We start from the raw sequence: 61,872 nt of genomic DNA, 5'->3' as shown, positions 1-61,872 counted from the left end.
TTTAAAAATGTTTTTTTAATTACGTTTTATTATTAAATGATACTATATTATATCATTTTATAGATTAAAAGACTTAATACTCATAATTATAAAAATATCTTTAAACAAGTCATGATGTCATAATTATATTTATCATCAAACATTAATTTGCTCTTCCATTATTTTATTTCCAACTTTAGTTACTAATTTAAAAAAAAAAACAATGCTTTCATTTTTCATATTTGTAACGACACATTTACGCGGGAAAATTATTCGTTAGACAGATTATGTCTTAATAATACCATTTATACTGTTTTACGCGTTTATTTGTAAGATGAATTGTTTCTGATTGGTATAGATTATATTAACCTTAATTGTAAAGATAAAAAATGTCCACTTCAATAGAATTTGATTTGAAAAATAAAATTTACAATGTTAAAAATATTCAGGATGTTTATTTCATTTTCTTGTAAAGATTCCCAACTGAACTACAAATAATTTTACAGAAAGGTTTCTTTTATTATGTACATAAATAAAGGTTTGTACAAAGTAAACTCTCTAAACTGTAATTACTTTCATTTAGTTTTTAAAGATTTAGTATCATATAAAGTCTTTTGTATATTTTGACATTGTCAATTTCAATCATTTTTTTACATTGGTTGGGTTAGGGCACACTTTCTATAGCCTTATATAACCATGTACAAGAAAAAGACTATCTACCGCAGAAATAATTATTTAAACCCGATTTGGACTTGTAGAGATAAGCATGTTCAATAAAAGAAACAACTCTTAAACTATAAGTATTTTAAAAAAAATACAATAATAAGTGTCCTAAAAATTCAGAATTTTATTACATTTATAGCATGGCAACACTAATAAAATCCACAATGACCATTTAAACCAATGTTTCTTATGATTCAGTTCGAAATATGTAATTTTAAAATAATAGTAACTAAAGAGGTTTCTATGAGTAGTCGGAACATTTTAATTTTTTTTTATTTATAAAACCCTATCAATGTAAGGGTAACATTATCCTACAGTATATAATAGAAAAAAAAATTAAAGTTAAGTTCTTTACAAATTCTATTGAAGTAAACTTTATACTAAACTTCTTTTTATAGGAATTGAATACGAATTATGTAAATAAATATAACGTAATAAAAAATTATACTTTAACAGTCAAACAATAAAGTAAAAAAAAATTTGAAATCACTTAGAAATGACACGTGTATAAATTAATTCAGTTGTAAAAATGATCAGTGGCTTTAGTATGTGCATTCGACGGATGCAGTAAGGATGTTTTATACGTAATGTTGTTGAGAATAAAGTATTTTGAACACATTTGTTTTTTATTAAAAAATGTCCTGATATCGTTATAATAGACATTTTCTTGGTGGTAGGGCTTTGCGCAAGCCCGTCTGTGTAGGTACCACCCAGTTATTCTACCGCCAAATAACAGTACTCAGTATTGTTGTGTTCCGGTTTGAAGGGTGAGTGAGCCAGTGTAACTACAGGCACAAGGGACATACAATCTTAGTTCCCATGGTTGGTGGCACATTGACGATGTAAGGAATAGTTAATCTTTCTTACAGCGTCATTGTCTATGGGTGATGGTGACCACTTAGCATCAGGTGGCCCATATGCTCGTCCGCCAACCTATACGATAAAAAAAAGACAAAATCATAATTATATGTATTTGTAAATATTAAAATATCGGTTCAAAGAACAATGTGTAGATATATATATAAATAGTTTTTATGTATGTATTTAAAAACGATTAAGTATTTGAGTAATAATAGTACTTTAATCAGTAGCGGCGTAAGGCCTCGTACTTCACACTCGAAAATAAATTTGAAAACGTATGGCACGTCCAAAAAATTACATTGGGACAATGCTGTTGTAGTAAACAGATATGTTATTAACGCGCAAAAAGTGAAGACTAGAAAACCTTCTAATTGAGACGTTTGTCATTAGTTGTTTTACGTAGTAATACGTTATAATACATCATAATTACGTAGTAATGTGTTTTGCGTAATTAAAACATATAGTTATCCCTTTTACTTATTGTTTTTAGAAAGCTATCCTTTTTACTTGTAACGAAATATAAAATAAACGGTCCCCGGCGCGGCACACTTTTTCTGTTGTTTAGTATGGATATAATATATCTGTTTATTAGAATATCATTGCATTGGGATCAGAGTAATGTAAATGACGTGAAGGAAAGGCATCGCAAAAATGAATCTTGCCCACATGAAGTTTAATCTTGCGCCGCCACTGACTATAATGAATATTATACTGTGTAGATTGTTTTGACGATGTTGAAACGATGTCAATTTATTCTTCATTGCACCCAATCTTAAAACAACATTCATAAAAACAATATTTTTCATACACAAAAGTTGCATGAGGTGCTACAGGCGACCTCTTCCAGGCAAACTTTGGGTAGAGGATAATATACATAAATGGGAAGGGTACAGTAACTTTAAGTCATTTTACTTACATACATGTAGTATAAATACATAATATAATAGTACACAATACATAAATAATAATAAATATACATATACTACAATAAATACAAACATAAATAAATACATAAAATAAACATAATAAAATAGGAGATATTAACTAAACAATAAATAAATTAACAATGTGTATGAAAATCAACATTCATAATACTTGAGTCAAATTTTAAATGAAATCACTCTAAAATAACGACGTCATAATAACAGTTTTGTAAAGAATTATATTTTTATTTATTAATAGTAATACAGTAGCGCCATCTATTGCCTTTGCCAAAAACTATAATGTCAGCATCATATAAAAAAGTTTTCCACTTCTACTCAATAAGAGATGGCGTTAAAAATAGAGAAATATTCTCAAGTTTATCAATTTATTTTTATTTTAGCCGCAAATAAAGGTTATTTTTTTTTAAAAAGTCATTGTCAGTCATTTTGAAATTAATTACATATTTTAAACTATCTTCAATTTTGTTTTATCTTTTTAATACTAGATGGCGCTTAAACTTTTTAACTAACAACTATTTTTCGGAAAAACGCAAGTGATTTTTTTCTATAGTAAACGTGTTTATTTTAACAATAAATTATTGATAAGAACATAATAATGCGATAATCACTGTTTGTGATCGTGCTGGTGAGATACAATTCAGAAGCTATAGGAAGGCTGGTTTATTTAAATAAAGCAGAAATTCTTTATTTATGATGATAATTTCCAACTGTGTATACATATACTGTACTGATATACTATGATATTGCTATTTAAAGTAAAGTAAAGTAACAGCCTGTACATTTCCCACTGCTGAGATAAGGCCTCCTCTTCCATTAAGGAGAGGGTTTGGAACATATTCCACCACGCTGTTCCAATTCGGGTTGGTGGAATGAGAAGATTTTCTATGAAATTAGACACTTGCAGGTTTCCTCAAGATGTTTTCCTTCGCCGCCGAGCACGAGATGAATTATAAACACAAATTAAGCACAAATGTATAGTGGTGCTCGCCTGGGTTTGAACCCGAAATCATCGGTTAAGATGCACGCGTTCTAACCACTGGGCCATATCAGCTATTTACTAAGTACATACTGTCATGTACAAGAGTGTAGAAATCAGACACAAATGCACTTTATACCAAGACCTCGGATACTAGTCATATGAGCTAACCACTCGTCAAACATGACATTAATACATAACATATTACACTCGCTCACTCACCAGTGGGATAACTAATATGGAAGTGAAACAAATGCCTATCACTAAGTTAATATTTGTGTGATACCTGGTAACTACCTCAGAAGAACATGTTGAGGGACTCCACTTACCAGGTCGCCTTATCAGGGAACTGGTAAGTGGAGTCACTAGACTTTGAGTGGCACTAAGCAGTGCCAATGTGGAAGAAATATTATATTATGCCCTTGTGCCTAGTGCTTGCACTGTCTCAAAAACCCTTTTAATCCACGCTGAAATCTATACAACAATTCTAGCTTTCAATACCCTAACAAGAGTTTAATTAACACAATTATATGGACATACCTTCAGCTTATGCAACTCCAAGACAAGCTGTCAAACCTATCAAGTATGTCATCGGGTTTATATTGCGGAATAAAAGCCGGTAATAAGTCTGAAAAAAAGTACCAAACTTTTATGGAAGTCCCTACTTAACCAATGAAGATATAAAAAGCCCCTAAAGATTCCTACAAGGGCAATTATAGGAGTAAATTAGTCATTAGCGCGAATAGGCCCCGACACTCGGAAGCGCTTGGGGCTGCCACACTATAAATATGTTTTATTATTAAATCCTCCTACCTTTATTACTGTTGCAACATTCATTGCTACTTTTACTTAACTATGCTTAAAGTTTTTGCATTACAGCGCGCAATGGTTATCGTGTATAGTGTATGTTTCTTGTTGTGGATTTTTTTGGTAAGGGTGAGGTTTCATTTCGCCTAAGGGCTAAAGGGTATTAGTGAATGGTTAAGGGGCCTCGTGAAGACACATTTCCGTATATCCGTTTGTTTGTGAGAACGTTATTTAGGAAGTTTCGGCTAATTTATAAATTTAACTTATTATTTTGATATATATTTTTTTAATAAATTCATTTACTTATAAATATGTAAAGGTTTTATGTATGTTTTGGGATTTATTTATGTTATATGTCTTGTCTGCCTTCAAAGTTTCATAATTATGCTCTGAATCTCGAGGTCAATTTTGGACCAATCGATCCAGATTTCTTTAACAAGTCTCAGATTACTTGGTGGTAGGCCTTTATACGAGCCCGTCTGGGTACCACACACTCGTCAGATATTCTACCGCCAAACAACAGTACTCAATATTGTTGTATTCCGGTTTGAGCCAGTGTAACTACAGGCAATAAGCGGCATACCATCTTAGTTCCCAAGGTTGGTGGCCCATTGACGATGTTAGGAATTATTAATATTTCTTACAGCGCCATTGTCTATGGGCAATGGTGACAGTTATCAGGTGGCCCATAATATTCTCGTCCGTCTATCCATATAATAAGAAAAAACCGCCCTCATTATAAAAGCTGGCTTCGTTTTCATATTCAGAGATCACAGCAGTAAATAGCCGATGTATGTATCAACTCTTACTGTACTGGATAACATTTTTATCCTATTATGGAAGTGAGGGAAAGGGAGAAAAAGAGACACTTCTGTTCACGGACAATTTGACTGTAATATATACTACGCAACTGGATCATGTTACTGATCAAGTCACCGTTGAATAACGACTGTACCAACATTTTAACCCATTTCTGGTCATGGGGCAAGTAAAAACTGGCAAAGTATGAATGGATCTCGTTGATGACTCATTGAGGGTTCCGTGCTACAGGCATAGATGTTTAACTAGACTCCCACTTAACCAGTTTATATATTACCGAACTTTCTAGAAACTCCAAAAATATTTTACTGTCTAAAAATATTTTTTGGGTGCGAACTATAATAGATATATAATAGAATATGTTTTTCTATAGGGTTTCCCATAGGCTAATTTACACTTAAAAAAAGTATATTGGTCTATCGGAGCACTCCTGAAAATGCAGATCTTCAGCTCCGTAAGGAAAAGATGTTACTGCATCTTGATCAAAATCGATCAGGAAGATATAAGGGATATCTGTTAGTGAAGACTTCGCTTGTGAATTAAATAATATAAATAATATATAAAAATATATCTTTAAGGAATAAGTATTGAAGCAGTTAACGAAAAAGCCTTATCGTCTTCTATTCCTGTCGTGTTTCTATTATTATTTTTCAGTAGGTGAACCAACAGTAGATACAATATCACATAACACAACACACAAAGAACATAGTAATATCTGTTTGTAATGTTAAAATAACCGTTTTTTACTAAATGTATATGCATTTATACGCAGTACATACACCAATTAATATTTTTTTTTATTTTTTGCTGTCTCTTTATACCTTATACTTATCTCTGGACCGATTTTGACGAGACTCACTGGCAGAATGCTGATGTAATAACGAGTAACTAAGCATACAACAATAACTTTTTCCTCCTAAATTCAAACTTAATGGCCTGCAACGCACTAGTCCCCTGGTGTTGCAGATGTCCATGGGCGGTGGTAGTCACTTTCCATCAGTTGAGCCTCCTGCTCGTTTGCTACCTATCACATTAAAAAAAAAACGTGCACCAAGTCTTAGAGTAATACCAATAAATATACCATAAAATTAGAAATGTGCACAAATAAAATTCTTTATATTTTGATTGAACTGATGGTAACTATGTCTAAATCTTTAACTCAATTACTAAAGGTAGTTATAATGTCCTGTCATTGTCTGTTATGATAAAGATGACATTATGATATTATTCAGCTATAAAATTTAGTTTAGTTACTATAAAGTACAAAGTTAGATATCTAAACCAACATTGATAAAATTAATTAATAAGATTAATTACCTACTGTACCTGTATGCCTTATGTACTAGGTTTTCTGTAATATTATGGCGTCTATTTTGATTTTGGTGCGTATATCTACGTTGAGATAGTCGTTTCTCTGTACGCTGTGGTCTTTTAAATAACGCAACGGATTTTAATGCACTTTTCATCACTACACAGAGGAAGGTTTATTTATATAATGTATGTATATTGTACAAGAGAGAAGTTGAATACAATGGGTATGGCGGACAAATAGGCAACCAGATGGTAAGTTGTATTGATGGTCACCAATCTTGTCTCTCTGAGGAGGCCTTAGCCCAGCGCTGGGAAATTAACAGGCTGTTATTGACACAGTGTATGTAAAAATTCGTGATCATGAGCTGAATAGTTGGTATTTATTTAAAATATAGCCTATGTCCTTTTTTGGAGCTCAACTTTGTTTCATACCAAATTTTATCAAATTAGGTTCAGTAGAAAGAGCGACAGGCAGTCAGACATACAGAATTACCTTCACATTTATAATATTATTTCTTCTTTAATAAACCGTTGGGAGTCACATTATCTGTTAGGAAAATACTTATATATGTATATATATATTTATTCAAATAAATCGTATTAGTACAATGTCTTCATAAATATAGTTTTACTAGCAACCCAACCCGGCTTGGCGCGGGTACAATGCTGATACTAAGTTTACCACAGATTTTTTCTTGTTTCTTCACTTCAAAAGCTGAGATGGCCCAGTGGTTAGAACGCGTGCATCTTAACCGATGATTGTGGGTTCAAACCCAGGCAAGCATCACTATATATCTGTGCTTAATTGTGTTTATAATTCATCTCGTGCTCAGCGGTGAAGGAAAACATCGTGAGGAAACCTGCATGTGTCTAATTTCATCGAAATTCTGCCACATGTGCATTCTACCAACCCGCATTGGAACAGCGTGGTGGAATATGTTCCACACCCTCTCCTTAATGGAAGAGGAGGCCTTATCTCAGCAGTGGGAAATTTACAGGCTGTTACTTCACTTCATATATTATAAAGAAAAACCATCCCCTCGAATCACTCTATCTATTAAAAAAATCGCGTCAAAATCCGTTGCGTATGAGAGATCTAAACATACATAGGGACAGACAGCGTAAAGCGACATTGTTTCATACCATGTAATGATAAGTAATATTTCATAGAAGCGTATTACAGCTAATGTGTTTAGGTTTTGAGGTCGGCTCGTTAACAGTTCTGATGTGTTCCTTTTCCTGTTCTTGGAAAAGGTTTTTTTTTTTATAATAACCGATTAGGCATATGACTCCACTCCACCTGATGGTAATGGAAATGGAATCCAAACGCGAAGAAGACTAGTACGCTGAGCAAGAATGAGCTGCACTAGTCACCTTCGCCATGCCGGCCCGCAAGATGCCTCTTCACACCTCGTTTGAAGGCACCCAGGTTATAAGAGGAGGGGAACACGTGTGCTGGTAAAGAGTTCCATTTTTTGGCGGTGCGACAAACAAAAGAGTTGCCAAATTTCTTTGTGCGCGTTGGGATAGATGTCACAGTTAGGCGATGACATCGCGAGACAGCTTTGAGTAATTATCAGTTATGAGTAGCTTATCGATAAGTCTCTGGTCTGATAGAATTAAGTTTTTCTTTAGACTTGTCAGATTTTTGTGATTGTGAAATTGTGTGTGAAATTATGTTTGCACACAATTCTGAATTTAATGACACATGTGTTAGTGGAAAACAACTTATATTAAAAAAAAAACAAAACATCAAAATATACTTTATTCAAGTAGGTAGGGTTTTACTAGCAGTACAGTAGGGTACAAGCACTTTTGAATCGTCATTTAACAACCATTTGAAGTGAGCTATATTGGTGAGTGACCCAGTGTAACTACAGGCACAAGGGACATAACATCTTAGTTCCCAAGGTTGGTGGCGCATTGACGATGTAAGGAATAGTTAATATTTCTTACAGCGTCATTATCTATGGCTGATGGTGATCACTTACCATCAGGTGGCCCATATGCTCGTCCGCCAACCTATACCATAAAAAAAGTGAAGCTATCGCCGGTTCGGAATGTAGATTCTACCAAGAAGAACCGGCAAGAAACTCTTACTCTTGTTCAACATATAAAAATATTACATTCATAATTGTTAAGATATTTTTGTTATTTTAATTGAAATAAAACCTATTTAGTCTCTATAAAAAATTGAGATTTAATTCCAAATATATAAAAAAAATACGACGTAAGACGAAAACGAAATTTACTTACAAATGACTGGAATTGAACTTAATTAAAAAAAAAAAAGAATATTTATATTTAAAAATGGAATGCCGTTGAAAAATAATATATTAAATACGTTACGAATGAAATAAGCCCTCAATACCGCATACCTCCAGTCTCACAATGTCAAAAGTACCAACCCTTAATTTTGTTAGACACTCACTAGTACTGTAGTCACTTGCCGATCGATTACTTCTCAACAATTTCACTTTGCACCCTCGACACCCTTACGTACTTATTATAAGGGTTGGTTTACCGTAAAAGGGATGTCTTCATTAGAGAGGGACGGCTGTATGGGGATGGTTGGTTATTTCGAGGGGTGGTCTTCGTATTGTGACGCCCCAAATTGTAAGGGTAGCTGCCAGTCAAACGGGTACTGTAGACAACGGCGCATGTTCCTTAGGTATACCTACCTGACACGATACTATCGAAATAAAACGGTTGTTTCTTTTTTTTTTTAAGCGCGGTGAACTGTTTGTGATATGGATTCTGATTAAACTATCATTTCGATTTTAGTGTTGTGGATTGATTTATCGTAAAAGTGGAGATTATGAGGGATGCCTGATTTTAGTTGAGAGGTAAGTTTTGTTTTTATTTTTAATATTTGAATATTATATATGTTTTTTATCTTATATTGTCAATATTAAAATTTGTTATTTTTAATAGTATACGTTAAAAAAATGTACAATAATCATATAAGTGTGTATTATTGTTGTATTATTTCGTAATGCAGTTTTTTTTAAAATAACTAACATAAGTCTAATTATACACTTTTATTGTCTATGACAATTATACAATACGTTTGTATTACTTATATGACATCTAAATAAATGACCGTGTTTAAATTTAAATAATATTATTTAATAACGTAACCTAATATTCTAACATAAGCTATAATTAGAATACGTTTATAAGTTTTCATCAGCTTAATATCGCTAGATTTATTAAATAGTGCCTATGACTATCAATCGCTTTAAGCACTTAATCATGTTGTACATTAAATTATAGCATTAAACGGACCTGTAGTTGACAACTCTATATTATTTAAGGAGTGACAAGTGAAGAAATTCTATCTTCTTCTTTCGAATGTCATATCAATTATGACAAAAAGAGAGAAATAAGTTTAATTAAACACTCGCTAAATAGTTTAATCCTTTAATATTCTATTCTGACAGTAAAATAACAGTTTCGGATTACATTTTATTTCTTAATCTGTATTTATATTAAGCGGTAAAGAGTGTTCATGAACGAATTAATTTAAAGGAATATCCGGATGATTATAAAAACTTACGATTGGATAGCCCGTTTATTGAGGATTATAAGGCTATAACTTCCATATTATTCCCATTTGTTTTAAATAGAACGCCAGTAAATCGCTTTTAAAAGTGGACCGATATAAGCTTTATTTAAATAAATTGATTGAGTTGAAAGATTTAAACAGTACTAAATAAAGTAACAACACATCAATACTAAGATTCGTTGCTAAAGTTAAATTACTGGTAACACCGTACCATTATCTAATAATATAAACGATTTTAATATGTTTAAAATAAATAAAACCTTATGATTAAACAAACCACAATTAAACTGAAATGTTTGTTTGTTGAAAAGCGATAATCTGAAACGATCGGTTGGATTTGAAAAATTGTTTTTGCATTTAATAGCCCAATTATTGAAGAAATCTAAAGGCTATAACATCTCGGTAAGGCCTACGGCGGAGTAACGTTTTGCGTGATAGAAGCGGTGACATAGGTTTAAGTAGACTTTAAGACAATTTATGTAAAATTTTTCTATATTGTAATTTAGCATTTGTGACGTTGCTAGTGAATTATCTCATATTAATATCTTTTTTCTTTTGTGGTGCAAATCAAATCAAATCAAAATAAACTTTATTCAAGTAGGATTTTACAAGTACTTTTGAATCGTCATTTTACAATTAAGTGATGCTACCACCAGTATTTGAGGTATATATGTATATGCATTATATAAAGCTAGTTAAGACAATTCATTATGAATTCTCCGATGAAGGAATCATTCCGTATTCTTCATACGAAATCATGCCGATATTTTTATATTAACTAAAGTTAAAACTCCATGTTTGGAATGTACGGAACTGTTACTTAATTTTTGTAAAGTCACGTAATTTGAACGATTTAACTAGCTAGATAGACTGTAAAAGCATAGTCGAAATAAACACTGGCCAACCATTGGTTATTATTTTTTGTTTTTTTTTTTTTATGTTTATGACATCTGTCATTACGTTGACAATTGTACCAGTGGGTGTATTTTTGAACCTCAGGTTTTCGACCTTTGGTTTATGAGTACAGAAAAATAGTATGATGTTTGGTAATTGTCGGACGTAGCTGTCATTCAGAATATTATAAAATGCGAAATAATCTGTGCCCAGTCAACACAATTAAAAGCCATTAAATTAAGAATTGAATTGAAAATAATAAAAAATGACTCATTTTTAATATACAAAAGACATACAACAACACAACAACAACAACAGCCCTTAAATTCCCACTGCTGGGGTAAAGGCCTCCTTTCTCTCTGAGGAGAAGGTTTGGAACATATTCCACCACGCTGTTCCAATGCGGGTTGGTGGAATACACATTTGGCAGAACTTCTATGAAATTTGTCACATGCAGGTTTCCTCACGATGTTTTCCTTCACCGCCGAGCACGAGATGAATTATAAAGACAAATTAAGTACATGAATCAGCGGTGCTTGCATGGGTTTGAACCCGTAATCATCGGTTAAGATGCACGCGTTCTAACCACTGGGCCGAGATGGCCCATCATCATATATGTCATAACATATAAATATTATAAATAAAATCTAAGCAATATATACTATATGTAAGAAATGTAGATGTATAAAAATATAATTGCCTTCAACGGTAGGCTGTACAGCGTAATCCCTTAGGCCTCAATTATTCATCAAACACTGTCACATGTAAAATTATATTTTCGTGTAATTAACTAATTTGAATACACTTATATTAATTAATATCGCTTTACTTAATAGCCGAAGTTTAGTTTACGTTTGGGGAAATTCTTGCCCATAAAATATTTTCTAAATAAAATTATTGTCGCCGATTTTACATAGATGAAGATTAAACCCATTTATTAAAAATTGTTCTACTGTTCGACTAAATTTTCCGCTTTTCTTGAGGGCCGGCCATGTTGTGTCATAATTATGACAGTGGTTTGCATATAGGATTTTTATAATGTGCAGGCATTTTTACTAACATATCCGTTCTGCAGGGCGATTCTGTGACCAGTCACTTTCTATCTCACATATAAATATTGAAATATTGATAACGACCTCCATGGTCCCGGGTTCGATTCCCAGACGAGTCGATGTAGATTACCATTAGTTTTCTATGTTGTCTTGGGTCTGGGTGTTTGTGGTACGGTCGTTACTTCTGATTTCCATAACACAAGTGCTTCAGCTAATACATTGGGATCAGAGTAATGTTGTCTCATATTTATTTATTTATTATTTATAACGAACTTATAATGATATGCTATTTTGATACGTATACACTATATTTCTATAATTATTAAAGTCAATGTCGTATATCACATTCTGATATTTCCAGCTAGTGCTCAGCGGTGAGTTTCGAGTTTCTTATTACAGAATAGTCTCTCTCGTTTCTCTAACTAACTCATTCGATTCGATATTGCTTACAAAACTTAAAATAATCCTCATTTTTAACGTAAATGTTCACAGTTTTTTTCCATTAGTTATTATAGAAATTAATAGTTTCTCATTTATTGACAAAGATAGAATTTTTAAATATACTACATATATATAAATATTTAACATGATTTATGTAAGTAATAATTCGTAAAAGATTTGTTGCACAACAACGATTAAATATAATATTTAACGAATATAGTGAATCTATACAATCCGTTTCGCCATTTCGAGATTCGTAGAAACATGAAACGTCTAAGGCTACACAGCTGGCAGATTATTGGCAATATCGCCGTCGAACAATTGAGAAATGCCAGTGCGATTGCGATACTTGAAATTGGCAATATCGATAAATATATAGATAGGAATATATTATAACTAGTTGAAACTGCGGCTTTATTCGTGCGAAATTTATAAAACAAAAACTACACACATTTTACCCCTTTAGGGTAGCAGTTTCATTTTTAGGATGCCTACCTGCCTAATTTCAACTTTTGTAGATGGTATGTGGTGACCATCTTAATATAAACGTACCGTATATGTATTGTTAATGCGATAGTAATCTTGAACATATATGACGTCACTGTGGGTTTTATAACTCTAGCTAGAAGATTTTTTGAATCAAAAATCAAAATCAATATATTATACTTTATTCAAATATGCTTTTACAAGCAATTGTGAATATTTATTCAAGAAACTATATTTATAGAGCAGATTCTACCAAGAAGTATTGGCCAGAAACGCAGTAAATCATTTTCAGAATTAAAAAAAATCGTGTTAGTTAAATCTTTATTATTATTATAAATATGAAAGTAACTCTGTCTGTCCGCCGCTCTTTCACGACCAAACCGTTGAACCGAATTTGATGAAATTTGGTATGAAGCTTGAACTCTAAGAAAGGACATAGGTTCTTTTCTGCCTGACACAAGACAACCAACAGCCTATAAATGACTACTGGTACAATTATATATGTATGTAACATCTTGTGGAAATCAATGTATTGCTGATTGGTTTTGGTACACGTGAATGGTAACCTATCCAGACAGGCCAAATAAACAACATTTGACACCGAATTGACATTATATCATTGGTCGAGAGCTTGATTAATCTTTGGCATTCATTTTCAACAATAGGCATTTTGAACTGAAGATGATGCTATCGGTAGTTGTGAAGTCAAATTAAAGTGGACATGAGTAATTAGAACAATAACAACAACAGCCTCTAAATTTCCCATAAGGCCTCCTCTTCCCTTAAGGAGAAGTTTTGGAACGTTGTTCACCACATTGTTTCAATGCGAGTTAGTGGAATACATATGTGGCAGAATTCATATAAAACTAGTCACGTGCGGGATTCCTCACGATGTTTACCTTCAAAGCTGAACCCGAGATGATTAATAAACACAAATAAAGCACATGAATATTCAGTGATGCTGGGTTTGAACCCGCAATCATCGGTTTAGATGTACGTTCTAACCACTGGGTCAACTCGGCTCTCTATTTGAAGAGTTACGTAAAATGATATTATATCTTAATCAGGAACTATTAATACTTTCTATGTTTATTTGGTCTTTATCAAGTTGTGCAATATAGCTAAGCTATTAACAATGCATGGAGTACGGTAATCTATGGTATGCTTGCCTTAATTCTTTGCTATAATCAAACAATTAATCAAATGATTCTTTATTCAATTAGGTTCATAAAAGTTATTTTAAAACGTCATGTACAATATCGAATTAAAGATACCATCGGTTCGGAATGTAGATTCTACCGAGAAAAACCGGCAAGGAATTCGTTAGTTAATTTTTTCCACCATTCAAATTACAGAGTATGTTAAAGTAAAATATATTTTTTATATATGCCTAGTAATCTATAAATACAGAAAATAAGCCCACGTTTTTTATATTTACAATTTCGTTTTGAGTAATATGATTTATTTATCAATGTTTTTGGTCTGATATTTTTAATAGGAAAAGTTAAAAATAGCTGTGAATTATTATTGAAAAGGATGGATGTACCTCATAATCTGAAGTCGGCAACTAATATAGTCACTAACAAAAAGTTGTCTTTATCGTTACATAGTATAAAACAAAGTCGCTTACCGCTGTCTGTCCCTATGTATATAATAGATCTTTCAAATTACGCAACGGATTTTGATGCGGTTTTTTTTTTAATAGATACAGTGATTCAAGAGGAAGGTTTTTGTATATAATACATGGACAATACAGTAAAGAAACAAGAAATATCATTAATATACTTAGTATCACTTGGTGGTTAGGCTTAGTGCAAGCCCGTCTGGGTAGGTACCACCCACTCATCAGTTATTCTACCGCCAAATAACAGTGCTCAGTATTGTTGTGTTCCGGTTTTGAAGGGTGAGTGAGCCAGTGTAACTAAAGGCACAAGGGACGTAACATCTTAGTTCCCAAGGTTGGTGGCGCATTGACGATGCAAGGATTAGTTCATTTTTCTTACAGCGTCATTGTCTATGGGTGATGGTGATCACTTACCATCAGGTGGCCCATACACTCGTCCGCCAACTTATACCATAAATATATATAGATATATATATATATATCAGTATTTCACCGTGCGAAGTCGGGCGGGTCGCTAGTTAATTATACAATGTAATATTAATATTACAGCAATATAGATTAAAATATAGGATAACAGATAATGTAAGGTCTCCTTCCATTGTTATTACACGGGTAATAACTAAATGAATTTTTAACAGTTCCCCGCGAAATCGTAAAACGTTACAAAGTCTAATTTAACCCTTTACGATGTTAAGATGCGCTGTCGACGCCCATTACACCGTGGTCACTTTTAAAAATGTAAATATAATTCATTTATTTATATAGAATAATTAACTTTTGACATTCATGATATATTTTTTTGTTTTTTTTTTTAATTAAATCTAAAAATATATGTATGTGCCTCTGATCGCACTTCAGTCTGCCTATTCTTTTTTAACCATTTACGAAATCAATTATAGTGTAAAGTTTAGTTGGTTCTAATATAAATATGTATAATTTAAGCGTGCGTCTGTGCAACTCAAAACGTGAAAATGATAACCGACTTCTTTTGTTTTTTTTTTATTCAATGTCATTCAAATAACATATATTTGCGTTCTATTTGAAAAAGGTGTAATCGCCATTAATAAGTACAACTTTGTTACTTTTGTGAAATATTGAATAATTGATATCCGACTATCGATTATAATTATCATTACAATCAAAGGATACAAGTATCTCAATAGCATAAATTCCTGAGTTCACATTCGACGTTTTATTACTGAGCTATGAAGTGCATCATCATTTCATATGTATGTTCATATTTTCTTATAATGCCTAGATCTGAAACACAGTCTGCAAATAAGTCTTGTGTATCCTATTAACTATTAATTAGCTCGCTTAGCATATGAATGCACAAAAAGGAGAGTAATTTTTAAGGTTTTAATGTACAGATTTGATTTCTTTATATTTCAAGATCCTGACTGTTAAATACTTTTACAAATTTTGATGTTGGGGTATCGTTAGAGGATTCTAACAACACCTTTCTTAATGTTAACTCTCTTCTCAATTAATCAACGAGGTAATGAAAGTCATGTTTTATTAATTTAGAAATTTTTAATTTAATTTCTTTTTTTTTTTATTGAAAGACGTTCGGTGTGATACGAGGACGTGACAGTTCGATTAGCATCCGAGGGTTAGAGTCGTAAAGTTACGGGTTAGATGCTATCGGCAAGTGGCCATCTGTCGTGACGCAATCTTCGTGAGTTAGGGCCTCTATGTATATTAATTAGGTCGTTTTTATATCACTTCATATATTTACTATTTTATAAATAAATAAATATGAGACAACATCACATACATTCTGATCCCAATGTAAATAACTGAAGCACTTGTGTTATGGAAATCAGAAGTAACGATACCACAAACACCCAGACCCAAGACAACATAGAAAACTAATGGTAATCTACATCGACTCGGCCGGGAATCGAACCCGGGAACTCAGAGTGGCGCACCCATGAAAACCGGTGTACACACCACTCGACCATGGAGGTCGTCATTAAGATATACAATGAAAACCGCTGGTTATATATTATTATAAAGTAATAAAAATAAGTTTTTATTATCATACTAGTAGTCGCCCGCGGTTTTGCTCGCCTTTTAGTGGGTTGATAGAAATGTGCTAGGCAAAAAAAGTAGCCTGTTCTTTCTTGGAATTCAAGTTTGCTTCATGCCAAATTACATCAATTTCGGTTCAGTGGTTTGGTCGTGAAAACGCGACGGACAGTAGAGTTTTCACATTTATAATATAAATACAAAAAGGTAGGCTAAATAGGTGTGATGGTAAATGGTCACCACTGATCATTGATAATGGCGCTGTAAAACTTTTTAACAGTGCCTTACATTAAGCGCTACTAACTTTGGTAACAAATGTGTTACGTCATTTGTGTTTCTAACTATACTGCCCCACTCACCCTTACACATAGCAATACTACTTACTTCTTGGTAGAAAAATGATCAGTGGATGGCACCTGTTCTGGCTACCATCAGTAGATTCTCTCCTTTCCCCGTCGGAGTTTTGTGATCTGAGGTACATAACATTTCACATCAATCAGCTGTTCATCTACCCAAATATTTGTTCAAACAGAAATTAAACGTACTGTCATTAAAATCAAAGCCTTTTATTAATACTATCTTCTATATCTATCCTTCTCTAATGGTCGTTCTTATTAAAAATATCGTTTTGAGCAAGTTTAAATACGTACTATCCAAGGTAGGTAGCCTTACGAACTTTGCCTTCAAAAGCAGTGAGATATACTATGTATATTTAAATATTAAATTACTAATGCAGTTTGTAAATATGTGTTTTGATAGACTCCTCAAGTAGGAACGCATAGTAAGTACTTAGTCAAGTATAAACATAAACACATACATATATATTGTAACAATAGATAAATGACTAAAATATAATAAATATTTGTTTATAAATATTGGACAACATCACATACATTCTGATCCCAATGTGAGTAGCTAAAGCACTTGTGTTATGGAAAATCAGAAGTAACGACGGTACCACAAACACCCAGACCCAAGACAACATAGAAAACTAATGTACTTTTCGAACCCGGGACCCCGGAGTGACGTACAAATGAAAACCGGTGTACAAACATTCGACCATGAAGGTCGTAAATAAAAATCATAAATAATAATCTGTACAAGTTTTAAAAAGTATATTATCGGTAAAATTAATAAAATATCAAATATCGAATTTCACTCCAATTTCGATCTCATATCAAATATTTTGACACAACATAAAAGCAACAAAAGCCCGTAATTAAAAATTATAAAAAAAATCGATTTGAAAAATTAATCGCGCGATAAAAATCGTTTAAAAAAGTATCGATTACATACTTCACACTCGAATGAATATTTGGGTATCGATTTAGATTTACCACGATATCGTATTACTGACACCGAAATAAACATCCCTTATTTATAATCTGTGGCTCGAAGCACTTGGTAATGATTTTATCCAAACCTAAAAACTTCTCTAATTAAGGAATGAGATAGCTATAAGATGAAGAGAGACAGAGATAAAAAGATAATAAGAAGTTAGTTTAATCATAATGTATGTTGAAACATTTTAGAACAATAAGTTTCAACTGGCTACTATATGTAATTGCAGATAATATTGACGATATGACTGACTCTGGCCGCGGCTGAATCCTAGCGATTTGTTAAGGTTATTACAATGAGTTTATATTGGTCAGGACGGTGGAACAGCTATTCGCCCCGACCAGTTCATATAGGACACCAACGGCTTCATTTGCTTTTCAAGTTAGGGAGTGAATATATTTTTGATTTATAGAACTGCTGCCGCTAATGTATTTTTGACAGATAATTAAATAACTTCTTTTTTATTCGGCTAAAAGTCCAAGACATCCGGATATGCGGCCGGTTAATTATCAGTAGCGATTATAGATCAGCTGATAGTCCAGTTTAGAGGTTTGATATGTACGGAAACTTTAGTGGTGGTATTTAAAGTCAAATACCATGTTCAAATTGTAATTTATTAATAAATATGCTTTGTGACGTAACAAACTAAACTCTTGTATGAACAATTGTACCGTATCAACTTATATAATAATACTTCTGACAAAAATCGGTTCATATTGATTAAACCAGGAAATACAGACGTTTTTCTTTTTTTATATTTTAAAATATATATAATTAAGTTATTAAGTAAGTCTCTTAGGCCTGTTAATACTGATTCACCCAATTTTCAAAGTACACAGAACACAAAATGAATTTGTGTGTAATGGACGCTACTTACGGTTTTGGTTTAAACAGGTATTTCACGAGTATATTTTGTGGTACGTACATTGTAAGAACTAGATTATCTGTCTGCCAGTGGTACATAGCCAGACGATATATTGGATTTTATTCCCGTGCTATATAGCCAGCCAAACACTCGCTACATCTACGCTTGTATTATATAAATACTTGATATGCGGGAGTCACACTTGTGACCATTACACAGTCAGTTAATTTTGCATTGCGGATGTAAGGCTTTCTCTTTATGATGATTCATTTTGTTGTGAAGTCAAAATTTTATGTATGATTGTTTATAAGTTATTATAGATATAAATTAATAACTATATACATTTGACATTGATTCGAAGTCACGATCCTGAAATCGGAACTATCAGACCTAAAATCGATAATTGTGTAACATAATAAATAGATATCCGAAATAATCTTACTCGGAAACATTTTACAATCCCGAATTTCCATAAAACATTTTTCATCCACGATAAATTTTCCATCGACAATTTAATCGGAACGCTCGTTCAAATACACATGTTTAAAATACCAAAAGTGGCAATCGCACGTTTTGCCAATGAAAAGCGTGTTCCGACGAATATTATTGCGTTGGTATCAAAATTCGGATCTACCGCCCTTGTTTAAATTACAACTATTACATTAATTTGCGTGAAACCTTTTCCTGTTTCAACGGATTGAATCGAAAATTTCAACTCGAATGGTCGGTCAGCGGTTGTTTTTTTGTGTTTCTTTCAGTTTTCATCTCTTGGATTTGTGTATTGACATTGAATACGTCTTAAGATTTCTTCTAAGATTTACGGTTTTAGTGTTGATTTTTTTTTTAACATGAAGGTTTTATTTATTTTTCGCAAGGCTGAATAGCGAATTACCTTCGTCTTAAGATACTGACTGTAAAAAATATAAAGAGTTTGGAAATTGTTTACTTTCCCGCGTATCGGAAACCATGTAAAGCTGAAGGTTTAAATAATATTTTTGTTATAGGGCAACACTTTTACAATAAAATATTTCTTTTGTACTTTGTATCTACCTTCCAGCCGCCATTAATAATTCTACTAAATATACAAATCTTTATTTAATAATAATGTTAAATAAAGAATACATGATAAAAACGTAATCTAAACTACTCATTGACCAAAAAGGGTAGCCATCTTAACTCGAGACGTTTAACTGATCTATAATTCAGTATCTTAAGTGCGTTATTGTTCTTAGCTTATTAGGGATGTCCCACGGGCACAGATTATATAAAGAGGATCCCGCATCCCTCTCCGTGAATAAATAACAAGTTAACTGATAAAAATATTATGCTTTTTAATGGATTTGCGTTTGTTTAAGATTTTTATAAGATTAATGTCATGGTTTCACGATTGATGTTAGCGATTTCGTTTCAGTTGTATATGTGTCATAGTTTTATGATGGTTTCATCAACAGCCTGTAAATTTCCCACTGCTGGGCTACACGGGAGAAGAGACCCTCTCTTCTCCCTTGGAGGATAATGTTTGGAGTATATTAGCTAGCACACTGCTCCAATGCGGGTTGGTGGAAACATATGTTTCAGAATTTCGTTGGAATTAATCACATGCGGCTTTCCTCCATATATAAGTAACCAATAAGATTTTTCAATATTTTTTTCCCATACTTATGTTTTGTTTAAACGACACACAAACGCACTCATTACATGCACACGTGCAGTGCTAGAATATAATTTTGAATCTATATGTATTGAAATTAAAAAAAAACTCCAAACTTAAAATATATAAAAAATTTATTAATTTGTATCAGAAGATTGTTATGAAATATTTTTGTTAAGGATGAGCAAGACCTGATGAGAAAACCTGATGTTTCAGCCACACATGATTATTTGAACGGAGAACTCTTCTTATGGTTTCATAGTACCGTATACTAAAGTACATTTATCAAATATATAAACATACATTTATATTTAAATTACCATATTTATGTATCATATTGTAAAAGATACTTTAAACGGGTAGGTGGAAGTTATGAAGGGTTCCCCTTAAAACAAAATTTCCTAAATCCTTTTTGAGTGCGTCTCTGCATAACGAATTCACCTACCTCATTATAAGATATATATAAAGCGTGTTATAATTTAATCTAGACGGATAGACAGATAGGACAGTTGTTTATATATATACAAATTATCTTAAAGACATATAACACTTTATGATAAGCGAGTTAATTGTTTCACATATAATATACCTACTAAACATATTATAGAATTGTAGTGTATGTTTTTATATTAATTGTCTCGCTGTCTATTTGTTCCGGGCTAATGGAAAAGCTGAACCGATTTTGATGGGATTATCATTGGAGAAAGCTGTTGTAATAAGGAGTAACTTAGGCTACAACAATAACATTGATTTTGAATATGTACCAACCCCAAAAACGGGCAAAGCCACTGACGGAGACTAGTAATATATAATCAATAATTTAATTTCTCTGATATATTCTACAAAGAGATAAATATATGTCAATGTACGTGACTCTGGAACCGTCGGCATTGAAGTATTCTCGGTAGAATCTGCATTCTGAATGGGTGGTAGGTCAATGAACTCAACAGTTTGTTAAATGACGATTCAAAAGTGCTTGTAGAAGCTTCTTTGGATAAAGGATATTTTGATTTGATACGATTTGAATTATTTAAACATTAAAGGTTTCATTTCAATTAACTGTCTTCATGAAACAAAAAATAAATATTAGGAATAAAAATAATGGTTTATTAAGAGAAAGGATCAAAATAAAAGTTGTGTTTATCTTTTTTTTTTTAATTTAAAATTTAATTATATGTTACAGGTTACAACAAAACGATGCGCTGAGAACCAAAATGGATTCCCCCGTTTCATCCCAAGACAACGACATCGAAGTGAACGTCGTATCCGGAGCGAGCAGCCCGGACATCCCTTCATCCCCTTCTAGAAGAGACCAGAAGAGCCCATTTTATGATTTGAAGAAGGATAAAGAAGAGAAGGCAACTGGCAGTGCTCCCTACACGAGTTTCTCTATCAGTTCGATACTAAATCGAGCTGAACCAAGAAGGGAATCGAATGTTTTAGAGGCAGCTTTAGCAGCTAATCATTTCGGCAGCGCCAATGATGCTATGCTCTCCAGGTATGTTTTAAATATACTTTTAGAATAGAACTTAATAGTTAAATCAATTTTGATACGTAGAATTTTGCTGATGCTAGAAATTTCTGAGTTGAATGAAAGACAAGCATGTAAATTGCTACCGTAGCGATAGGACCGCCTTTGTACATCTACTCAACATGTTACCCATTTACCTTGTTTTCTATTATTGGTGTACAATAAAGAGTATTTATTATTATTTATTATTAATGGAGATGGAAATGCTGAGGAATGTGTGGTGTTACACGAATGGATAGAGTAAGGAATGAGTACATAAGGTAGTTTGAAGGTGGCACCGGTAACTGACAAGTTATGTGGAAGGTTTTTACCATAGTATGGGCATGTTATGATGGAATGAGCAACATATTGTGAGGAAGGTCTTGAAAATGTATGGATGGAGGGGGTCGACCAATTAAACGATGGATGGATTGTGTGAAAGATGATATGTGAGTAATAATGTTACTTGTGAGATGACGTCATAGGGAAGTATGGAAGAGGACATGCTCCGACCCCAAGTAAATTGGGATAAGGTTGATGATGATGCTAGACGTTTCTGAAAGGTGACGTCACTAAATCTTATAAAACACAGAGTTCTTTTTTTGAAAATTTGATATTTGGTGGCAAATTATATTGGAAACAATTATGCAGATTTCACTCTATCTATATAGTATCTATCTATATGGTACCTATAAAGGTATGCAAATAGTCTTGTGTGTTCTGCACTAGTAGTTTATTTCCAGTGTGAGGACGGTTACTCCTACAATGTCCCTGTGTGTGGCTAGAGGTGAATACTTGTCATGGCGTTTTGTATTCAACTGTCCAGCTTTTATCAAAAGACATAGTTGGACCGCAATTTCCATCGAATATCAAATCAAATCTAGAAATAAAAAAATATTAAGTCTTGTAAAACTTACCAGCTAATTTGGCAGGTTACCTCTCAAAACATGAATGAGCTTTATGCCTGATCCCTCTCTGGTTTCTGGTAGATTACCGTCCATAACAATAAAAGTAAGGTATTAAAATTCATAATCAAACTCATTGATATTCTTAGCTAAAAACTCTTTTAACTTTTAAAGTATGTTTATATTCTGTTAAGCAAAAAAAGTGGCGATGAGTTACTTAACTAACGACGCAACTTTAACTTAGTTTAAGAAAAAAGCGGCTATTAGTATTGACTGGTTAAAAAGGGCTGCTATTTAAGGCTCAGTAATTTAATTCATGAGTCTAATATAAAAAAAAAAAAAACATTTGGGACCTAAACAATATTCAAAACAATCATTTTATCTAAATTAATACTAATATTTTAGTATTAATTTAGATAAAATGATTTTTAGTTTTTAATACTAATAATTAATATTCGACAATTTTATAACAAATAACTAATTAAATTTTTACACAGACAAAATATAAAAAAAATCTTTTCAGACCTTTGCTTACAGAATGATTTAAAAAAAATACGTTTTCAAATTAAGAATGTTTAATCTTTTAGAAAATATATTTTATCTGCAATTATCTAGGGATTATAAATGAAATCTATTATAGTTTCCAATCTAATAGAGCATAACTGTTCAATGAAACTGTGAACTAGGTAATTGTCATCTACTGAGTCGATTGAAACATCTTGCGATGATCGAATATGCTTCGTTTAGACTTGTCTGCAAATAAACCTTCCAAATTGATCACAAAGATTAAAAATAACTACAATTGTTTGTAAGGAAAATGAAATAACATATTGTATTTTATAACAATATTTTTATTAAAGAATACGATTTCAAATACGTAATTTATCGAGGAATTATCGGGTGCAATGCTGATACTAAATATACTAAATAATTGTTGTTTCTTTAATATATTGTCCATGTATTGTATACAGAAACATTCCTCTCGAATCACTCTATCTATTACAATAAACCGTACCAAAATCCGTTGCGTAATTCTAAAGATCTAAGCCAACATAGATACCGGCGGCGGTAAGGGATTTCGTTTTATAATAATGATAGTATTTATTTAACAGCAGATTTAAATATTTTATGTTGCAAATATTCATTTGAAAGATTCCGTACTCGCTCAAGCCACTCGCCCTTTTAAGCGCACACGATCGATTTGGTAGATTAAGCCCAGCAGCGACCGCGTTGGTCGGTTCCGATCATGATCCGATGGTACACCACTACAACTTTACAACTAACTTCATTCAAATCGCCCCTCAGTTAGTGGAGGGTTAATTATTTAAAGCGTTCGTGTTTCGATTTTTAAATTTCGCTCAAAAGGAAAATGCTACAGATTAAAAAAAGTTTATATGTTATATTCCATTTTTAAGATTTAAGCATGGTAATGCAAATAACGTTATTATAACGATACTTACTTAAAATATGTAAATTGTAACGTTGTAAATAAATTTAAATTTCGTATAGATGGCAAATATTACAGATTAAAATAGTTAACAATATTCCATATTTAAGAATAAAGTATGGTATTGCAAATAACGTTATTATAACGATACTTATTTTAAAATAGTTACATTATATTCAATTAATGTAACTAATTTAAATATTCAATAATAATTCAATAAATATGCAATATAATTATGACTTATGACAACGTATATTGTATTTGACGTTTTATTGAGAAAAAATATTATTAAAGTCAGATTGAATTAAACAAAAGAATATCAACATAATATTGTATAGACTAAATAATTTAATATAAGACGTAGTTGTTCCAATTATATAAAATATTTGATAATGAATAAATATGTTATTAAAATTATTATTATTCGTAATTGAGATTTTATATATCTTGTGCCTGTAGTTACACTGGCTCAGACTTCAAAATGGAACACAAAAATATGCAATTATTTCTGTTTGGTGGTAAAATATCTCATGAGTGGTACCTAGTTGGGTATAAAACTTAGGCAATTGTTTGATGGAATTCGTTAACAATTTTCGGTGAGTTACAAATAAGGTTATATTTGTTAGTTCGATTAGATTATTCTTACCATTAAGTACTTCAAATGAAACGTTTCGTAGCTTTTTTTATAATAAGTAATGGAAAGTCAGTTTTTCATGAATCTGATTTATTTTCTAAATTAAACAAAAATAGAACCGTGTCTTGAAACTAGTATACAAGTCCAAATGTCCCACGGTTGGGCTGAGTTTCCCATAAATATTAGTATTAACAATAAAATAATATTTACCTCAAAATATGTAATTTTTCTAGTAGGTATAGTCAGAGACACTTTAGAGGAAAAGTTGATCTTTTTCAAAAGAGAAATGATTAATTTTTTTCCTTAAATTATATGTAAGGTTATATTTACATAATGGTAGGGCTTTTTGAGCCTATATACCAACCCATATAGGCTCAAAAAGCCCTACCACTACCAGCAAACCACCACCCAAAGTCACATTCTGCTGTGATTGAAACGTGAGTGAGCCAGTATAACTAAAGTAAGTAAAGTAAAATAACAGCCTGTAAATTTCCCACTGCTGAGATAAGGCCTCCTCTTCCATTAAGGAGAGGGCTTGGAACATATTTCATCCCATATTCATGTCCTTAGCTATGGGGATAGCTCCTAAGATTAGGGACGCAGTTAATATCTACGGTCGGTGGTGACCACATAACTACCTAAACTAAATAAATCAAAGTATACCAAGTACAAGATCTTTGTCATATCTATAATCTTGTATGCTGTATGTCACGAGCTTAAATTATTGTTAATGATCCTGTTCCTACCTTTTTCATTTACATTTTTATTTTTTTTTAAATATATTTAAATATGGAACGCATTCGATTTCGAAAAAGATAGCCAAGATAAAAATCAAACAAAATAAAAGTACCAGTAACGCATAAATATTCATAAAAGTTGATCGACAAAATTATAATTCATATTTACCCGACTTTCAACTAATCCCATATCAGCTTACAGAATATTATCTTAAAAAGGAAAAAAAACGTAGGTATTCAGTACAAAACAAAAATGGAATCTGAAATTCTCTTAAGGGATAAGAAAGTGGGTTCCTACCCTCTGTATATACTTAGTTGCGATAGGGCTTAAGTACACAAGCGAAGCGGGAATATGTATCGTAGTTTTTTTTTTAATGTTTGATAAATGCTGTCTTACTAAATTTTTCAAAGTAAATTTAATTATATATATTATAATTTTTATCAAAGGGTCATTATTTAAACGGTTACTATTTTGATTCTTATTTGCACATACTTAAAGACATAATATTTATAATTTTTTTATTTAAATAAAATCAGAAGTTTTTATAATATTATTAAAAACATAATAATCACTTTATGTATTAAAAATGTACTCCAATCTTTATATAAAATTGAGGAAGATACTGTTATTATACTTTATAATAAAATAATGTGTTCATGACATCTAAATAAGGAATTATATAAGATATTATCAAGCACTGTATGGTGGCTAAAATCTTTCAAAATTATTACATTTAAAAAAAAAAAACAATTTCTACAAAGCACCTCTATCGCTTAAGTCCATAACTTATGCCACAATAATCGTTAAGTTATTTATACTTAAGAGGGCCAAGTAACTCACCCTAAAGATACCAAGATTTGGGGTGCAGTATATTTTCTGTTATTAGGTGTTTAAATAAGGGTGTTTATCAAAAGATTCCATTATATTTATGGGGTAAGGAAAGGCATTCATGAAATTTTAGTATTATATTTTATAAGTTTATGTGTTGCCATACTATGTATAGAAACGGGAAAGCGATCTTAATTTGTCCTCGTATGTCATAGCATTCGAACAAAGATAATATAAAAACTTCTTTAAAGATAAGATTGTATTAAAATGTAACGAAGACAATATCATACTGCCATATCAAAACTTTATTATAATACAGATAACAAAGAACAGAGGTACAGATAATAAAAGAAAAACAAATTAAAATCTTGCTTACAAAATTAAAATACATGTATAAAGACAAAGGCCATTTTTAAGAAGTAATTAAAAAAACATTCAAAATGTTTTTTCTACAAAATACCTGATGTTTTTTCCATCGTCTTAAAGGCCCTTAAATATTACAATATTGACAAAATCTACCCCGCGGCCGATAACGGAGCAGTTTTAACATCAATAACATTATCTATCGAAACTCTTTACAAAAGTTAATCCAAACAAAATCGGCCTAAATAAAAAATATATATAATGGCCGTAATCCTTTTAATCAATTTCTCTTCCATCTTGAATTACGTAATTAGCCGATTTGAAAAAAACGCTGAAGGACAAGAGTCTAAAGAATTAAAAAAAAAAAGTTTACGTCAACAATAATGGCGCGAACAATGACAGATTGTTTACAAGGCTAAACAAAATGTCCGCCGTCACTGTAGGCGTAATTAAGACTAGAGGGTGGAAAATGAAGACAATATTCTTTAACTTTAAATGTTTAATTCTTGCCATTTAGATTGTCGGTGACATAATTAATGATAATTTATTGTTTCTCGTTTGTTTTAATTTGTTAACAAGTTGTTGTTAAAATCTTAATTATGTTTACAATTTTATTAAATAATTTGTAAGTGATTTTTTTTTTATATTTCATTTTATATACAACTTAAGTTTTTCAATATTTATTTATTGCTATCATTCATAAACTTAAAAAACCATAAGTACTGAAACGTTCCTTTACTTAACTTTTTTTTAATTTCAGCAACATTATCAATTTGACATTTACTGTGTTGCCATATCCATAAATAAAAAAATATATATTACAAATTGTACAACGATTAGGCACAATACAATTTATTTATTTGTATGTACAAAAAGTAACGAAATGTTGCCAATCTAAATAATCAAGACAGACCGTCAAACCTCCATCAAGTTGTTTACAAGGCCAATTTGTAGTCTTGTCGGCCGCTGCGTAAAACCAACTGCGATTCTACCTAGATAAAAGGTCCGTTTTTGCCCCATAAAGGGGAAACTACTTGTAACCCTTGATTAGATGGGGTAATGATGTTTCCTTCATACGGATTAAATGGATGGTAGGCTTGTTTTTATACGACGAGGGTTACAAAGATTACGGAACTTCTTACGCGCCTCTTGGACCTTTTATGAATTATTTGATTTTGGAATGTATGAGATAAGAGTGTTAGACTAAGATTTATTACCAAGTTTTTTTTTTTTTAATATGAGATAGTTGTGAGCGACTTGGCTACCTGCTAATTTATACATGGTCTTAGCATTCGATTTTCGTGCTGGATTAATAATAATTTAATTATATTTAATTAACTTTCTTTTAAACTAACTTCTAAAATGCGGGTAACTTTTAATTTAATTTAGGCTTTTAAAGGAGTTTTTAAGAATCCAATATAATCCTATTAAATTCTTCATTTTACTTGGTTTTATACCCAACTAGGTACCACTCATGAGATATTTTACCACCAAACAGAAATAATTGCATATTTTTGTGTTCCATTTTGAAGTCTGAGCCAGTGTAACTACAGGCACAAGATATATAAAATCTCAATTACGAATAATAATAATTTTAATAACATATTTATTCATTATCAAATATTTTATATAATTGGAACAACTACGTCTTATATTAAATTATTTAGTCTATACAATATTATGTTGATATTCTTTTGTTTAATTCAATCTGACTTTAATAATATTTTTTCTCAATAAAACGTCAAATACAATATACGTTGTCATAAGTCATAATTATATTGCATATTTATTGAATTATTATTGAATATTTAAATTAGTTACATTAATTGAATATAATGTAACTATTTTAAAATAAGTATCGTTATAATAACGTTATTTGCAATACCATACTTTATTCTTAAATATGGAATATTGTTAACTATTTTAATCTGTAATATTTGCCATCTATACGAAATTTAAATTTATTTACAACGTTACAATTTACATATTTTAAGTAAGTATCGTTATAATAACGTTATTTGCATTACCATGCTTAAATCTTAAAAATGGAATATAACATATAAACTTTTTTTAATCTGTAGCATTTTCCTTTTGAGCGAAATTTAAAAATCGAAACACGAACGCTTTAAATAATTAACCCTCCACTAACTGAGGGGCGATTTGAATGAAGTTAGTTGTAAAGTTGTAGTGGTGTACCATCGGATCATGATCGGAACCGACCAACGCGGTCGCTGCTGGGCTTAATCTACCAAATCGATCGTGTGCGCTTAAAAGGGCGAGTGGCTTGAGCGAGTACGGAATCTTTCAAATGAATATTTGCAACATAAAATATTTAAATCTGCTGTTAAATAAATACTATCATTATTATAAAACGAAATCCCTTACCGCCGCCGGTATCTATGTTGGCTTAGATCTTTAGAATTACGCAACGGATTTTGGTACGGTTTATTGTAATAGATAGAGTGATTCGAGAGGAATGTTTCTGTATACAATACATGGACAATATATTAAAGAAACAACAATTATTTAGTATATTTAGTATCAGCATTGCACCCGATAATTCCTCGATAAATTACGTATTTGAAATCGTATTCTTTAATAAAAATATTGTTATAAAATACAATATGTTATTTCATTTTCCTTACAAACAATTGTAGTTATTTTTAATCTTTGTGATCAATTTGGAAGGTTTATTTGCAGACAAGTCTAAACGAAGCATATTCGATCATCGCAAGATGTTTCAATCGACTCAGTAGATGACAATTACCTAGTTCACAGTTTCATTGAACAGTTATGCTCTATTAGATTGGAAACTATAATAGATTTCATTTATAATCCCTAGATAATTGCAGATAAAATATATTTTCTAAAAGATTAAACATTCTTAATTTGAAAACGTATTTTTTTTAAATCATTCTGTAAGCAAAGGTCTGAAAAGATTTTTTTTATATTTTGTCTGTGTAAAAATTTAATTAGTTATTTGTTATAAAATTGTCGAATATTAATTATTAGTATTAAAAACTAAAAATCATTTTATCTAAATTAATACTAATATTTTAGTATTAATTTAGATAAAATGATTTTTAGTTTTTAATACTAATAATTAATATTCGACAATTTTATAACAAATAACTAATTAAATTTTTACACAGACAAAATATAAAAAAAATCTTTTCAGACCTTTGCTTACAGAATGATTTAAAAAAAATACGTTTTCAAATTAAGAATGTTTAATCTTTTAGAAAATATATTTTATCTGCAATTATCTAGGGATTATAAATGAAATCTATTATAGTTTCCAATCTAATAGAGCATAACTGTTCAATGAAACTGTGAACTAGGTAATTGTCATCTACTGAGTCGATTGAAACATCTTGCGATGATCGAATATGCTTCGTTTAGACTTGTCTGCAAATAAACCTTCCAAATTGATCACAAAGATTAAAAATAACTACAATTGTTTGTAAGGAAAATGAAATAACATATTGTATTTTATAACAATATTTTTATTAAAGAATACGATTTCAAATACGTAATTTATCGAGGAATTATCGGGTGCAATGCTGATACTAAATATACTAAATAATTGTTGTTTCTTTAATATATTGTCCATGTATTGTATACAGAAACATTCCTCTCGAATCACTCTATCTATTACAATAAACCGTACCAAAATCCGTTGCGTAATTCTAAAGATCTAAGCCAACATAGATACCGGCGGCGGTAAGGGATTTCGTTTTATAATAATGATAGTATTTATTTAACAGCAGATTTAAATATTTTATGTTGCAAATATTCATTTGAAAGATTCCGTACTCGCTCAAGCCACTCGCCCTTTTAAGCGCACACGATCGATTTGGTAGATTAAGCCCAGCAGCGACCGCGTTGGTCGGTTCCGATCATGATCCGATGGTACACCACTACAACTTTACAACTAACTTCATTCAAATCGCCCCTCAGTTAGTGGAGGGTTAATTATTTAAAGCGTTCGTGTTTCGATTTTTAAATTTCGCTCAAAAGGAAAATGCTACAGATTAAAAAAAGTTTATATGTTATATTCCATTTTTAAGATTTAAGCATGGTAATGCAAATAACGTTATTATAACGATACTTACTTAAAATATGTAAATTGTAACGTTGTAAATAAATTTAAATTTCGTATAGATGGCAAATATTACAGATTAAAATAGTTAACAATATTCCATATTTAAGAATAAAGTATGGTATTGCAAATAACGTTATTATAACGATACTTATTTTAAAATAGTTACATTATATTCAATTAATGTAACTAATTTAAATATTCAATAATAATTCAATAAATATGCAATATAATTATGACTTATGACAACGTATATTGTATTTGACGTTTTATTGAGAAAAAATATTATTAAAGTCAGATTGAATTAAACAAAAGAATATCAACATAATATTGTATAGACTAAATAATTTAATATAAGACGTAGTTGTTCCAATTATATAAAATATTTGATAATGAATAAATATGTTATTAAAATTATTATTATTCGTAATTGAGATTTTATATATCTTGTGCCTGTAGTTACACTGGCTCAGACTTCAAAATGGAACACAAAAATATGCAATTATTTCTGTTTGGTGGTAAAATATCTCATGAGTGGTACCTAGTTGGGTATAAAACCAAGTAAAATGAAGAATTTAATAGGATTATATTGGATTCTTAAAAACTCCTTTAAAAGCCTAAATTAAATTAAAAGTTACCCGCATTTTAGAAGTTAGTTTAAAAGAAAGTTAATTAAATATAATTAAATTATTATTAATCCAGCACGAAAATCGAATGCTAAGACCATGTATAAATTAGCAGGTAGCCAAGTCGCTCACAACTATCTCATATTAAAAAAAAAAAAACTTGGTAATAAATCTTAGTCTAACACTCTTATCTCATACATTCCAAAATCAAATAATTCATAAAAGGTCCAAGAGGCGCGTAAGAAGTTCCGTAATCTTTGTAACCCTCGTCGTATAAAAACAAGCCTACCATCCATTTAATCCGTATGAAGGAAACATCATTACCCCATCTAATCAAGGGTTACAAGTAGTTTCCCCTTTATGGGGCAAAAACGGACCTTTTATCTAGGTAGAATCGCAGTTGGTTTTACGCAGCGGCCGACAAGACTACAAATTGGCCTTGTAAACAACTTGATGGAGGTTTGACGGTCTGTCTTGATTATTTAGATTGGCAACATTTCGTTACTTTTTGTACATACAAATAAATAAATTGTATTGTGCCTAATCGTTGTACAATTTGTAATATATATTTTTTTATTTATGGATATGGCAACACAGTAAATGTCAAATTGATAATGTTGCTGAAATTAAAAAAAAGTTAAGTAAAGGAACGTTTCAGTACTTATGGTTTTTTAAGTTTATGAATGATAGCAATAAATAAATATTGAAAAACTTAAGTTGTATATAAAATGAAATATAAAAAAAAAATCACTTACAAATTATTTAATAAAATTGTAAACATAATTAAGATTTTAACAACAACTTGTTAACAAATTAAAACAAACGAGAAACAATAAATTATCATTAATTATGTCACCGACAATCTAAATGGCAAGAATTAAACATTTAAAGTTAAAGAATATTGTCTTCATTTTCCACCCTCTAGTCTTAATTACGCCTACAGTGACGGCGGACATTTTGTTTAGCCTTGTAAACAATCTGTCATTGTTCGCGCCATTATTGTTGACGTAAACTTTTTTTTTTTAATTCTTTAGACTCTTGTCCTTCAGCGTTTTTTTCAAATCGGCTAATTACGTAATTCAAGATGGAAGAGAAATTGATTAAAAGGATTACGGCCATTATATATATTTTTTATTTAGGCCGATTTTGTTTGGATTAACTTTTGTAAAGAGTTTCGATAGATAATGTTATTGATGTTAAAACTGCTCCGTTATCGGCCGCGGGGTAGATTTTGTCAATATTGTAATATTTAAGGGCCTTTAAGACGATGGAAAAAACATCAGGTATTTTGTAGAAAAAACATTTTGAATGTTTTTTTAATTACTTCTTAAAAATGGCCTTTGTCTTTATACATGTATTTTAATTTTGTAAGCAAGATTTTAATTTGTTTTTCTTTTATTATCTGTACCTCTGTTCTTTGTTATCTGTATTATAATAAAGTTTTGATATGGCAGTATGATATTGTCTTCGTTACATTTTAATACAATCTTATCTTTAAAGAAGTTTTTATATTATCTTTGTTCGAATGCTATGACATACGAGGACAAATTAAGATCGCTTTCCCGTTTCTATACATAGTATGGCAACACATAAACTTATAAAATATAATACTAAAATTTCATGAATGCCTTTCCTTACCCCATAAATATAATGGAATCTTTTGATAAACACCCTTATTTAAACACCTAATAACAGAAAATATACTGCACCCCAAATCTTGGTATCTTTAGGGTGAGTTACTTGGCCCTCTTAAGTATAAATAACTTAACGATTATTGTGGCATAAGTTATGGACTTAAGCGATAGAGGTGCTTTGTAGAAATTGTTTTTTTTTTTTAAATGTAATAATTTTGAAAGATTTTAGCCACCATACAGTGCTTGATAATATCTTATATAATTCCTTATTTAGATGTCATGAACACATTATTTTATTATAAAGTATAATAACAGTATCTTCCTCAATTTTATATAAAGATTGGAGTACATTTTTAATACATAAAGTGATTATTATGTTTTTAATAATATTATAAAAACTTCTGATTTTATTTAAATAAAAAAATTATAAATATTATGTCTTTAAGTATGTGCAAATAAGAATCAAAATAGTAACCGTTTAAATAATGACCCTTTGATAAAAATTATAATATATATAATTAAATTTACTTTGAAAAATTTAGTAAGACAGCATTTATCAAACATTAAAAAAAAAACTACGATACATATTCCCGCTTCGCTTGTGTACTTAAGCCCTATCGCAACTAAGTATATACAGAGGGTAGGAACCCACTTTCTTATCCCTTAAGAGAATTTCAGATTCCATTTTTGTTTTGTACTGAATACCTACGTTTTTTTTCCTTTTTAAGATAATATTCTGTAAGCTGATATGGGATTAGTTGAAAGTCGGGTAAATATGAATTATAATTTTGTCGATCAACTTTTATGAATATTTATGCGTTACTGGTACTTTTATTTTGTTTGATTTTTATCTTGGCTATCTTTTTCGAAATCGAATGCGTTCCATATTTAAATATATTTAAAAAAAAATAAAAATGTAAATGAAAAAGGTAGGAACAGGATCATTAACAATAATTTAAGCTCGTGACATACAGCATACAAGATTATAGATATGACAAAGATCTTGTACTTGGTATACTTTGATTTATTTAGTTTAGGTAGTTATGTGGTCACCACCGACCGTAGATATTAACTGCGTCCCTAATCTTAGGAGCTATCCCCATAGCTAAGGACATGAATATGGGATGAAATATGTTCCAAGCCCTCTCCTTAATGGAAGAGGAGGCCTTATCTCAGCAGTGGGAAATTTACAGGCTGTTATTTTACTTTACTTACTTTAGTTATACTGGCTCACTCACGTTTCAATCACAGCAGAATGTGACTTTGGGTGGTGGTTTGCTGGTAGTGGTAGGGCTTTTTGAGCCTATATGGGTTGGTATATAGGCTCAAAAAGCCCTACCATTATGTAAATATAACCTTACATATAATTTAAGGAAAAAAATTAATCATTTCTCTTTTGAAAAAGATCAACTTTTCCTCTAAAGTGTCTCTGACTATACCTACTAGAAAAATTACATATTTTGAGGTAAATATTATTTTATTGTTAATACTAATATTTATGGGAAACTCAGCCCAACCGTGGGACATTTGGACTTGTATACTAGTTTCAAGACACGGTTCTATTTTTGTTTAATTTAGAAAATAAATCAGATTCATGAAAAACTGACTTTCCATTACTTATTATAAAAAAAGCTACGAAACGTTTCATTTGAAGTACTTAATGGTAAGAATAATCTAATCGAACTAACAAATATAACCTTATTTGTAACTCACCGAAAATTGTTAACGAATTCCATCAAACAATTGCCTAAGGATGATTTTTAAGTAAAAAATATATGCTAATTCGCGTTTCAGAGGTTAACGTAAAAAAAATATATATTAACAATCTCTCGGAATGTTTTATTAAAGAGAAGTGTGTAGAGAATTAACTCGGCACGGCTTTATGTACTGCGGAGAACTAAAAAACTAAGTGTTCTCATTGTAAAGTAACAACACGAGCAAAAGAGAAACGTTTACCAAGAGGTTTCAGAACACAAAGAGAGTTTTTAATATATGTCCCGTACAAAAGAATATCAAGCCTCCATGCGTCTCTATTCCGAACATAAAAGCCTAAACCTATTGTGGGATCTATGAAGTCTTAGCGCTGACTTAGTTTCAGCGGAATGTAACCGAAAATTCGAGACGCGGAAGTAATGTTATTTTTTTTTTAAATTTAAGTATGGCTAAGAAATGGCACAGAATATATGACATGTTGATTGTAGGGGATGTAAAAATTCAGATAAGGACGAATGAGGTTTTATTAGATTAGTGTTGCTAGTTGAAAAACGTTTCAGGGATAGTATGCTAGACTTAGGAGCGGAATAAATGATGTCATACTATATTGATGACGACGATTAATGCAAGCGTTTACTGTCCCAGTAATTATTAAACGGAGATGAGATTCTTGGTTAACCAAGCTAGCCAGTTGAATTTTTGCGTGATGTGCCTAATACTATCATAGTTAGAAAAGATTTTCTTCGCTTGAAAAAGATTGTTTAGTAAATTAATTAAAATTTATTTAATAGTAGTAACATAAATACATGTACTTAATATGTTTTAGTAAATTTATTATCACAATTATGATGATGTTTTTTGTTATCTGTTGTTGCAAAATATTTAACAGAATATTTTCTGCGGTCTGCAAATTATTTCGGTTGTATAACATTATTTGGAAGGATGTTTTTTTGGTTTTGATTATTTGTCAATTGAAAATGATTGACAGGGAAGGCCTCCAGTTGTTGTAAATCTAGAAGGAAATCTGTCATTACAGACATAACCTTGTTAATTTAAAAGAAATATTCTGTAGTGTTTGCAATAATTTGATTCAAAATTTCAATAAAATGACATTTACTCTTCAATATAAAAATGTTCCATTATAAAAGAATACTACTTATATTCTATTGACATTTAAGCAATGGAAGCTGTAGACACCCGTTGAATAGTCGTTACGAGGCGTATTGTCGTCTGTAACCTAGGAAATAAGTGAAAAGATATCTCTGAGAAGCTTTTAAACGCGTCCGAGAATACCTCCCTATCTGTAAAACCAACAAAAGACTCCCGTGTCGCTTGCACGGACAACAGATACAACTAAACACTTTATGCTATAAAAGAAAGTACAAACGCCATTATTAGTAACAAGCGTAGAGTGTCGGGCGGACGCGCCGCGGCAAAAAGAGTGAGCGGGTGACGCGCATCGATTTTTATACCCCTCAAGAGAGGCGGGGTCATGAGCCGGCCAATCAGAACGCGGTGAGCCGACCAATCACGGCGCGGCTTCTTCCTTTCCGCTTTTAAAGGAAGCAGTACTTTATCGAGTAATGGAATTTCAGTTTGGAACTTCTCTGCGGGGATTAAATGCGGGACCGATGCAAATTGGTAATGTCCCGATTCTTTTTTTGTGCGCTATTGACTCTTGAGTCCGGCTCTTGCTTTTGATTTTAACGATATGTCTTTTATTTACGCTTAATTATACTTTTAGAATGTTATTTGTATACTGAAGTATCAGTTTCATTTGATGCAACTTTCGATATGATTAAGAAATATAGAATAAAAATTGTTTAACAGATTATAATGAGTTTTATTAAATCAATTTAAAAACAACAATAGTATTTGCAGTTACTATTTGATTTACTCATTACTTCATATTAGTATCCTTGAACTAATAACACATTTTTTGATAAGTATAAATCATTATACTCGCGTTCTCGATAAGTAGACATACTAATAAATAGAGGAGAATATATTTTTGGCGAAGTTTTAGCAATGTACTCAAAACTCAAACTGTATAAATAAGTCTTAAGACAATATATTATAAATAAATACGATCATGATGCATTTAAATAAGATGTATCGTCACAGTTGTATCTTCATGCTAAAATATAATCCATTAGTTTCATGACTGACTAAAATGTAGACGATAAACAAATAGAGGCCGCAATCGTTATTGTTTCGAATATCGATAAATGTAGCGTTCGATGCTGAGCGAGACAATGGCGGTGTAGTGATGGGAATTACTCAGTATTATTGTTCTTTCGCTTAAAATAAACTCTATTCAATATTTTTTCTATATTTATAAAAAATAAAACCATAGAATGAAGTAGAGCTAAGTAAAACTTGATATATAGAATGACCTTGAGTTATGTCAAGGTCATTCTATAATTGATAGTTTGTTTTATAATTTATGTATAATTGATAAAGACTATCAATAGTCTTAATTTTTTTATATTTTAGAATGTATTCTACTATAACTGGAATCATGAACGGTATGGCTACGGCGTAGATTTCGTAGCATCGTCGTAGCTCGTAGACTTTGTAGACTATTCAGAGTCTCTTGTATTTGATGTAAGTTATGATTTTAATAAGTGATACTAGTTATGTAATTTAAATGTATATCTGTTAATCATTTTAATATATTTATTTATATACCTTTTTTCAAAAAAGACGTTTCTTTGATATTATGTAAATACGTTATATAAATTACGTAAATAAATATTAGTTTAAGCCTAACTTTAAATTTTTTAATAGTTTTGTATAAAGTATATCGTATCAAGTTCTTGATTTTAAAAATTAAAGGTCCTATCAAAATTTACTATTAGCCTTACTATTCGTTTTTGATTTCTAATTATATAATTTTGCTGTTTGTAGTTGAATATCATGGATCAAAGTGAAAAAACAGTTGAAAATCATGTAATACTATGTATCTATGTTATTTGTTTTATGTATGTTATATGTTATTTGTTTCCAAGATAATCGGAATTGAAATTGAAATTAGCGAGGAAATGCCAGTACTTTAACAGTCATGATTTGTGGAGTGGCTATTTTGAATTTATTTATTTTTAGCCGTTGTTTTTTAACTCATTTAGGTAGTTGGTAGACTGATAAATGGCTGATGGTAAGTTGTCACTATCGCCCATAGACTTTTGCGCTGCAAGAAATATCTATATAATGCAGGCTCTGTTTGCAAGTCATATTTATAACATATATTTATCGATATTTACAACAATCAAGTTACATCACATCACTACCGCCAACACTCCCAAGAGCGCTCCAATCCTCTTTGTTCTCAACAATCGATAGTTATACATCGATACCTGATCGGCCCGTAAGCGAGCGGCCTTGTTTATGTCACTGGTGAATTTTTATATATATAAAAAAAAAAAACATTTTACTCTAGTGATTTATTACTTACACACTTATTTCTACTTTAGCGAAGTTTAGTTTGACGTTCTGCGTCTTTTCAGTTTGAAAATAGAACGGGTCTTTTTTTTAAATGTTGCCATATAAATATATTTTTTTTTTTGAGATTTACTGATGAGTAACTGATTTCGTGTTAGCTATGATTAAAATAATAGTTAGCCTATGATTTCAACAATTGTATAAGTTATATAATTATATAAAGTTATTTATACAAATCCATCAATGCTTTGAGCGATTGAGTATGGAGGATCCTTATATTTGAGAAAAAATAAAGAAATTATAATTTAATAGAATCATGTAACTATTATATTAAGATGATAGATTTTCAAAGTGTTAAGTATTACATGAACAATTTTTTTTTATCTTAGTTGATAGTAAAATCTTACTAAAATTATACTATTGTTGCAGACTCGGCCTAATATCGCAATGGAGTGCACTAGCCGGTCGGTACGGGGGCCTCGTTCCAGCCCCCTGGTACTGGCAGAGGCCTCACGAAAGGACACCACCTAGAGGTAACTATACAACTCTGATTCACAAAACATTTTTTTGAGCATTATCACCTTCATTAGTAGGTATTGCTATGTCTCTTTTTATCGTTTGTCAAATTACTTATGAAAGAAAAAGAGAAAACAGTGTGAAAATATTCCACTACAAAACATTTATTATAATCCCGTTCATATTTATGTACACTGTGTTAATCGGATTAGTACCGAAAAAATAATAATAACACAAAACATATAAAACCTCAAACGTAAACCTCTTTAAAGTGTTGCCATAATGAAAAATATATTGTAATAATTACAACGCACGATATAGTCAGCTAACCAACAGCAACACCGGGAATGATGTCACCGTTACAAGGATTAGCACTGCTACGGCCTCGGCGTAATCAATTGTCACATGCTGTGATTTGTGGGGCTCGGATTACCATTTCGGAGCTAGCTGTCAAAGTTTTTTTTTTTTGTTCAGAAGCCTAGACAGATCTGTGGTTAAAACATACAGTCTTAAACGGTGACAGCTGATTTGAATCCGGACTAACTTGTTGATAAGTTATGCAGTGGGTTACAAATGTTAGATCATTTATCGTTTAAGTACTGGTTTAAAAATATATGATTTGATAAAAACCGAAGACAATTTTTTGGCTGAATTAATTAGTACTTTGCAAAAAAAAAAAAATAATTTAAACGAGCTAAAAATAATCCTTTAATTCTCAATATATGTCATCTGTATGACCTTAAATATATTGACCAATTTCAATAATATTGTCGTAAGAACAGACTGAGGGATTTTTTGTTAATCTAAGTTAGAACTAAGTTAGCACATAAACTAAAACCCATTCGAATCCTAGCAATTGATCCTTAGATGTACATATTATATGCGTTTTATACAAACAGTACAAAATAATACTATTTAACTTTGCACTTATATCCACTTTAATTTATTTAAAAGTTTCCTTAACAATTTTACGAACATTTAAAACGCCATAAATTCCCAAAACCATAATGCATGCAATAGATTATTCCAGTTCTTAACCGATGATATTGCATCAATTCGATGTTTAAAAACATTTCAAATATAGAAGACTAAAGACTCCTCTAAGATTGGAACTGGCTTATGAAATGGTGAGGAACTGTTATAAAAAACCGTTAAAAAAATCAAAATATTCGAATCTAAATAAATATTGAATTTCGAATAAATTGTGACGGTGGTTTGGAATATTCAGATATACAGGTTAGAGAGTCAATCACTTTAGGAAATGATAATAATCATAATTATTATCATTACATAGTATAAAACAAAGTCGCTTACCGCTGTCTGTTCTATGTATGCTTAGATCTTTGAAATTACGCAACGGATTATGAAGCGGTTTTTAATAGACAGATTGATTCAAGAGGAGGTTTTATATGTATAATACATGCACAACATAGTAGTCAAACTAACAGTTTTAAACGTGCGAAGCCGGGGCGGATCTCTAGTCAATAATAATAAATAATTAAAATATATCCAATATGAAAATTAAATAGTACAAACTCTTTTTAAGAATATTATAGTAATGTGTAATGAACCTTATTTGTTAAAAAATAAGATTCAAAATGATTATTATATGGGTTTAAAAGCTCACCTTAGCATGTATATGATCTTTATAATATCAGCTGATGGTGTTACGTTGCAAAATCGATTTTGAATAAACCCATGTGATATAAAGGGAAACTAAGATCTACATGTGTTTGTAAGCACGCACACATCTAATTAAATATGTGAGTATATATACAGAAAATATCTCCTTATATATTCTAACAGTCTCTTGTTAATACTTATATTACGAAAGCATCTATATACATAACTAGAGACCCGCCACGACTTCGCACTAGCGCGATTTATTAATAAAGAAAATGGTATAATATACCCATAGCGTTCCATAATAATTTAGTTTTTAATTAATATTTCTTTAGAAATGATTTAACGGTGATTATCCCTTACAAACAAACATATTTTACGTCCTTATAATATTAGTATACAAAATAACGAATTATAGTTTTCATGAGTATAATGAGAGTTGGTTAAAATTAATTTCTAACGACGATATAAACACAAAACTACCCTTCAAGATGTTCTAATTTATGTCGACCTTAAAATCGTTTAAAAGATTACAAAAAGTATTATGTATTTTTGCATTTTTTTTTTAATCATAAACCTAAATATCAGTCCAAACATATTCTTAATAAACCCAAGCATTATCTTAAATATTCTATCTGCATTGAAACAATGTCAAAACTTTCAATATATTTTCTCGAACAACGTGCTCGAACAAGTCTTAAACAGCACGCTTCGAATATATTTTCCAAAGATCCATACATAAGCTATCGATTGAAATCGAAGTAGACAAACTCTTCATTAATTCACCCGAGCGTCCCATTGTCTGCACGACAAGCGAATATTTCTCACATTCACATTTGTATGTTAGCGGGCTATATTTATGGTAAACAAGCAATCGTCATCTCGTCGCTCTCTCAACCCCGCTCATTTCCCTTTAATTTTCCAAAACCCATCTCCGGGGAAAACAAAGCGAGCGCCATTTCACGCGATCCAAACCGACCGAACAATGCTTTTCTAGCATCCTACATTTATACGTATAGCAACACTGGCGAATTGTCAAACATACGTCCGTCTCGCTCGCACGCGCAGCTCGCCCGCTTATCGCGATTCGCACCAAAAGCTATGTAACGTTCGGTGATGTCGCATGCGGTTCTTTTAATTTTCGAATGCGGTTTGTTCGGATTGCTGTGAGTGCATTTGTTGGCCTCTTTTATTTTTTATGGTGATCGAAGTTGACTACCGTCAGGAATGAGCGCTCCAAATAAATAGAATTTTTTCTCTGTAAACGATATTCTATCCGTATATTGTATACTTATGTTTCAATTGAAATGTGACTGGTTTCATTTAATGGTGTTTTTACTTAAGCAGAATTTAAAAAAAGAACATGCAATGAAGCTTTACTAATACGCAAAAGGGAAATAAGAAATATATAGGTTTTCGATATTTATTTTAGGATTTTGAATATAACACGAGAAGCTATTAAATTACTTTAAATTACTAAACAATTCAGTATTCATAAACTGCTTAACTAGTAAGCGTTTGTGTAAACAGCAAGCCAACGGTAACAAAGGATTACTCGATATGGCTTCTAAAATCAATGCGAATCACTGCTGTCCAACCATTTTATTTGAACCAATTTATCCAAGTCTAGACGTTAAAACAGAGGTCATTTTACACTGTTCGGTGATCCTAAAAGTGACTAACTTTGCGCAAGCTAATTTATACCTTATTTTTTGTTAATAGAGTACAAAATAAACTGTCAGTAACGGGAGTGTTCCCGATTCGGTTGTAGTGATTCATTCAACAGCGTTGATGACATTTGACTTCGCGCCTTCGAGACTCGTTCGAATTTTGAATTTGCATACGCGCGTTTTGTCTTCAATTATTTTTAATAATAGAAAGAAGATTTTAATATTATAAATTTATTTAAGATAGTTGAACATTTAAAATATTTTGGCCTTTGATTCGCTTCCAAACAAAACAAACAGTTAATTATATTATAATTATTATTGTACGGCTTCGATGTCTATTAAACGGACAACAAGAAATACCCGCCAAATTACCTAATCAAGGGCGTAATGGCGTAAAATCCCGATTAGATTATTAACTGTAATTGGATCGGAAATGTAATCGAAATGAATGTGTATTTGTTTTTTTCAATAGAAACCTTTTAAATAGTAAACGTATTTAAGCTTATTCGTGAATTTAAGTACATAGTTGATTAAGTGAACGAAGAGTTAACTTTTTTTTTTTAAATATGTCTTAGACCGTGTGCTTAAATACATAATTCCTAATATTATATTTATACAGTAATTATAACTGATTGCTTATTTATTTAGTATACATTAGTCAATTTTAAAGACGGTTTAGAATATTTTACTGTCCTTCTAAGAGGTAGAGATAGAGATTCTTAGTTGGAATATAAATGATAATGGAGTATACAATTTCATTCGAAAAATATATTAACATTGGTAATTGTTATGTAAAGTGGAATAGGCAGTTTATATTATACAATGAAATTGATTGTAGTTGTATAATAGGTACCTTGATATTAATAACCTAAATAAGACTTAGACACAGACTTATGCTATTAGAACTTGGGCTAACTCAAACATATTGTTACAGAGGATTCCATAAACAACGAGGAAGGCTCAGCAGGGGGCTCGCCAAGACCTCGTAGTCCACCCCGCGCCCCCTCCCCGCCGTCCCCCTCCCGCTCTTCCCCCCGTTCCCCACGCCTCCACCCCGCGCTCTATCCACAACAACCAGACGTTCAAGACTCAGACCCTGACGTCGACGAAAGCGATGACTTCGACAAAGATGAGAAACGGGATCCCACCTCCAGTCTCGGAAAGAGAAAGAAGAAAACACGGACTGTTTTCTCCCGTTCCCAAGTGTTCCAACTGGAATCTACCTTCGACATGAAACGGTACCTCAGCAGCTCTGAGCGCGCCGGTCTCGCTGCGAGCCTTCACCTCACCGAGACGCAGGTGAAGATCTGGTTTCAAAATCGCAGGAATAAATGGAAGAGACAGCTGGCCGCGGAATTAGAGGCCGCTAATATGGCGCACGCGGCTCAAAGATTGGTGCGTGTGCCGATTCTATACCACGAATCCAGACCGACGTCGATGCCACACACGCCAATGCCGATACATCCTCAGTTCTCCAACGAAACCGGCGTCTACTTCCCCCCTCAAGCGCCGCAGCAGCTCCAACCGCTTCCAGCGTCCCCCGTTACGTCTAGAGCGCCGCTGTCCAGTCTAGTGTAGTGTCCGCTTGAAGCCGCTCGAAGAAACGACGCGGCCGATGGACACTTTTAAAAATGGAACGTGTTTTTTTTTTTTAATTTTCAAAAAGCGCGGACTAGTCATAACAGTGAGTGTCATAGCTGTCAAATGCCAAATTATGAATCGTAATTGTATTTTGTAATTGATAATTTAGTTGTGAGTAGTTAAATTATAGATATTAATGTAACGTACAAAATCGTTGTCATTCCACATTGTATATTATTGTAAATATAAATGTTTTAATGTCTTCTTGTATTTATTCTGTGCTAAGCTAGCTAATATTGTAAATAGACATAGCGGAAACGGTGATCGGAGTGCTTGTTGCGACGTGCTATTGTTTCAACATTATTATTGCGTACGTGTTTATAATTATTTGCAATAAACATTAATATTTATTTTCTAATTTAATAATAAATTTACAAAAAAAATAACAAAATTGAACTGTCTCGTTGAAAGTGTAAAAAAGTTCGAAAGTGTTAGAGATTTAAGTCCAACGCTAGCCAACCCAGTTGAGTAGTCCTAATTTTGTATAAAGTGTTGCCATTGTCAGTGTCATTCTATAATTGCTAGCCTAATGCTTGATTCTAAATATTAATGTTATCGATAGCGGACTATCTTTAAAATTACAAATATTATAATAATGCTGAGATAAAGCGGCGAATAAAGACATCACGCAAAATAAAACAAACGTTTTTTTATTTATCTGTTACTAAAAATCTAAAAAACTAGTATTTGAAATTCGAATGGAACTCTGTATATCTGTAACGGTTTCATGGTTAAATCACTGAACCGATTTTGATGAAATTAGCTATGAACAGCTTGAACTCCAAAGAAGGATTTAGGCTACTTATTTATAACCGGTGAATATCCATTTTTATGTATAAACCTTATAATTAAAGTAAATGCATAAATAACTACAATAAAAGTAATTAATGTTATCGAATCGACTTTAACATTAAATATTATTAAGTGCGTTTTTTACTTTTTTTTATTATTCAACTTATTTAACAAACAATTAAAAAAAAAAGCAATAAGTATAGCTTTCATGTAAGGTTAACAATTTAAATCATTAAGGACATATTTAGGGAAATTCTTAATTTAAAATAAAAATAAAAAAGAAAGATATATAACCTAACTCCTTTCTCTATTCTCTTTTTAAATTGAGAGAAGCGATTAATAGTTTGAGATTATCGGATACAGATGCCACTTCTATGATTCCCTGGTCTGTGGACTTAATAAAGGGATGTTTCAAAGGGCTAAGTGTCCATACACGCGTTGATACCAAACCAATGTTTCCGGTCAACACCGCCCGCGTCCGGCCCGGAAGTGAGGGTCGACTTACACGTGCTCTGATTAGCTATCGTTTAACATAACGATTTATAATTGAGATTATACTTTAATTTTTAAAATTAAACCAATTTAATTGGATCTCACTTGTCCTTAATTACGAGAGACGTAAATAGTCCATCTCATGGTTGATTTGTTCATTTATATAAAAACTATTTTCTACTAGCTGTGTTTGCTATTCTTGCGCAGTTAAATTTCAAAGTTTTTTTGTAGCCTCAGGTAGTCCTCATTACATCGTTTATTTGTCAGTGAAAGTCCCATCAAAATCGGTCCAGCTGATCCAGAGATTAGTCCGAGCAAACAGAGAGAAATAAAAAAGACAAAAATTGTTAGAAGTGTTATTTTGGTGAATATACCCAGTATATATATGCATTTAGTAGAAAGAGGTTATTTTTATATTACAAACACACTCCAATTATTGTTATTTATATATATATTATTATTATTTAATATAATATGTATAGATAATCATATATACCATACTGACATTTCACGTTCTGCGATTACTTTCGGGATTCTCCTTACAGAATACATCTACAGAATAGGAATATTTGGGGGCTACCATAAGTCATAATCATGCGTCCATCGAAAAAATATGAATGTTCGGCGTTTAAATTCTAGGTAATTATATAACTTCTCTGTATCCTTGATTTCTTAAAGGTCTTAAAGACTTTAATACCAAATGGTGATTGGTCTTAAATATCATAGATCTGAATGCTGATTGGTCTTAAATAACACAAATTTGAACATGAGAAAATAGAAGGATTTCTCATTGCTACATATTAGATTTACCAAGCAACTTCGCTCGACTTTACCTACATTTTTTTAAGTCAATATTTTTATTCAATGTAGATTCGTTACACTTGCTTATGGATTTAAAAAAAAAAACAGATTTGGATCGTTCAAGAAACTAAGAAAGCAGATAATGAAATTATTTTCTCAACGAGGCTAATAATAATGTATGTATTTGAAATGGACCTTGGCGATAGTTTTATTACAATATCTTATTAAATATAAGATAGTTAAATCTATCTATATAGATCACTAGCCGTAACACGAATTTAACAAATAAGTTATTGTTGTAGCTCTTAAGTTACTCCTTATTACATCAGTTACCTGTCAGTGAAAGTACAGTCAAAATCGGTTAAGCCGCTCCAGAGATTAGCCTGAACAAATAGACAGACAAAAATTATTATACATACAGATTATTTAAGCTTACTTTTTGTAAACGTTTTAATTCACACGTGATTAATTAACAACCATTTTTGACAACAATTAAATGACAACTCATTGTAATTTAATTTTTGTTACAAATTGTTAATTTATTTCATTGTCTTGTATTTAATACATATTACGTAGCAGAAGCAACTTTGTTCCAACTGAGTGTCCTATGATAGCGCTTGTTGTTTCTGTCAAGAGATTCCTTCTAGCAGCTCTAAGCAGTACTCAGAGTGAGTTGAGTTCGCTCTACCTAGCGTACAGCGGACAGTCTTAGGCAAGTTTCCAAGAGCATGTGATACTCTGGGTCAGCTAATCCATCTGCAGCTATCTCCCATCAATAAGAGCAAAGGAACAAAAAGTGCTGTTTCATCAATTGTTTAATCTGATATTTGCCACGTGGCCTTTGAAGGATATCATTGCTATTCTATTTTAAATACAAAGTACAAGATATTTCTAACTAAATTAAACAGCGACCCGCCTCGTCTAAGGTTTCAATACCTACTGATACCAAAATTACTACAGAATTTGTCTATTTACGATATCACATATTCGAAAATTATCAGTGTTTCTCTACTATATTGTCCATGTTTTATACAAAACCTTCCTCTTGCATCACTCTATTTATTAAAAATGCTTCAATTTTGAGTAATATTAAAGACCTAAGTATACATAGGGAAAACAGTGGTAAGCGACTTTGTTTTATACTGTTTTTATAAATCCAAACTCAGCTCGATTAGATATAAATACATTTATTTAACATAATAGGTTCAATCGGCATAACTCCAAATTGTACAATCAATCACCCTTAATTTTCATGATAACCCCGTTAAAAACCCCGGATTCTGACCACCGAGAGCTCTCTTCTGTTATTTTCTTTCTTTATTTCTCCTGTTACCTCACAATCTCTCCAGTCATCCAATTGGTCAGCCGATCAAATTCTACTTTCTTAACCGGCCAGCCACGACGCAACAGTGTTACCATCTCTAAATCAGAATAAAATAAATAAAATCATCACACTATGTAATAATATCAAAAAATAATATATATTTAAAAGCACTGCAGCTGATTCGTAATTTATTTCACAATTAACTTTTGCTAATATATAACATCAAAACATTTTGACAACAAATTCTCGGCAATAATTCGGTAATGAAACAAACGCCCATCGCCCTTCTGTAAATATATCTATTTAATTAAGCGATTCGCGATATTAATTCGATTATTACTCCTCGTAAAAACTTACAAAACAGACTTTTGCCGCGCAAACGACGCGCCGTCACGGAACACGCCATGCCATAAAGCAATTTGGATTTTATCGTTCGGTAATAGAGATTACATTGGTTTATCACAACAATCCTCTAATTACTGCCGCGCATACAAGCATTAGCACGCCACCAACTGAATACATTGCAAAAGCAACCTTAAAAATATTTTACACAGAGTATATTTTTCGTGTCACCCATAAACATTGTAATCAAGTAATCTTGAACAATTACATTTGAAGGAAATTTGACTTTAAATTTAATGGGACAAGATTTGAAATTGAACAGTGGGTAGGTATGTATGTAGTGTCATCTATCGGACGTTAGATCGAGTTAGTTCGTTCCGGAATGTTAATTTAATTAAAATTGGAACGTTTTGCCGCGTGCCCCCAAGTGTTGCCACGCGACACGACGGATTTTTGTCGTTATTCAACTGTCACTTCATTATTGGAATTGAATTTGGAACGTTTGCGGGTTTTTTAATTTTTTTTATTCGCCTCTTATCTGATTGCTTGTTAGTTTTGTATTTCGAAAGATTTTTCGTTTAACATTTTATGCGCTTTTAATTAAATTATTAAGTTTAATGCTAATAACGGTAGTAATGACGCAGTCAGGCTGTAATTTGCACGTTTCTTATACTGTTACGTCGAATTACGTTTAACTTATTTGAAGAAGAAGAAAAACTAGTATCGATAATATCTTATGACGTAGTTTAATATATACTCGGTAACAATTACTGATTAAAAAGGAATTGATATAATCTGAGAAATCCGTAAGATACTCAGTAGTTAAAATTTTCTAGTAGTTATTGATAGGATGGAGGAGAATCACCTACCATATGGCTCAATTACCTACCTACCTGCCTACTTATATATAAATAAATAAATATGAGACAACATCACATACATTACTCTGATCCCAATGTAAGTAGCTAAAGCAATTGTGTTATGGAAATCAGAAATAACGACGGTACCGCAAACACCCAGACCCAAGACAACATAGAAAACTAATGGTAATCTACATCGACTCGGACGGAATCGAACCCGGGACCTCAGAGTGGCGTACCTATGAAAACCGGTGTACACACCACTCGACCATGGAGGTCGTCTAAATATATTAAATATGTATTTATTACTTGGTGGCAGGGCTTTGTTGAAGCCTGTCTGGGTATTATACATTAGTGGTCTGCGAGCGGTGGTGACCACTTATCATAAGATTACCATTTACCATATTACATATATTCTATCCTGATAATTAACAAAGACTTTAGACTCTATAATCTTATATCCTGTATAAGGTTATTTATGAATGTTTTTAATACGAGATAAAATTTATTAATTGACAACGTTCAATTAATTTGTTTGAGACAATGATGTTGTAGTAAACAGATATGTTATTAAGGCGTAAAAAGTGAAGACTAGAAAACGTCCTAATTGGGACGTTTGCCTTTAGTTGTTTGACGTAGTAATACGTTATAATACATCATAATTACGTAGTAATACGTTTTGCGTAATTAAAACATCTAGTTATCCCTTTTACTTATTGTTTTTATCAAGCTATCCTTTTTACTTATAACGAAATGTAAAATAAACGGTATGGATATAACATATCTGTTTATTAGAATATCATTGGTTTGAGAAGTTTTGTTATTGAAAATAATACCGGGAATGATTTATTGACATCGCTGAGTTATTGCTGATGAATCTCCATCGTAATTGTTATTGTTTATGTTTTTTCTGCTTTTTTTAAATAAGGCTCTTATTAAACACGTCAACTGTGAGTAAAAAATAAACAGTGGAAAATGAAATCTCATATATATGTTAATTAATTAATAATATTAATTTTATTTATCATTGGTATAGCCTGTAAATTTCCCAATGCTGGGATAAGGCCTCCCTATCCCTTTGAGGAGAAGATTTGAAGCATATTTACTTGGTGGTAGGGCTTTGTGCATGCCCGTCTGGGAAGGTACCACCCACTCACCAGTTATTTTAGCGCCAAGCAACAGTACTCAGTATTGTTGCGTTACGGTTTGAAGGCTGATTGAGCCAGTGTAACTACAGGCACAAGGGACATAACATCTGTAAGGAATAGTTAATATTTCTTAGAGCGTCATTGTCTAGGGGTGATGGTGACCACTTACCATTAGGTGGCCCATATGCTCGTCCGCCAACCTATACCATAAAAAAAATCCACCACGCTGCTCCTATGATGAAGCATGAAAGTTTCTCCACGATGTTTTCCTTCGTCGAAAGTATATAATAACCTTTTTTGAAATATACTAAATAAAAAACTGATTACATTTTTTCACATTTGTGTTAAAATGAATCAACAGTGTATTTACTCGTATGTCGTCATATTTGCGTGAGACAGTTGATTTGTCTCATTCCGTCAGTGACGTCACTAATGCCCGCTATACACGAGGCTATGTAGCATGGAGCTTGTATCAAGTCAATAGAAAGATCATTGAAATATTAAGCATTGTCAGTTGTCATATTATTTATGTACAAACAGTACAATGACACAGATAATAAAAACACAAGAAAATCACCAATATAAACTAAGTTTTCGTCAATAATTTCACTCCGAAATTTTTTAAGTAATTTTCTGCCACGTAAAACCACTCTGTGGAACCAACTTTCGCTGGCAGTTTTTCCTAACCAATACGACATGGGAACCTTCATAAAAAGAGCGTGGGATGCAGGAGAAAGAGGACGAGAGTAGATAAGAGAGCACAGATTACTTCGGCAACATTTAATTTTCTCTAAACCATATGACAGTGACAGTGACGTATCTTTAATGATATGGACAAGGCGGCAAATTCGCACGTGACATTGGCGAAATAATCTGTGCCTTTTTGACACAAATAAAATCCAAAAAAAGGCGACAAATGCAGAACAGATAATTAAGAAAAGCGATATATAATGTAGTTGTTTTCTTTACATCTGACATTTAACGTTATTTTATAAAGTTGATTCCATAAGTGTAATTGTTTCGTAATGTCTGAAACAATGAAACGATCGTCAATTAATTACAGGGTAATTAGAATGTGAAATATCATATATCCAATGTGCTGTCAATTCCTGTGACAGATAAGCGAAATGGCCGCTAATGGCCGGCTCGCTGTCAACTATGTTTGTTTTTTAAACATGTAATTATTCAAATTTCGAACGGCAGATGCGTATGGATACGTTAATCGATTTTCGACGCGTGTCGCTCGCTTTACGACTTTCAAATTTTATTCAAGCAAAACTTTACCGTTTTCGTATTGCTATAAGTACGATTTTATCGAAGCTGATAGTTTTTAGTTGTGATTAATTATTTTATTAAATTTAAAAAAATACTAATCCGATTATGGTCTTTATTTCGTTGATGATAAATACGTTTTTTCTGTCAATGGTATAATTTGAGTTTTTTTATAATATTGGTAACATCAAAGTTAATGATGTGTTTGATTACGATTGTGTTAGTGGAGCAATTATATGGATTAATGACTCGTGTGTGTTAGTGATACTGAGTAATATTTCATTAAACTGAGTTTACGATTCCTATTTTGAGTACAAACATTGTTAAGACTATTTATCGTACTTTAGGTGTCTAATTGAAAATTGCGGGTTCAAGCCCGGGTAATCACCGCTGAATTTATGCTGAAAAATACATTGTGAGAAAATCAAGCCCATCAGGATAGGTACCACTCAATCATCAAGCACATCTGAGTGACTAAAATTGATGGCATATCCTCCTACCCTTATCCCAATTTTATTCGGGATCGGCGCAGCATGTCTTCTTCTTCCAAATTTCTCTGTCAGACGTCATCTCACAAGTAACATTCTTTCCAGCCATATCGTTTTTCACACAAACCATTCATCGTTTCTTTCAAATTCAAATTACTTTGTTCAGAAGCATTACACTTATTGATGGTCAAATGAAACAGTACCGGTTCGGAAAAGAAAACACCCTGACCTGAGAAGAGACGGCGAAAGAAACTCAGCGGTCGTCCACCACCTCTATATCCATCCACGTCCACGCTCAAGACTCTTTACATCATGGTCCTCATTTCACATAACATGCCAATACCATGACCAATAAAAAAAAAACATCAAAGATTAACACTGGAACAGCGTAGTGGAATATGTTCCAAATATTTTAGATATTCATAGGCTGTTACTTGAAACAGTATATAAAGTACAAATAAATAGATATCAGTGAGATTGAGGCTCAAAGCATTGATGCACCGAATTCTCACGGGATGCATTAAGCAATACACACGGAGCGATATTGATTTTTATTCGCATAAATCCCCTTTAAATACAGTCTTTAGATCATTTATTTATCAATATAAGTATTGCCAGTAAAAATAAAATTAAATAATTACACTTTTACTTATTTGATTAGTGGTACTACGTAGCTACATGGAGTCGAGATGGCCCTGTGGTTAGAAAGCGTGCATCTTAACCGATGATTGCGGGTTCAAACCTAGGCCAACACCGCTGTTTCATGTGCTTAATTTGTCTTAATAATTCATCTCGTGCTCAGCGGTGAAGGAAAACATCGTGAGGAAACCTGCATGTGACAAATTTCATAGAAATTCTGCCACATGTGCATTCCGCCAACCCGCATTGGAACAGCGTGGTGGAATATGTTCCAAATCTTCTCCTCAAAGGGAAAGGAGGCCTTTAGCCCAGTTGGCCTTTAGTTGTTGTACAACAGCCTGTAAATTCCCACTGCTGCTGAGCTACATGATGAATTCAAAAAGTATGAGACGGATATGACGTAATGATGATAATTTTATTGTAAGTTTAGTTTATTTTATCATGCCCGGTGTTTGCCACATAGATGTTCAGAGTAGTGTGGTCTTCTCTTTTAAAGGAAATAATGCCTTGACCAAGCAGTACTTTATCACATCATATCATCAGCCCGTTTTTGTCCACCGCTGGACATAGGCCTCTCCAAGCGCACGCCACTGTGGTCTTTCTCCGGCTACTCGATCCAGCTCCTGCCTGCCGCCTTGCGTATATCGTCACTCCACCGTGCCCGAGGACGTCCTACACTACGTTTGCCGAGACGCGGTCCCCACTCTAGAACACGTTTCCCCCAACGGTTATCGGTTCTGCGACAAATATGACCAGCCCACTGCCACTTCAGCTTACTAATCCGGTGGGCTATGTCGATGACTTTGGTTCTTTATGAAACAAGTAAATTATTGGTCCACTGAATCAGTAAACAGCTTTGCCCATTATGAAAAATTAAAAAATATATATAATAACACTGTCCATCGCCAGAGCACTATCAACTGCGGAATTTATGATGTTTTATGTCCTGTATAAGTTTCTCATTTTTAGCTTATACAGCAGATCTTGAAGTTCTAGCTTTCAACCGGTTCATTGAGCCAATGTTGCTGTATGAAAATCTGCTACAATAGTGTAAGTCAATCCGAATTAGAACAGAGCTGCCTTCGGACTGTTATCACTGTCACCTAGTATACTCAGGTTACTTGAAGTAACCTATATGCACTAGAACTGTATAATAGCTGCTTCTCGTCAATGCACTGTCATCTATGGAATGTCAAATGTTTTGCCCATCATATGTAACTGTTTCATGGGTGTCATGTCGAGCTCTTGAGGCTCGGGTTCCAACCAATTGAGTTTTTGAGTTACTCTGAATTAATTGAACCGTCCGAGAAAATTCTCAATGACATCGCGGAGTCTAAAGGTTGTAAGTGTGTATCGGAATATATGTAAAGTCATTCGTTTTGCGTTCGAGCACTTTAAAGTCCTATCAGAATTCCCATCACCCTCGGATTATGAGATTGTGTGAAAAGAAAGTGCATCTGTTTGTGCACACACTTGTAGACATATTCTATATGTGAACAATAAGAGATGAGACATCATCATTAATTAAAAATCGTTATAGATTACTGGCTCATCGTTATTATTGAGTTATTTTTATAAATAATCTTGTAAAATTGTAATTTATTTTTGTTGTCAGTCTGAAATAGATTATAATCATATTAACCTCGTTTAGAAACCTGTACTGTAGATTAAAAATTATCTCCGTAACTTCTCTTAAGTTTTTCAGGTCAAAAGTATTAATTTCTAAATCGTCAGTTGATCTTTTTTTAGATATTTTGATTTAACATCAACTTTGTTTTGATATACTTACTTGTACGTGCAAGCCTGTGTAGGACGGTACCATCCAGTATTTGGTATTGATAGGAATGGTTAATATTCCTTACAGCGTCATTATCTATGGGCGGTGGTGTTGCTGTGTTTATTTGTATAAAGAGATTATATCTAATTACTTTTTTGTTCCATTTGCTGTCGAAACGCTTGGCCCTTGGAGTAGTGGTGCAAAAAGCTTCCTCAAAAGTATAACACCTCGCCTCATTGCCTCCACTGGTGACAGGAGGGCTGGTTCGTTTTTTGCCCAGAGGATTGGAATTGCGATTCAACGGGGAAATGCTGCTAGCATTCTTGCCACCATTCCACGCGGTCAAGATTTATAGAGTAACTAGTTTTAGTTCATATTTGTATATATATATATTTAAGCATTTAATGTTGTTAATTCTTATGTTAATAAATAATAGACCTATAAAGAGATTAGACATCAACATATGTATAAATTCAGTGTAATTCGCTCGGAATCGAACCTAAGACAAACTAATTGATGGCAGCGGTAACGAGCGGATGCCGTGTTTACGATGTGTTCATAACAATATTTTATTAAGGCTAAGTCGACTTTTGTATCTTAGCTTAATATTGGGATTCGTTATGAGAAAATTTGTATAACTAAGCAATATATTGTAATGCTTAATTATAAAAAAGTATATATTATGAAGAGCTGAGATGGCCCAGTGGTTAGAACGCGTGCATCTTAACCGATGATTCGCGGGTTTAGCTCCAGGCAAACACCACTATATATATGTGCTTAATTTGTGTTTATAATTCATCTCGAGCTCGGCGGTGAAGGAAAACATCGTGAGGAAACCTGCATGTGTCTAATTTCATCGAAATTCTGCCGCATGTGCATTCCACCAACCCACATTAGAACAGCGTGGTGGAATATGTTCCAAACCCTCTCCTTAATGAAAGAGAAAAATACAGTCTGTTACTTTACTTTTTTTTACTTTAAATATTATGAAATCAATAGACATATTATTGTTTTATTTGTTAATTTTTTTTTATTATCGATTCATAGAGACGTAGGTAAAATCTAGTGACAGACTTGTATTTTTTTTTATTTGGAAATTTACAGGTAAAGGCATACACTATTTATGCCAAATATGAAAGTGACATCAGGTACATACTTCGCGGATACAATCTTAATTAATCATTTTATAAATAATATGTATTTTGCAATATATTTAATATATAACTTTTTATAAAGCTAAAACTAATAGTCCTATTAAAACGTTGCAAGTTAGACATCTTATTTTTGTTTTTTAAATATCAAAGCATCTTTCCCTTATCAAATAGCACGTCTAATAACACAAAGTGGTCTCGTATACAGCTGTAAGCAATGTCGATAGATAATGCTTTTGTAACACTTATTGATTCATAACTCATGTTAGAACTAGCGCGCACTGGTGATTTTTGTCACGGTGACTGTTTTGTCACGGGCTTGTTCGCCGGTCGGCGTATACAAATGTCACCCAATTGTCACGTCGTAACGTGCGCGCACCTCCATACATATTCACGGACTTGTCAAGAGTGACGAAACAGTCACCGTGACAAAAATTGCCGGTGCGCGCTAGCAGTTGGACTAAGCGACCTCACGACTTTGCGTGCTTATATTTAAAGACTTCCATTAATTATTTTCTTTACTTTTTTGTAATATACTGACAAAACGATTGAATCAAAGTATCTTACATATTAAAGAGAACGGCGCTTCGGGAATAGTTTTAGTGTTAAATCTATATTATTATTATAAATGTGAAAGTAACTCTGTCTGTCTGACGCTCTTGTCACGAACAAATCGCTGAACCGATTTTGATGAAATTTGGTATGAAGAAAACTTGAACTACAAGGAAGGACATAGATTAGTTTTTTGCCTAGCACATGACAACCAACACCCTAAAACGGGCGAATCCCTGGGCGACTACTAGTATTTGATAAATTTTGTTTTTATATTATTTACCTCATTAATTAAATTTTTAATCCTAATTAGTTTTAGGTTCTTTATAGGGTCTTGAAGTAATTTAAATAACAAGTATCGAAATATAATAATCTAATATTACAACAATTCCACGATAGCATCAAAAAACGAATGCACGCGTCTGTGCAAAAATAACGCGCTTTTTTGCGCAAACTGCTTATAAATAAATCTAAATAAATGAACATTAAATGATTAATGTGTGTGAGTAAAATTTGCACAAGTAAACTCAGAAATTATGAAATGGAAAATTGACAAGGGAAATTAAATTTTACAGAAATAAAGTTCCTTTTAAAAACAGATTGTATATATCACAACATCGTATAAAACAAAGTCGCTTTCTCTGTCCCTATATCCCCATGCATACTTAATAATCTTTAAAAAAACTCAACGAATTTTCATGCGGTTTTTTTAATAGATAGAGTGATTCGAGAAGAAGGTTTGTACATATAATACACGGAGAATTTAGTAAAGAAACAGCCGTGGGAAGCAAGAGCGGGTAGCTAGTATTTTATAAGTAGTTAAATATTTGGATCAAAAATAAATTTGTCAATCCAGCAGACTGTATTGGGATATTTACAGGTTTTAAATTTACTTTACTTAATATAAACTTGGGATTGATTCGATGTCATTACAAATTATAACAACTTTTTTTATCTTAATCTCCGCCATTTTTTTTAAACAAAATATTGGCGCCATTTTTTCTGTCTGTGTTGTTCTTTTTTTAAATACATTATCGAAACAAAATCGCGCTATCAGATGTTAATCGGTAATAAATTTCGCAAGTCCGACGTGCGCCCGAGGGTGGTCGTGTTCTAATCAACATTTTGAAGGTTCATAATTAAATGGGTAATTATAATTCCGAATGTTAGTCAATTATAAATATACACGTAATTGCTTTTAGTTCTAGTCGGTTTTTTATTAACACTTTGACTGGGGAGTAATTTTTTTTTTATTTTTATTTATACAGTACGAAGCGTTTAAGACCTCGTATGAAAACTATCATAATAACGGGGCTTAATAACTTTTATGAAATTACAAGTAGATGTTGAAAAAGAGTAACGACTGACTTTTACCGACTATTCTCGGTACAACATACAAACATAAAGATTGCAATAGATCAGGCTGTTAATTAAGGAAACAAATTAAGATATTTATTTGCACACGGTTTTCTATGACTTTTATGACCTGATCGATTCGATCGAGCTGAAATTTTGCACAAGCGTTTATTTGTTACAATGCACGAATAATTAAATGTTGTTGTTATATATCCAATATGGCAGACGGATCGGATTGGTGATTTATCTTTTTTATCGCAACCCTTCTGTGTAACTAATATCATTGTATTTTTTAAATGTTGAAAAAGAGTAACTTCTGAGTTTCTTCCCGGTTCTTCTCGGTATAATCTACTTTCAGAAATGGTGGTAGCTTAACTTAATTGTTAAATGACGATTCAAAAGTGCTTGTAAAAGCCTACTTGAATAAAGTTCATTTTGATTTTGATGTGGTTTCATCGAATTTTATTGCTTCAGTTCGGTTGTCAAAGAGACCGTATTAAAGTAGGTACACCAAAGCATTCTGTTTCAATAGGCATCATATAAATATATTTATCACTTTCCTGCTATGTACAATAGATGTTACGGCCTCCGCAAGTTAGAAAATTTTATGTTTTTCTAAGCCTCATCGCAAGAAGGATACGAGGCCTATTAAACCTCGCTCTGCATTCAACGTGTTAAAACTAAGTTAAACAGTAAGTTATATGCAAAAAAAAAACGTAAAGTAACAGCTTGTAAATGTTTCACTGCTAGGCTGAAGCCTCCTTTTCCTCGAGGAGAGGTATGTTAGCCTACTCTATCACGATGTTCCAATACGAATTGGTGAACACGTATATTGTGGTATCACATTAAAATTAGACACATGTAGGTTTCCTTACGATGTTTCCCTTAATGCTCATGAAAATTAAACTTGTTTGGGTTTGAAGCCACAATCATCGGTTAAGATGTACGCGATCTAACCACTGTGGCATTTCGGTTCACTTGTTTACAATAATCATTTATGAAATATGAATTTGGAAGTCTTATTACTGATATGATATTAATATCAATATAATAATTAAAACAAACAAGCTTAATGGTATAGTTAATTATTTTTGAAATTAGACCATCCTAAGGGAACGTAAACCCTATAAACAATAATGTTATTTACAATTAAATATATATTGATATTATAAATGTTAAAGTAACTCTTATATCCGCTCTATTACAACCGAACCGAATTCGATTAAATTGTTTGTGAAGTCAACTTAAATTTCAAGAAAGCACATAGGCTACTTTTTTTCACAACACATGAAAACAAAATCTCTAAAATGCAAGCGCAGCCGAAGTATAAAATAAACAATAGTAGCGTATTGCCTTGGTGGGAAGAGTTATCTTTTATAAACGTACACTACACAACAACAACAACAACAGCCTGTAAATTCCCACTGCTGGGCTAAAGGCCTCCTCTCCCTTTGAGGAGAAGGTTTGGAACATATTCCACCACGCTGTTCCAATGCGGGTTGGTGGAATACACATGTGGCAGAATTTCTATGCAATTTGTCACGTGCAGGTTTCCTCACGATGTTTTCCTTCACCGCTGAGCACGAGATGAATTATAAAGACAAATTAAGCACATGTATCAGCGGTGCTTGCCTGGGTTTGAACCCGCAATCATCGGTTAAGACGCACGCGTTCTAACCACTGGGCCATCTCGACTCGTACACTGCTTAAATATATTCCCGCTAATACTGCTAAGCCGATTTAGATGAAATTAGACAGATGAGCTTAGTAACAGAAGAACTAGGGTAGACTTTTTTTTATAAATTAATGGTAAGCTCTATTTTTAATGTTTTTTTTAATGGTATATGCGGACGAGCATATGGGCCACCTGATGGTAAATGGTCACCATCACCAATGACGCTGTATGAAATATTAACTATTCTTTACATCGTCAATGTGCCACCGACCTTGGGAACTAAGATGTTATGTCCCTTGTGCCTGTAGTTACACTGGCTCACTCACCGTTCACACCGGAACACAACAATACTGAGTACTGTTGTTTGGCGCTAGAATAACTGATGAGTGGGTGGTACCTACCCAGACGGGCTTGCACAAAGCCCTACCACCAAGAAATGTTATGATTGTTTTTGATTATTTTGTTTGTAATGAAAAACGAATGCTCACCTAAACTGAAATAATAAACTTTACTTAATTAAATGTTAATTTGCCAATCATTACGAATACATAACAACTTTTCAATATATAGCAACACTGTTACCCCGAAAAAAAAACAAATGAGGTCACCATGACTTGTATAAAAAAAAAAATAATAAAAATAATGATAACCAACAAGCGTATTTAACATGACAATACAAACAGACAGAAGACCGTTATTCGTATCTCGGTTAGATCTATATGTAGATAATTATCACATTTTCGGGGCCTGCGCACGCGCAGTATAATTTCGACTTTCGCCCCAGTTTTAATGATCGAACGTGGAATGAATATGAGCTGTTATGCTGTTTAATTTACGGATGAACCGCACGCGATACACGCTCGCGACGTCGATGTGACACGTTTTAAGATATCGTCATTATGTCATTATTATTTCACTAGCGACCAGTCTTTATATTTATAATTCATCTCGTGCTAAGCGGTGAAGGAAAACATCGTGAGGAAACCTGCATGTGACAAATTTCATAGAAATTCTGACACATGTGCATTCCACCAACCCGCATTGGAATAGCGTGGTGGAATAAGTTCCATCTTTTTCTCAAAGGGAGAGGAGGCCTTAGCCCAGCAGCGGGGAATTTACAGGCTGTTGTTGTTCCTGCATCACTAAAGTGCCCTTATTATTGGTGAAGATTACAGTCACTTAAAACGGAATCTTTACCATTTTCTTGTTCACGAGACTGGTGTTAGAAAAATGGTTGGCACCATCAAATAAATAACATGGCAAATATCTCGTTTCTAATAACTGTAATAATTAAAATAACCATGTTAATTTGAGATCTTATGTGTATTTGTAATGATCTTCCTTGTGCTTGGAGTAAGACTGATATATATACAGTTCAAACCAAAACACAAATGCTGTTATCGTTAGATTTGTGATGTGTGAATGGTGGTACCACCGTACTCACCTAGACTGACGAAGAACCTTCCAACGAGTATTTTAAATGATCTACTGAAAAAAAAACAAACGCGTAAATTAAACAAAATAATAATAATAAATAAATATTGGACATGTATGTTGTCCAATAAATAAAAATACTCTGATCCCAATGTAATTACAAACACCCAGACCCAAGACAAAATAGAAAACTAATAAACTTTTTCTACATCGACTCAGGTATCGAACCTGGGACCTCGGATTAAACCTATGAAAACCGTTGGACACACTTCTCGACCATGGAGGTGATACTCATCACGAGAAGGCTTTTACAGATTTAGAGCATTTATTATATATTCGCATAGCAATCATGAATTTAACATACGTATTAAAAATTCAAGACGTGTCTATCATTTGGAGGTCTATGGCATAGCGACGAATCGAAATAAAACATATTCGAGGTACAACGATAACATATTCAGTAATTAATTCGATAATTAACATGAAAACAATTAATATATGTTACACGAATTGCATAATGTTGTTTTGCCTTTTCATACATTAGCTTATCGTTACAGACAGATGTAATTAGGCAATAAATTCACATCCTTATGAACGATGTGATAATGTTGAGTGGCTCGCTGTAATGCAAGCGCGATGAGCGAGGGTGCGACGGATGTTTAAAATTCGAACGTGTTCCAATTTCGAATACGTATTTTTTTTTTATTAAGCAGTCCGAGACTATTATCGAACATAAATATGCCAATATTTGCTGTAAGAAATATTAATAATGTTCCCTTTAGTTCTAGTGTTTTAATTATCTTTTAAACCTGTAGGTACACAACGATACTAAGTTTTGCTGTTTGGTGATAGAATTCGTGATGAGTGGAAGGAGGGAGGTACCTATCTAACTTGGTAGTTAGTGAAATAAGGTTACATCTATACTAGTACAGTATATATTTCACTAGTAGTGAAATCTCGCGTTTTATGGTGTTGTCATGAGTCACGCGAAAATGTAACTTATGTCCTTTCTTGGAGTTTAAGTTTACTTCATAACAAATTTCATGAAATTCAGTTCAAGGGTTGGTCGTGAAAGAGCGTCTGACAGAAAGACAGACACAGTTTCACATTTATAATATTAATTTAGATTATCATGTACTATATAGTGTATATTTTTATTATGCTTCTATTAGTATATTTGACATCGTCATCAGCCAATTGCAGTCTACTGCTGTACGTTTTCTCCTGAAGTGTTTCACGGCTCCAGGTCTTCGCTTTCCACACCCAGAAAGATTGCAGTTAGTTGCCGCTAACTATTCAGTTCAACAGATCAGGTAAGGCTTAGGTGACGCTGTTTTTATGTTCTGTTTAGTTTAAATAAATTAATGTTCTGTATTCATTACTTACGTTGATCTAGTGATTTAGTTTAACGAGCTTCAAATACCAAAGTCCTGAGCTAGATGGCAATAAGATGGTTTTTCTGACCAGGAATATTATTAATAATTCTGGAGTTTGGAAGTGTTTACATCGCCTCAGAGAGCACGTAACGCCTTTATAATTATTGAGGTGATATTGTGTTTTCGCACCCGTTAATTACGAGAGTTAGTTAACAGAATAAATTTAATTAACACCCGGTACCTTGCTGTGAGTGTTTTATAAAATGTTTTTTTTTTTTTATGAAAATATATTTCAACTAGCTCACTCTATACGGTCGTATGTCCGAAGCCTGAGGGCGATCGCTTCACTAATGTTTATTTTATGTAAAGCGCACGTCCTCACTAGGAATTAGTCAAATCCAATTACTGAGCCGCGATCGAGCGAACCGTTGCGTAACATGGAACGTAAACCTTTAAGATAATATATGTTATGTATATAACAACTCATATAAAAGCAAAAGTATGTTAACAGGCCGATATCCCGAACGCTTGCGTGTCTCATAAAAAAATTGAACATCGACATATTTTTTTTTCTAATGTTCTATATTTAAAAAATATATTTGATATAAATATGAAATTTTAAGGTGGTT

General features: G+C 32.3%; 1 protein-coding gene across 1 annotated transcript; it reads left to right on the top strand.

Moving 5' to 3' along the window:
* Positions 1-9,071: 9,071 nt before the first annotated feature.
* Positions 9,072-44,381, top strand: LOC124539813 (homeobox protein HMX3-B-like). Its single transcript, XM_047117171.1, has 4 exons — positions 9,072-9,266; positions 21,557-21,871; positions 38,744-38,847; positions 43,058-44,381. Exons 2-4 carry the CDS (start codon positions 21,588-21,590, stop codon positions 43,699-43,701), a joined length of 1,032 nt encoding a protein of 343 aa, XP_046973127.1. The 5' UTR covers positions 9,072-9,266; positions 21,557-21,587; the 3' UTR covers positions 43,702-44,381.
* Positions 44,382-61,872: the final 17,491 nt, after the last annotated feature.

The sequence above is a fragment of the Vanessa cardui genome, chromosome 23 (assembly GCF_905220365.1).
Source record: "Vanessa cardui chromosome 23, ilVanCard2.1, whole genome shotgun sequence".
Lineage (NCBI taxonomy): Eukaryota > Metazoa > Arthropoda > Insecta > Lepidoptera > Nymphalidae > Vanessa > Vanessa cardui.
Note: the sequence above shows the minus strand (reverse complement) of the source record. Positions and strands in the feature narration are given on the sequence as shown.

What these genes read in the sequence shown, in the direction of transcription:
- LOC124539813 (XM_047117171.1), top strand. Translation starts at nt 21,588, where the DNA reads ATGGATTCCCCCGTTTCATCCCAAGACAACGACATCGAAGTGAACGTC. An exon ending in AATGATGCTATGCTCTCCAG is followed by an intron (nt 21,872 to 38,743) that starts GTATGTTTTAAA and finishes CTATTGTTGCAG; the next exon opens with ACTCGGCCTAATATCGCAAT. An exon ending in CGAAAGGACACCACCTAGAG is followed by an intron (nt 38,848 to 43,057) that starts GTAACTATACAA and finishes ATATTGTTACAG; the next exon opens with AGGATTCCATAAACAACGAG.